The sequence below is a fragment of the Dendrobates tinctorius genome, unplaced genomic scaffold (genome assembly GCF_039654945.1).
Source record: "Dendrobates tinctorius isolate UK_male_01 unplaced genomic scaffold, ASM3965494v1 ptg000304l, whole genome shotgun sequence".
Taxonomy (NCBI): Eukaryota; Metazoa; Chordata; class Amphibia; order Anura; family Dendrobatidae; genus Dendrobates; species Dendrobates tinctorius.
In genome coordinates this window covers 8,897,085-8,962,307 of record NW_027361971.1, presented here as the reverse complement: position 1 = coordinate 8,962,307, position 65,223 = coordinate 8,897,085, and positions in this window count along the sequence as shown.

Here is a 65,223-nt window from a genome sequence, read left to right as displayed (position 1 = left end):
AAGGAAGAAGGAGGAAGTAAAAGGAAGAAGAAGAAGGAAGAAGAAGAAGGAAGAAGAAGGAAGAATAAGAAGGAAGAAGAAGGAGGAAGAAGGAGAAGGAAGAATGATAAAGAAGAAGGAAGAAGAAGAAGGAAGGAAGAAGAAGAAAAAAGAAGAAGGAAGAAGTAGGAAGAAGAAATAGGAAGTATAAGGAAGAAGGAAGAAGAAAGAAGAAGAAGAAGAAGGAAGAAAGGAAGAAGAAGAAGCAGGAAGAAGAAGGAAGAAGAAGAAGGAGGAAGTAGAAGGAAGAAGAAGGAACAAGGAAAAAGAAGGAAGAAGAAGGAAGAAGAAGAAGGAAGAAGAAGAAGAACAAGGAAGAAGAAGGAAGAAGAAGAAGAAGGAAGAAGAAGGAAGAAGAAAAAAGAAGAAGGAAGAAGTAGGAAGAACAAGAAGGAAGAAGGAAGTAGAAGGAAGAAGAAGCAAGAAGAAGGAAGAAGAAGGAAGAAGAAGAAGTAAGAAGAAGAAGGAAGAAGAGGGAAAAAGGAAGAAGAAGGAAGAAGAAGAAGGAAGAAGAAGGAAGAAGAAGGAAGAAGGAGGAAGAAGAAGGAAGAAGAAGGAAGAAGAAGGAGGAAGAAGGAGAAGGAAAAATGAGAAAGAAGAAGGAAGAAGTAAAAGGAAGAAGAAGAAGGAAGAAGAAGAAGGAAGAAGAAGGAAGAAGAAGAAGGAAGAAGAAGGAAGAAGAAGGAGGAAGAAGGAGAAGGAAGAATGATAAAGAAGAAGGAAGAAGAAGAAGGAAGAAGAAAAAAGAAGAAGGAAGAAGTAGGAAGAAGAAATAGGAAGTATAAGGAAGAATGAAGAAGGAAGAAGGAAGAAGAAGCAGGAAGAAGAAGGAAGAAGGAAGAAAAACAAGGAAGAAGAAGGAAGAAGAAGGAAGAAGAAGGAAGAAGAAAAAGTATGTAAAAGGAAGAAAGAAGAAAAAAGAAGGAAGAAGGAAGAAGAAAGAAGAAGAAGAAGGAAGAAGAAGAAGGAAGAAAGGAAGAAGAAGAAGCAGGAAGAAGAAGAAGGAGGAAGTGTAAGGAAGAATGAAGAAGGAAGAAGAAGAAGGAAGAAGAAGGAAGAAGGAAGAAGAACAAGGAAGAAGAAGGAAGAAGAAGGAAGAAGAAATAAGAAGGAGAAGGAAGAAGAAAAAGGAAGTAAAAGGAAGAAAGAAGAAAAAAGAAGGAAGAAGGAAGAAGAAAGAAGAAGAAGAAGGAAGAAAGGAAGAAGAATAAGCAGGAAGAAGAAGGAAGAAGAAGAAGGAGGAAGTAGAAGGAAGAAGAAGGAAGAAGGAATAAGAAGGAAGAAGAAGGAAGAAGAAGAAGGAAGAAGAAGAAGAACAAGGAAGAAGAAGGAAGAAGAAGGAAGAAGAAGAAAAAAGAAGGAAGAAGTAGGAAGAACAAGAAGGAAGAAGAAGCAAGTAGAAGGAAGAAGAAGCAAGACGAAGAAGGAAGAAGAAGTAAGAAGAAGAAGGAAGAAGAAGGAAGAAGAAGGAAGAAGAAGGAAGAAGAAGGAGGAAGAAGGAGAAGGAAGAATAAGAAAGAAGAAGGAAGAAGAAGAAGAAGGAAGAAGAAGGAAGAAAAAGAAGGAAGAAGAAGGAAGAAGAAGAAAAAAGAAGGAAGAAGTAGGAAGAAGAAGTAGGAAGTATAAGGAAGAATGAAGAAGGAAGAAGGAAGAAGAAGGAATAAGAAGGAAGAAGAACAAGGAAGAAGAAGGAAGAAGAAGAAGGAAGAAGGAAGAAGAAATAAGAAGTAGAAGGAAAAAGAAGAAGGAAGAAGAAGAAGGAAGAAGAAGGAATAAGAAGGAGAAGGAAGAAGAAGATGGAAGAAGAAGGAAGAAGAAGAAATAGGAAGAACAAGGAAGAAGAAGAAAGAAGAAGAAGAAGGAGGAAGAAGGAAGAAGAAAGAAGGAAGAAGAAGGAAGAAGAAGGGAGAAAAGGGAAGAAGAAGGAAGAAGAAAGGAAGAAGAAGCAGGAAGAAGAAGGAAGAAGAAGAAGGAAGTATAAGGAAGAATGAAGAAGGAAGAAGGAAGAAGAAGAAGGAAAAAGAAGGAAGAAGGAAGAAGAACAAGGAAGAAGAAGGAAGAAGAAGGAAGAAGAAATAAGAAGTAGAAGGAAGAAGAAAAAGGAAGTAAATGGAAGAAAGAAGAAAAAAGAAGGAAGAAGAAAGAAGAAGAAGGAAGAAAGGAAGAAGAATAAGCAGGAAGAAGAAGGAAGAAGAAGAAGTAGGAAGTAGAAGGAAGAAGAAGGAAGAAGGAAGAAGGAAGAAGAAGGAAGAAGAAGAAGGAAGAAGAAGAAGAACAAGGAAGAAGAAGGAAGAAGAAGAAGAAGGAAGAAGAAGGAAGAAGAAGGAAGAAGAAGAAAAAAGAAGAAGGAAGAAGTAGGAAGAACAAGAAGGAAGAAGAAGCAAGTAGAAGGAAGAAGAAGCAAGACGAAGAAGGAAGAAGAAGTAAGAAGAAGAAGGAAGAAGAAGGAAGAAGAAGGAGGAAGAAGGAGAAGGAAGAATAAGAAAGAAGAAGGAAGAAGAAGAAGAAGGAAGAAGAAGAAGGAAGAAGAAGGAAGAAGAAGAAAAAAGAAGGAAGAAGTAGGAAGAAAGTAGGAAGTATAAGGAAGAATGAAGAAGGAAGAAGGAAGAAGAAGGAAGAAGAACAAGGAAGAAGAAGGAAGAAGAAGAAGAAGGAAGAAGAAATAAGAAGGAGAAGGAAAAAGAAGAAGGAAGAAGAACAAGGAAGAAGAAGGAAGAAGAAGAAGGAAGAAGAAGAAGGAAGAAGAAATAAGAAGGAGAAGGAAAAAGAAGAAGGAAGAAGAAGAAGGAAGAAGAAGGAATAAGAAGGAGAAGGAAGAAGAAGAAGATGGAAGAAGAAGGAAGAAGAAGAAATAGGAAGAAGAAGGAAGAAGAAGAAAGAAGAAGAAGGAGGAAGAAGAAGAAGGAAGAAGAAAGAAGGAAGAAAAATTTAGACGAAGGAAGAAGAAGAAGGAAGAAGAAGGAAGAAGAGGGAAGAAGAAGAAGGAAGAAGAAAGGAAGAAGAAGCAGGAAGAAGAAGGAAGAAGAAGAAGTAGGAAGTATAAGGAAGGAAGAAGAAGGAAGAAGAAATAAGAAGAAGGAAGAAGAAAAAGGAAGTAAAAGGAAGAAAGAAGAAAAAAGAAGGAAGAAGGAAGAAGAAAGAAGAAGAAGAAGGAAGAAAGGAAGAAGAAGAAGCAGGAAGAAGAAGGAAGAAGAAGAAGGAGGATGTAGAAGGAAGAAGAAGGAAGAAGGAAGAAGGAAGAAGAAGGAAGAAGAAGAAGGAAGAAGAAGAAGAAGAACAAGGAAGAAGAAGGAAGAAGAAGGAAGAAGGAAGAAGAAGAAAAAAGAAGAAGGAAGAAGTAGGAAGAACAAGAAGGAAGAAGAAGCAAGTAGAAGGAAGAAGAAGCAAGACGAAGAAGGAAGAAGAAGGAAGAAGAAGTAAGAAGAAGAAGGAAGAAGAAGAAGGAAGAAGAAGGAAGAAGAATAAGGAAGAAGAAGAAGGAAGAAGAAGGAAGAAGAATAAGGAAGAAGAAGGAAGAAGAAGGAGGAAGAAGGAGAAGGAAGAATAAGAAAGAAGAAGGAAGAAGAAGAAGGAAGAAGAAGAAGGAAGAAGAAGAAGGAAGAAGGAAGAAGAAGGAAGAAGAAGGAAGTAGAAGGAGGAAGAAGGAGAAGGAAGAATAAGAAAGAAGAAGGAAGAAGAAGAAGAAGGAAGAAGAAGAAGGAAGAAGAAGGAAGAAGAAGAAAAAAGAAGGAAGAAGTAGGAAGAAGAAGTAGGAAGTATTAGGAAGAATGAAGAAGGAAGAAGGAAGAAGAAGGAAGAAGAAGGAAGAAGAAGGAAGAAGAAGGAAGAAGGAAGAAGAAGAAGGAAGAAGAAGGAAGAAGAAGAAGGAAGAAGAAGGAAGAAGAAATAAGAAGGAGAAGGAAAAAGAAGGAATAAGAAGAAGGAAGAAGAAGGAAGAAGAAGGAGAAGGAAGAAGAAGAAGATGGAAGAAGAAGGAAGAAGAAGAAGAAGGAAGAAGAAGGAAGAAGAGGAAAGAAGAAGAAGAAGGAGGAAGAAGAAGAAGGAAGAAGAAAGAAGGAAGAAGAAGGAAGACGAAGGAAGAAGAAGAAGGAAGAAGAGGGAAGAAGAAGAAGGAAGAAGAAAGGAAGAAGAAGAAGGAATAAGAAGAAGGAAGAAGAAGAAGTAGGAAGTATAAGAAAGAATGAAGAAGGAAGAAGGAAGAAGAAGGAAGAAGAAGGAAGAAGGAAGAAGAACAAGGAAGAAGAAGGAAGAAGAAGAAGGAAGAAGATGGAAGAAGAAATAAGAAGGAGAAGGAAGAAGAAAAAGGAAGTAAAAGGAAGAAAGAAGAAAAAAGAAGGAAGAAGAAAGAAGAAGAAGGAAGAAAGGAAGAAGAATAAGCAGGAAGAAGAAGGAAGAAGAAGAAGGAGGAAGTAGAAGGAAGAAGAAGGAAGAAGGAAGAAGGAAGAAGAAGGAAGAAGAAGAAGGAAGAAGAAGAAGAACAAGGAAGAAGAAGGAAGAAGAAGAAGAAGGAAGAAGAAGGAAGAAGAAGAAAAAAGAAGAAGGAAGAAGTAGGAAGAACAAGAAGGAAGAAGAAGCAAGTAGAAGGAAGAAGAAGCAAGACGAAGAAGGAAGAAGAAGTAAGAAGAAGAAGGAAGAAGAAGGAAGAAGAAGGAAGAAGAAGGAGGAAGAAGGAGAAGGAAGAATAAGAAAGAAGAAGGAAGAAGAAGAAGGAAGAAGAAGAAGGAAGAAGAAGGAAGAAGAAGAAAAAAGAAGGAAGAAGTAGGAAGAAGAAGTAGGAAGTATAAGGAAGAATGAAGAAGGAAGAAGAAGGAAGAAGAAGGAAGAAGAAGGAAGAAGGAAGAAGAACAAGGAAGAAGAAGGAAGAAGAAGGAAGAAGAAATAAGAAGGAGAAGGAAAAAGAAGAAGGAAGAAGAACAAGGAAGAAGAAGGAAGAAGAAGAAGGAAGAAGAAATAAGAAGGAGAAGGAACAAGAAGAAGGAAGAAGAAGAAGGAAGAAGAAGGAATAAGAAGGAGAAGGAAGAAGAAGAAGATGGAAGAAGAAGGAAGAAGAAGAAATAGGAAGAAGAAGGAAGAAGAAGAAAGAAGAAGAAGAAGGAGGAAGAAGAAGAAGGAAGAAGAAAGAAGGAAGAAGAATTTAGACGAAGGAAGAAGAAGGAAGAAGAGGGAAGAAGAAGAAGGAAGAAGAAAGGAAGAAGAAGCAGGAAGAAGAAGAAGGAAGAAGAAGAAGTAGGAAGTATAAGGAAGAATGAAGAAGGAAGAAGGAAGAAGAAGAAGGAAGAAGAAGGAAGAAGGAAGAAGAACAAGGAAGAAGAAGAAGGAAGAAGAAGGAAGAAGAAATAAGAAGGAGAAGGAAGAAGAAAAAGGAAGTAAAAGGAAGAAAGAAGAAAAAAGAAGGAAGAAGGAAGAAGAAAGAAGAAGAAGAAGAAGGAAGAAAGGAAGAAGAAGAAGCAGGAAGAAGAAGGAAGAAGAAGAAGGAGGAAGTAGAAGGAAGAAGAAGGAACAAGGAAGAAGAAGGAAGAAGAAGAAGGAAGAAAAAGGAAGAAGACGGAAGAAGAAGAAGAAGAAGGAAGAAGAAGGAAGAAGAAAAAAGAAGAAGGAAGAAGTAGGAAGAACAAGAAGGAAGAAGGAAGTAGAAGGAAGAAGAAGCAAGAAGAAGGAAGAAGAAGGAAGAAGAAGTAAGAAGAAGAAGAAGGAAGAAGAAGGAAAAAGGAAGAAGAAGGAAGAAGAAGGAAGAAGAAGAAGGAAGAAGAAGGAAGAAGAAGGAGGAAGAAGAAGGAAGAAGAAGGAAGAAGAAGGAGGAAGAAGAAGGAAGAAGAAGGAGGAAGAAGAAGGAAGAAGAAGGAAGAAGAAGGAGGAAGAAGGAGAAGGAAGAAGAAGGAAGAAGAAGAAGGAAGAAGAAGGAAGAAGAAGGAGGAAGAAGGATAAGGAAGAATGATAAAGAAGAAGGAAGAAGAAGAAGGAAGGAAGAAGAAGAAAAAAGAAGAAGGAAGAAGTAGGAAGAAGAAATAGGAAGTATAAGGAAGAATGAAGAAGGAAGAAGGAAGAAGAAGAAGGAAGAAGAAGGAAGAAGGAAGAAAAACAAGGAAGAAGAAGGAAGAAGAAGGAAGAAGAAGGAAGAAGAAAAAGTATGTAAAAGGAAGAAAGAAGAAAAAAGAAGGAAGAAGGAAGAAGAAAGAAGAAGAAGAAGGAAGAAGAAGAAGGAAGAAAGGAAGAAGAAGAAGCAGGAAGAAGAAGGAAGAAGAAGGAGGAAGAAGAAGGAAGAAGAAGGAAGAAGGAAGAAGAAGGAAGAAGAAGGAAGAAGAAGAAGAAGAAGAACAAGGAAGAAGAAGGAAGAAGAAGAAAAAAGAAGGAAGAAGTAGGAAGAACAAGAAGGAAGAAGAAGCAAGTAGAAGGAAGAAGAAGCAAGACGAAGAAGGAAGAAGAAGTAAGAAGAAGTAAGAAGAAGGAAGAAGAAGGAAGAAGAAGGAGGAAGAAGGAGAAGGAAGAATAAGAAAGAAGAAGGAAGAAGAAGAAGGAAGAAAAAGAAGGAAGAAGAAGGAAGAAGAAGAAAAAAGAAGGAAGAAGTAGGAAGAAGAAGTAGGAAGTATAAGGAAGAATGAAGAAGGAAGAAGGAAGAAGAAGGAAGAAGAAGGAAGAAGGAAGAAGAACAAGGAAGAAGAAGGAAGAAGAAGAAGAAGAAGGAAGAAGAAATAAGAAGAAGAAGGAAAAAGAAGAAGGAAGAAGAAGAAGGAAGAAGAAGGAATAAGAAGGAGAAGGAAGATGAAGATGGAAGAAGAAGGAAGAAGAAGAAATAGGAAGAACAAGGAAGAAGAAGAAAGAAGAAGAAGAAGAAGGAGGAAGAAGAAGGAAGAAGAAAGAAGGAAGAAGAATTTAGAAGAAGGAAGAAGAGGGAAGAAGAAGGAAGAAGAAAGGAAGAAGAAGCAGGAAGAAGAAGAAGAAGTAGGAAGTATAAGGAAGAATGAAGAAGGAAGAAGGAAGAAGAAGAAGGAAGAAGAAGGAAGAAGGAAGAAGAACAAGGAAGAAGAAGGAAGAAGAAGAAGGAAGAAGAAGGAAGAAGAAATAAGAAGGAGAAGGAAGAAGAAAAAGGAAGTAAAAGGAAGAAAGAAGAAAAAAGAAGGAAGAAGAAAGAAGAAGAAGAAGGAAGAAAGGAAGAAGAATAAGCAGGAAGAAGAAGGAAGAAGAAGAAGTAGGAAGTAGAAGGAAGAAGAAGGAAGAAGGAAGAAGGAAGAAGAAGGAAGAAGAAGAAGGAAGAAGAAGGAAGAAGAAGAAGAACAAGGAAGAAGAAGGAAGAAGAAGAAGAAGGAAGAAGAAGGAAGAAGAAGAAAAAAGAAGAAGGAAGAAGTAGGAAGAACAAGAAGGAAGAAGAAGCAAGTAGAAGGAAGAAGAAGCAAGACGAAGAAGGAAGAAGAAGTAAGAAGAAGAAGGAAGAAGAAGGAAGAAGAAGGAGGAAGAAGGAGAAGGAAGAATAAGAAAGAAGAAGGAAGAAGAAGATGGAAGAAGAAGAAGGAAGAAGGAAGAAGAAGAAAAAAGAAGGAAGAAGTAGGAAGAAGAAGTAGGAAGTATAAGGAAGAATGAAGAAGGAAGAAGGAAGAAGAAGGAAGAAGAAGGAAGAAGAACAAGGAAGAAGAAGGAAGAAGAAGAAGGAAGAAGAAATAAGAAGGAGAAGGAAAAAGAAGAAGGAAGAAGAACAAGGAAGAAGAAGGAAGAAGAAGAAGGAAGAAGAAATAAGAAGGAGAAGGAAAAAGAAGAAGGAAGAAGAAGAAGGAAGAAGAAGGAATAAGAAGGAGAAGGAAGAAGAAGATGGAAGAAGAAGGAAGAAGAAGGAAGAAGGAAGAAGAACAAGGAAGAAGAAGGAAGAAGAGGAAGGAAGAAGAAGGAAGAAGAAATAAGAAGGAAGAAGAAAAAGGAAGTAAAAGGAAGAAAGAAGAAAAAAGAAGGAAGAAGGAAGAAGAAAGAAGAAGAAGAAGGAAGAAAGGAAGAAGAAGAAGCAGGAAGAAGAAGGAAGAAGAAGAAGGAGGATGTAGAAGGAAGAAGGAAGAAGGAAGAAGAAGGAAGAAGAAGAACAAGGAAGAAGAAGGAAGAAGAAGGAAGAAGAAGGAAGAAGAAGAAAAAAGAAGAAGGAAGAAGTAGGAAGAACAAGAAGGAAGAAGAAGCAAGTAGAAGGAAGAAGAAGCAAGACGAAGAAGGAAGAAGAAGGAAGAAGAAGTAAGAAGAAGAAGGAAGAAGAAGAAGGAAGAAGAAGGAAGAAGAAGAAGGAAGAAGAAGGAAGAAGAAGGAAGAAGAAGAAGGAAGAAGAAGGAAGAAGAAGGAAGAAGAAGGAGGAAGAAGGAGAAGGAAGAATAAGAAAGAAGAAGGAAGAAGAAGAAGGAAGAAGAAGAAGGAAGAAGGAAGAAGAAGAAAAAAGAAGGAAGAAGTAGGAAGAAGAAGTAGGAAGTATAAGGAAGAATGAAGAAGGAAGAAGGAAGAAGGAAGAAGAAGGAAGAAGAAGGAAGAAGGAAGAAGAACAACGAAGAAGAAGGAAGAAGAAGGAAGAAGAAATAAGAAGGAGAAGGAAAAAGAAGAAGGAAGAAGATGGAAGAAGAAGGAAGAAGAAGGAATAAGAAGGAGAAGGAAGAAGAAGAAGATGGAAGAAGAAGGAAGAAGAAGAAATAGGAAGAAGAAGGAAGAAGAAGAAAGAAGAAGAAGGAGGAAGAAGAAGAAGGAAGAAGAAAGAAGGAAGAAGAATTTAGACGAAAGAAGAAGGAAGAAGAGGGAAGAAGAAGGAAGAAGAAAGGAAGAAGAAGCAGGAAGAAGAAGTAGCAAGTATAAGGAAGAATGAAGAAGGAAGAAGGAAGAAGAAGGAAGAAGGAAGAAAAACAAGGAAGAAGAAGAAGGAAGAAGAAGGAAGAAGAAATAAGAAGGAGAAGGAAGAAGAAAAAGGAAGTAAAAGGAAGAAAGAAGAAAAAAGAAGGAAGAAGGAAGAAGAAAGAAGAAGAAGAAGAAGGAAGAAAGGAAGAAGAAGAAGAAGCAGGAAGAAGAAGGAATAAGAAGGAGGAAGTAGAAGGAAGAAGAAGGAACAAGGAAGAAGGAAGAAGAAGGAAAAAGAAGGAAGAAGAAGGAAGAAGAAGAAGAACAAGGAAGAAGAAGGAAGAAGAAGGAAGAAGAAGGAAGAAGAAGAAAAAAGAAGAAGGAAGAAGTAGGAAGAACAAGAAGGAAGAAGAAGCAAGTAGAAGGAAGAAGAAGGAAGATGAAGGAAGAAGAAGGAACAAGGAAGAAGGAAGAAGAAGGAAGAAGAAGAAGGAAGAAGAAGGAAGAAGAAGGAAGAAGAAGGAAGAAGAAGGAGGAAGAAGGAGAAGGAAGAAGAAGAAGGAAGAAGAAGAAGGAAGAAGAAGGAAGAAGAAGAAAAAAGAAGGAAGAAGTAGGAAGAAGAAGTAGGAAGTATAAGGAAGAATGAAGAAGTGAAGAAGGAAGAAGGAAGAAGAAGGAAGAAGAAGGAGAAGGAAGAAGAAGAAGGAAAAAGAAGAAGGAAGAAGAAGAAGGAAGAAAAGAAGGAAGAAGGAAGAAGAAGAAGGAAGAAGAAGGAAGAAGAAGGAAGAAGAAGGAGGAAGAAGGAGAAGGAAGAATAAGAAGGAAGAAGAAGAAGGAAGAAGAAGGAAGAAGAAGAAAAAAGAAGGAAGAAGTGGGAAGAAGAAGTAGGAAGTATAAGGAAGAATGAAGAAGTGAAGAAGAAAGAAGAAGGAGAAGGAAGAAGAAGGAGAAGGAAGAAGAAGAAGGAAAAAGAAGAAGGAAGAAGAAGAAGGAAGAAAAGAAGGAAGAAGGAAGAAGAAGGAAGAAGAAAAAGGAAGAAGAAGAGCAAGCAAGAAGGAAGAAGAAGAAGATGGAAGAAGAAGAAGGAAGAAGAAGGATGAAGAAGGAAGAAGAAGAAGGAAGAAGGTAGAAGAAAAAGGAAGAAGAAGATGGAAGAAGGAAGAAGAAGCAAGAAGAAGGAAGAAGAAGAAGGAAGAAGAAGGAAGAAGGAGGAAGTAGAAGGAAGATGGAGGAAGAAGGAAGAAGAAGGAAGAAGAAGGAAGAAGAAGGAAGAAGAAGAAGGGAGAAGAACAAGGAAGAAGAAGGAAGAAGAAGATGAAGAAGAAGAAGAAGAAGAAGAAGAAGAAGAAGGAAGAAGAAGGAAGAAGAAAAAAGAAGAAGGAAGAAGTAGGAAGAGCAAGAAGGAAGAAGGAAGTAGAAGGAAGAAGAAGCAAGAAGAAGAAGGAAGAAGAAGGAAGAAGTAAGAAGAAGAAGGAAGAAGAAGAAGAAGGAAAAAGGAAGAAGAAGGAAGAAGAAAGAAGAAGAAGAAGGAAGAAGAAGGAAGAAGAAGGAAGAAGAAGGAGGAAGAAGAAGGAAGAAGAAGGAAGAAGAAGGAGGAAGAAGGAGAAGGAAAAATGAGAAAGAAGAAGGAAGAAGTAAAAGGAAGAAGAAGAAGGAAGAAGAAGAAGGAAGAAGAAGGAAGAAGAAGGAAGAAGAAGAAGGAAGAAGAAGGAAGAAGAAGGAAGAAGAAGGAGGAAGAAGGAGAAGGAAGAATGATAAAGAAGAAGAAAGAAGTAGAAGGAAGAAGAAGAAGGAAGAAGAAGGAAGAAGAAGGAAGAAGAAGAAGGAAGTATAAGGAAGAATGAAGAAGGAAGAAGGAAGAAGAAGAAGGAAGAAGAAGGAAGAAGGAAGAAAAACAAGGAAGAAGAAGGAAGAAGAAGGAAGAAGAAGGAAGAAGAAAAAGGATGTAAAAGGAAGAAAGAAGAAGGAAGAAGGAAGAAGAAGAAGAAGAAGAAGAAGTAAGAAAGGAAGAAGAAGAAGCATGAAGAAGAAGAAGGAGGAAGTATAAGGAAGAATGAAAAAGGAAGAAGGAAGAAGAAGGAAGAAGGAAGAAGAACAAGGAAGAAGAAGGAAGAAGAAGGAAGAAGAAGGAAGAAGAAATAAGAAGGAGAAGGAAGAAGAAAAAGGAAGTAAAAGGAAGAAAGAAGAAAAAAGAAGGAAGAAGGAAGAAGAAAGAAGAAGAAGGAAGAAAGGAAGAAGAATAAGCAGGAAGAAGAAGGAAGAAGAAGAAGGAGGAAGTAGAAGGAAGAAGAAGGAAGAAGGAAGAAGAAGGAAGAAGAAGAAAAAAGAAGAAGGAAGAAGTAGGAAGAACAAGAAGGAAGAAGAAGCAAGTAGAAGGAAGAAGAAGCAAGACGAAGAAGGAAGAAGAAGGAAGAAGAAGGAAGAAGAAGGAAGAAGAAGGAAGAAGAAGGAGGAAGAAGGAGAAGGAAGAATAAGAAAGAAGAAGGAAGAAGAAGGAAGAAGAAGATGGAAGAAGAAGAAGGAAGAAGAAGGAAGAAGAAGAAAAAAGAAGGAAGAAGTAGGAAGTATAAGGAAAAATGAATAAGGAAGAAGGAAGAAGAAGGAAGAAGAAGGAAGAAGGAAGAAGAACAAGGAAGAAGAAGGAAGAAGAAGAAGGAAGAAGAAGGAAGAAGAAATAAGAAGGAGAAGGAAAAAGAAGGAAGAAGAAGAAGGAAGAAGAAGGAATAAGAAGGAGAAGGAAGAAGAAGATGGAAGAAGGAAGAAGAAGAATTAGGAAGAAGAAGGAAGAAGAAGAAAGAAGAAGAAGAAGGAGAAAGAAGAAGAAGGAAGAAGAAAGAAGGAAGAAGAATTTAGACGAAGGAAGAAGAAGAAGGAAGAAGAGGGAAGAAGAAGAAGGAAGAAGAAAGGAAGAAGAAGCAGGAAGAAGAAGGAAGAAGAAGAAGTAGGAAGAAGGAAGAAGAAGAAAAAAGAAGGAAGAAGTAGGAAGTATAAGGAAGAATGAAGAAGGAAGAAGGAAGAAGGAAGAAGGAAGAAGAAGGAAGAAGAAGGAAGAAGGAAGAAGAACAAGGAAGAAGAAGGAAGAAGAAGATGGAAGAAGAAGGAAGAAGAAATAAGAAGGAGAAGGAAAAAGAAGAAGGAAGAACATGGAAGAAGAAGGAAGAAGAAGGAATAAGAAGGAGAAGGCAGAAGAAGAAGTTGGAAGAAGAAGGAAGAAGAAGAAACAGGAAGAAGAAGGAAGAAGAAAGAAGAAGAAGATGGAGGAAGAAGAAGAAGAAAGAAGGAAGAAGAATTTAGACGAAGGAAGAAGAAGAAGGATGAAGAGGGAAGAAGAAGAAGGAAGAAGAAAGGAAGAAGAAGCAGGAAGAAGAAGAAGGAAGAAGAAGTAGGAAGTTTAAGGAAGAATGAAGAAGGAAGAAGGAAGAAGAAGAAGGAAGAAGAAGGAAGAAGGAAGAAGAACAAGGAAGAAGAAGAAGGAAGAAGAAATAAGAAGGAGAAGGAAGAAGAAAAAGGAAGTAAAAGGAAGAAAGAAGAAAAAAGAAGGAAGAAGGAAGAAGAAAGAAGAAGAAGAAGAAGGAAGAAAGGAAGAAGAAGAAGCAGGAAGAATAAGGAAGAAGAAGAAGGAGGAAGTAGAAGGAAGAAGAAGGACCAAGGAAGAAGGAAGAATAAGAAAGAAGAAGGAAGAAGAAGAAGGAAGAAGAAGAACAAGGAAGAAGAAGGAAGAAGAAGAAGGAAGAAGAAGGAAGAAGAAGAAAAAAGAAGAAGGAAGAAGTAGGAAGAACAAGAAGGAAGAAGAAGCAATTAGAAGGAAGAAGAAGCAAGACGAAGAATGAAGAAGAAGTAAGAAGAAGAAGGAAGAAGAAGGAAGAAGAAGGAGGAAGAAGGAGAAGGAAGAATAAGAAAGAAGAAGGAAGAAGAAGAAGGAAGAAGAAGAAGGAAGAAGAAGAAAAAAGAAGGAAGAAGTAGGAAGAAGAAGTAGGAAGTATAAGGAAGAATGAAGAAGGAAGAAGAAGGAAGAAGAAGGAAGAAGAAGAAGGAAGAAGAACAAGGAAGAAGAAGGAGGAAGAAGAAGGAAGAAGGAGAAGGAAAAAGAAGAAGGAAGAAGAACAAGGAAGAAGAAGGAAGAAGAAGAAGGAAGAAGAAATAAGAAGGAGAAGGAAAAAGAAGAAGGAAGAAGAAGGAATAAGAAGGAGAAGGAAGAAGAAGAAGATGGAAGAAGAAGGAAGAAGAAGAAATAGGAAGAAGAAGGAAGAAGAAGAAAGAAGAAGAAGAAGGAGGAAGAAGAAGAAGGAAGAAGAAAGAAGGAAGAAGAATTTAGACGAAGGAAGAAGAAGAAGGAAGAAGAGGGAAGAAGAAGGAAGAAGAAAGGAAGAAGAAGCAGGAAGAAGTAGCAAGTATAAGGAAGAATGAAGAAGGAAGAAGGAAGAAGAAGAAGGAAGAAGAAGGAAGAAGGAAGAAGAACAAGGAAGAAGAAGAAGGAAGAAGAAGGAAGAAGAAATAAGAAGGAGAAGGAAGAAGAAAAAGGAAGTAAAAGGAAGAAAGAAGAAAAAAGAAGGAAGAAGGAAGAAGAAAGAAGAAGAAGAAGGAAGAAAGGAAGAAGAAGAAGAAGCAGGAAGAAGAAGGAGGAAGTAAAAGGAAGAAGAAGGAACAAGGAAGAAGGAAGAAGAAGGAAGAAGAAGGAAGAAGAAGAAGAACAAGGAAGAAGAAGGAAGAAGAAGAAGAAGGAAGAAGAAGGAAGAAGAAGAAAAAAGAAGAAGGAAGAAGTATGAAGAACAAGAAGGAAGAAGAAGCAAGTAGAAGGAAGAAGAAGGAAGATGAAGGAAGAAGAAGGAACAAGTAAGAAGGAAGAAGAAGGAAGAAGAAGGAAGAAGAAGAAGGAAGAAGAAGGAAGAAGAAGGAAGAAGAAGGAGGAAGAAGGAGAAGGAAGAAGAAGAAGGAAGAAGAAGGAAGAAGAAGGAAGAAGAAGAAAAAAAGAAGGAAGAAGTAGGAAGAAGAAGTAGGAAGTATAAGGAAGAATGAAGAAGGAAGAAGAAGGAAGAAGAAGGAAGAAGGAAGAAGAAGGAAGAAGAAGAAGGAAGAAGAAGGAAGAAGAAATAAGAAGGAGAAGGAAAAAGAAGAAGGAAGAAGAAGGAAGAAGAAGGAAGAAGAAGGAATAAGAAGGAGAAGGAAGAAGAAGAAGATGGAAGAAGAAAGAAGAAGAAGGAAGAAGTAGGAAGAAGAAGGAAGAAGAAGTAGAAGGAAGAAGGAGAAGGAAGAAGAAGAAGGAAGAAGGAAGAAGGAAGAAGAAGGAAGAAGAACAAGGAAGAAAAAGGAAGAAGAAAGAAGAAGGAGAAGGAAGAAGAAGGAAGAAGAAGGAAGAAGAAGAAGAAGAAAGAAGAAGAAGGAAGAAGAAGAATAAAGAAGAAGTAAGAAGTAGGAAGTATAAGAAAGAATGAAGAAGGAAGAAGAAGAAGGAAGAAGAAAGAAGAAGGAAGAAAAACAAGGAAGAAGAAGGAAGAAGAAGGAAGAAGAAGGAAGAAGAAAAAGGATGTAAAAGGAAGAAAGAAGGAAGAAGGAAGAATGAAGAAGAAAGAAGAAGAAGAAGAAGGAAGAAAAGAAGGAAGAAGGAAGAAGAAGGAAGAAGAAAAAGGAAGAAGAAGAACAAGCAAGAAGGAAGAAGAAGAAGAAGAAGAAGGAAGAAGAAGGAAGAAGAAGGAAGAAGAAGAAGAAGAAGGAAGAAGAAGGAAGAAGAAGAAAAAAGAAGAAGGAAGAAGTAGGAAGTATAAGGAAGAATGAAGAAGGAAGAAGAAGAAGGAAGAAGAAAGAAGAAGGAAGAAAAAGAAGGAAGAAGAAGGAAGAAGAAGGAAGAAGAAAAAGGATGTAAAAGGAAGAAAGAAGGAAGAAGGAAGAATGAAGAAGAAAGAAGAAGAAGAAGAAGGAAGAAGAAGAAGGAAGAAAGGAAGAAAAAGAAGCAGGAAGAAGAAGAAGGAGGAAGTATAAGGAAGAATGAAGAAGGAAGAAGGAAGAAGAAGAAGGAAGAAGAAGGAAGAAGGAAGAAGAACAAGGAAGAAGAAGGAAGAAGAAGAAGGAAGAAGAAGGAAGAAGAAATAAGAAGGAGAAGGAAGAAGAAAAAGGAAGTAAAAGGAAGAAAGAAGAAAGAAGAAGAAGAAGGAAGAAGAAGAAGAAGGAAGAAAGGAAGAAGAATAAGCAGGAAGAAGAAGGAAGAAGAAGAAGGAGGAAGAAGAAGGAAGAAGGAAGAAGGAAGAAGAAGGAAGAAGAAGGAAGAAGAAGAAGGAAGAAGAAGAAGAACAAGGAAGAAGAAGGAAGAAGAAGAAGAAGGAAGAAGAAGGAAGAAGAAGGAAGAAGAAGAAAAAAGAAGAAGGAAGAAGTAGGAAGAACAAGAAGGAAGAAGAAGGAAGAAGAAGCAAGACGAAGAATGAAGAAGAAGTAAGAAGAAGAAGGAAGAAGAAGGAAGAAGAAGGAGGAAGAAGGAGAAGGAAGAATAAGAAAGAAGAAGGAAGAAGAAGAAGGAAGAAGAAGAAGCAAGAAGAAGGAAGAAGAAGAAAAAAGAAGGAAGAAGTAGGAAGAAGAAGTAGGAAGTATAAGGAAGAATGAAGAAGGAAGAAGAAGGAAGAAGAAGGAAGAAGAAGGAAGAAGAACAAGGAAGAAGAAGGAAGAAGGAGAAGGAAAAAGAAGAAGGAAGAAGAACAAGGAAGAAGAAGGAAGAAGAAGAAGGAAGAAGAAATAAGAAGGAGAAGGAAAAAGAAGAAGGAAGAAGAAGGAATAAGAAGGAGAAGGAAGAAGAAGAAGATGGAAGAAGAAGGAAGAAGAAGAAATAGGAAGAAGAAGGAAGAAGAAGAAAGAAGAAGAAGAAGGAGGAAGAAGAAGAAGGAAGAAGAAAGAAGGAAGAAGAATTTAGACGAAGGAAGAAGAAGAAGGAAGAAGAGGGAAGAAGAAGGAAGAAGAAAGGAAGAAGAAGCAGGAAGAAGTAGCAAGTATAAGGAAGAATGAAGAAGGAAGAAGGAAGAAGAAGAAGGAAGAAGAAGGAAGAAGGAAGAAGAACAAGGAAGAAGAAGAAGGAAGAAGAAGGAAGAAGAAATAAGAAGGAGAAGGAAGAAGAAAAAGGAAGTAAAAGGAAGAAAGAAGAAAAAAGAAGGAAGAAGGAAGAAGAAAGAAGAAGAAGAAGGAAGAAAGGAAGAAGAAGAAGAAGCAGGAAGAAGAAGGAGGAAGTAAAAGGAAGAAGAAGGAACAAGGAAGAAGGAAGAAGAAGGAAGAAGATGGAAGAAGAAGGAAGAAGAAGAAGAACAAGGAAGAAGAAGGAAGAAGAAGAAGAAGGAAGAAGAAGGAAGAAGAAGAAAAAAGAAGAAGGAAGAAGTAGGAAGAACAAGAAGGAAGAAGAAGCAAGTAGAAGGAAGAAGAAGGAAGATGAAGGAAGAAGAAGGAAGAAGGAAGAAGAAGGAAGAAGAAGGAAGAAGAAGAAGGAAGAAGAAGGAAGAAGAAGGAAGAAGAAGGAGGAAGAAGGAGAAGGAAGAAGAAGGAAGAAGAAGGAAGAAGAAGAAAAAAGAAGGAAGAAGTAGGAAGAAGAAGTAGGAAGTATAAGGAAGAATGAAGAAGGAAGAAGAAGGAAGAAGAAGGAAGAAGGAAGAAGAAGGAAGAAGAAGGAAGAAGAAGAAGGAAGAAGAAGGAAGAAGAAGGAAGAAGAAATAAGAAGGAGAAGGAAAAAGAAGAAGGAAGAAGAAGGAAGAAGAAGGAAGAAGAAGGAATAAGAAGGAGAAGGAAGAAGAAGAAGATGGAAGAAGAAAGAAGAAGAAGGAAGAAGTAGGAAGAAGAAGGAAGAAGAAGTAGAAGGAAGAAGGAGAAGGAAGAAGAAGAAGGAAGAAGGAAGAAGGAAGAAGAAGGAAGAAGAACAAGGAAGAAAAAGGAAGAAGAAAGAAGAAGTAGAAGGAAGAAGAAGGAAGAAGAAGGAAGAAGAAGAAGAAGAAAGAAGAAGAAGGAAGAAGAAGAAAAAAGAAGAAGGAAGAAGTAGGAAGTATAAGGAAGAATGAAGAAGGAAGAAGAAGAAGGAAGAAGAAAGAAGAAGGAAGAAAAACAAGGAAGAAGAAGGAAGAAGAAGGAAGAAGAAGGAAGAAGAAAAAGGATGTAAAAGGAAGAAAGAAGGAAGAAGGAAGAATGAAGAAGAAAGAAGAAGAAGAAGAAGGAAGAAGAAGAAGGAAGAAAGGAAGAAGAAGAAGCAGGAAGAAGAAGAAGGAGGAAGTATAAGGAAGAATGAAGAAGGAAGAAGGAAGAAGAAGGAAGGAAGATTAAGGAAGAAGGAAGAAGAACAAGGAAGAAGAAGGAAGAAGAAGAAGGAAGAAGAAGGAAGAAGAAATAAGAAGGAGAAAGAAGAAGAAAAAGGAAGTAAAAGGAAGAAAGAAGAAAAAAGAAGGAAGAAGAAAGAAGAAGAAGAAGGAAGAAAGGAAGAAGAATAAGCAGGAAGAAGAAGAAGGAGGAAGAAGAAGGAAGAAGGAAGAAGGAAGAAGAAGGAAGAAGAAGAAGGAAGAAGAAGAAGGAAGAAGAAGAAGAACAAGGAAGAAGAAGGAAGAAGAAGAAGAAGAAGGAAGAAGAAGGAAGAAGAAGGAAGAAGAAGAAAAAAGAAGAAGGAAGAAGTAGGAAGAACAAGAAGGAAGAAGAAGCAAGTAGAAGGAAGAAGAAGCAAGACGAAGAATGAAGAAGAAGTAAGAAGAAGAAGGAAGAAGAAGGAAGAAGAAGGAAGAAGAAGGAGGAAGAAGGAGAAGGAAGAATAAGAAAGAAGAAGGAAGAAGAAGAAGGAAGAAGAAGGAAGAAGAAGAAAAAAGAAGGAAGAAGTAGGAAGAAGAAGTAGGAAGTATAAGGAAGAATGAAGAAGGAAGAAGAAGGAAGAAGAAGGAAGAAGAACAAGGAAGAAGAAGGAAGAAGGAGAAGGAAAAAGAAGAAGGAAGAAGAACAAGGAAGAAGAAGGAAGAAGAAGAAGGAAGAAGAAATAAGAAGGAGAAGGAAAAAGAAGAAGGAAGAAGAAGGAATAAGAAGGAGAAGGAAGAAGAAGAAGATGGAAGAAGAAGGAAGAAGAAGAAATAGGAAGAAGAAGGAAGAAGAAGAAAGAAGAAGAAGAAGGAGGAAGAAGAAGAAGGAAGAAGAAAGAAGGAAGAAGAATTTAGACGAAGGAAGAAGAAGAAGGAAGAAGAGGGAAGAAGAAGGAAGAAGAAAGGAAGAAGAAGCAGGAAGAAGTAGCAAGTATAAGGAAGAATGAAGAAGGAAGAAGGAAGAAGAAGAAGGAAGAAGAAGGAAGAAGGAAGAAGAACAAGGAAGAAGAAGAAGGAAGAAGAAGGAAGAAGAAATAAGAAGGAGAAGGAAGAAGAAAAAGGAAGTAAAAGGAAGAAAGAAGAAAAAAGAAGGAAGAAGGAAGAAGAAAGAAGAAGAAGGAAGAAAGGAAGAAGAAGAAGAAGCAGGAAGAAGAAGGAGGAAGTAAAAGGAAGAAGAAGGAACAAGGAAGAAGGAAGAAGAAGGAAGAAGAAGGAAGAAGAAGGAAGAAGAAGAAGAACAAGGAAGAAGAAGGAAGAAGAAGAAGAAGGAAGAAGAAGGAAGAAGAAGAAAAAAGAAGAAGGAAGAAGTAGGAAGAACAAGAAGGAAGAAGAAGCAAGTAGAAGGAAGAAGAAGGAAGATGAAGGAAGAAGAAGGAACAAGGAAGAAGGAAGAAGAAGGAAGAAGAAGGAAGAAGAAGAAGGAAGAAGAAGGAAGAAGAAGGAAGAAGAAGGAGGAAGAAGGAGAAGGAAGAATAAGAAGGAAGAAGAAGGAAGAAGAAGAAAAAAGAAGGAAGAAGTAGGAAGAAGAAGTAGGAAGTATAAGGAAGAATGAAGAAGGAAGAAGAAGGAAGAAGAAGGAAGAAGGAAGAAGAAGGAAGAAGAAGGAAGAAGAAGAAGGAAGAAGAAGGAAGAAGAAATAAGAAGGAGAAGGAAAAAGAAGAAGGAAGAAGAAGGAAGAAGAAGGAATAAGAAGGAGAAGGAAGAAGAAGAAGATGGAAGAAGAAAGAAGAAGAAGGAAGAAGTAGAAAGAAGAAGGAAGAAGAAGTAGAAGGAAGAAGGAGAAGGAAGAAGAAGAAGGAAGAAGGAAGAAGGAAGAAGAAGGAAGAAGAACAAGGAAGAAAAAGGAAGAAGAAAGAAGAAGGAGAAGGAAGAAGAAGGAAGAAGAAGAAGAAGAAAGAAGAAGAAGGAAGAAGAAGAAAAAAGAAGAAGGAAGAAGTAGGAAGTATAAGGAAGAATGAAGAAGGAAGAAGAAGAAGGAAGAAGAAAGAAGAAGGAAGAAAAACAAGGAAGAAGAAGGAAGAAGAAGGAAGAAGAAGGAAGAAGAAAAAGGATGTAAAAGGAAGAAAGAAGGAAGAAGGAAGAATGAAGAAGAAAGAAGAAGAAGAAGAAGAAGAAGGAAGAAGAAGAAGGAAGAAAGGAAGAAGAAGAAGCAGGAAGAAGAAGAAGGAGGAAGTATAAGGAAGAATGAAGAAGGAAGAAGAAGAAGGAAGAAGAAGGAAGAAGGAAGAAGAACAAGGAAGAAGAAGGAAGAAGAAGAAGGAAGAAGAAGGAAGAAGAAATAAGAAGGAGAAAGAAGAAGAAAAAGGAAGTAAAAGGAAGAAAGAAGAAAAAAGAAGGAAGAAGAAAGAAGAAGAAGAAGGAAGAAAGGAAGAAGAATAAGCAGGAAGAAGAAGAAGGAGGAAGAAGAAGGAAGAAGGAAGAAGGAAGAAGAAGGAAGAAGAAGGAAGAAGAAGAAGGAAGAAGAAGAAGAACAAGGAAGAAGAAGGAAGAAGAAGAAGGAAGAAGAAGGAAGAAGAAGGAAGAAGAAGAAAAAAGAAGAAGGAAGAAGTAGGAAGAACAAGAAGGAAGAAGAAGCAAGTAGAAGGAAGAAGAAGCAAGACGAAGAATGAAGAAGAAGTAAGAAGAAGAAGGAAGAAGAAGGAAGAAGAAGGAAGAAGAAGGAGGGAGAAGGAAGAATAAGAAAGAAGAAGGAAGAAGAAGAAGGAAGAAGAAGAAGGAAGAAGAAGGAAGAAGAAGAAAAAAGAAGGAAGAAGTAGGAAGAAGAATTAGGAAGTATAAGGAAGAATGAAGAAGGAAGAAGAAGGAAGAAGAAGGAAGAAGAAGGAAGAAGAACAAGGAAGAAGAAGGAAGAAGGAGAAGGAAAAAGAAGAAGGAAGAAGAACAAGGAAGAAGAAGGAAGAAGAAGAAGGAAGAAGAAATAAGAAGGAGAAGGAAAAAGAAGAAGGAAGAAGAAGGAATAAGAAGGAGAAGGAAGAAGAAGAAGATGGAAGAAGAAGGAAGAAGAAGAAATAGGAAGAAGAAGGAAGAAGAAGAAAGAAGAAGAAGAAGGAGGAAGAAGAAGAAGGAAGAAGAAAGAAGGAAGAAGAATTTAGACGAAGGAAGAAGAAGAAGGAAGAAGAGGGAAGAAGAAGAAGGAAGAAGAAAGGAAGAAGAAGCAGGAAGAAGAAGGAAGAAGAAGAAGTAGGAAGTATAAGGAAGAATGAAGAAGGAAGAAGGAAGAAGAAGGAAGAAGGAAGAAGAACAAGGAAGAAGAAGGAAGAAGAGGAAGGAAGAAGAAGGAAGAAGAAATAAGAAGAAGGAAGAAGAAAAAGGAAGCAAAAGGAAGAAAGAAGAAAAAAGAAGGAAGAAGGAAGAAGAAGAAGAAGGAAGAAAGGAAGAAGAAGAAGCAGGAAGAAGAAGGAAGAAGAAGAAGGAGGATGTAGAAGGAAGAAGAAGGAAGAAGGAAGAAGAAGGAAGAAGAAGGAAGAAGAAGAAGAACAAGAAAGAAGAAGGAAGAAGAAGGAAGAAGAAGGAAGAAGAAAAAAGAAGAAGGAAGAAGTAGGAAGAACAAGAAGGAAGAAGAAGCAAGTAGAAGGAAGAAGAAGCAAGACGAAGAAGGAAGAAGAAGGAAGAAGAAGTAAGAAGAAGAAGGAAGAAGAAGAAGGAAGAAGAAGGAAGAAGAAGAAGGAAGAAGAAGGAAGAAGAACGAAGAAGAAGGAGGAAGAAGGAGAAGGAAGAATAAGAAAGAAGAAGGAAGAAGAATAAGGAAGAAGAAGAAGGAAGAAGAAGAAGGAAGAAGGAAGAAGAAGAAAAAAGAAGGAAGAAGTAGGAAGAAGAAGTAGGAAGTATAAGGAAGAATGAAGAAGGAAGAAGGAAGAAGGAAGAAGAAGGAAGAAGGAAGAAGAACAACGAAGAAGAAGGAAGAAGAAAGAAGAAGAAATAAGAAGGAGAAGGAAAAAGAAGAAGGAAGAAGATGGAAGAAGAAGAAGGAAGAAGAAGGAATAAGAAGGAGAAGGAAGAAGAAGAAGATGGAAGAAGAAGGAAGAAGAAGAAATAGGAAGAAGAAGGAAGAAGAAGAAAGAAGAAGAAGAAGGAGGAAGAAGAAGAAGGAAGAAGAAAGAAGGAAGAAGAATTTAGACGAAGGAAGAAGAAGGAAGAAGAGGGAAGAAGAAGGAAGAAGAAAGGAAGAAGAAGCAGGAAGAAGAAGTAGCAAGTATAAGGAAGAATGAAGAAGGAAGAAGGAAGAAGAAGAAGGAAGAAGGAAGAAGAACAAGGAAGAAGAAGGAAGAAGAAGGAAGAAGAAATAAGAAGGAGAAGGAAGAAGAAAAAGGAAGTAAAAGGAAGAAAGAAGAAAAAAGAAGGAAGAAGGAAGAAGAAAGAAGAAGGAAGAAAGGAAGAAGAAGCAGGAAGAAGAAGGAAGAAGAAGGAGGAAGTAGAAGGAAGAAGAAGGAACAAGGAAGAAGAAGGAAGAAGAAGGAAGAAGAAGAAGAACAAGGAAGAAGAAGGAAGAAGAAGAAGGAAGAAGAAGGAAGAAGAAGAAAAAAGAAGAAGGAAGAAGTAGGAAGAACAAGAAGGAAGAAGCAAGTAGAAGGAAGAAGAAGGAAGATGAAGGAAGAAGAAGGAACAAGGAAGAAGGAAGAAGAAGGAAGAAGAAGGAAGAAGAAGAAGGAAGAAGAAGGAAGAAGAAGGAAGAAGAAGGAAGAAGAAGGAGGAAGAAGGAGAAGGAAGAATAAGAAGGAAGAAGAAGAAGGAAGAAGAAGGAAGAAGAAGAAAAAAGAAGGAAGAAGTAGGAAGAAGAAGTAGGAAGTATAAGGAAGAATGAAGAAGGAAGAAGGAAGAAGAAGGAAGAAGAAGAAGGAAGAAAAAGGAAGAAGAAAGAATAAGGAGAAGGAAGAAGAAGGAGAAGGAAGAAGAAGAAGGAAAAAGAAGAAGGAAGAAGAAGAAGGAAGAAAAGAAGAAAGAAGGAAGAAGAAGGAAGAAGAAAAAGGAAGAAGAAGAACAAGCAAGAAGGAAGAAGAAGAAGATGGAAGAAGAAGAAGGAAGAAGAAGGATGAAGAAGGAAGAAGAAGAAGGAAGAAGGTAGAAGAAGAAGGAAGAAGAAGATGGAAGAAGGAAGAGAAAGCAAGAAGAAGGAATAAGAAGAAGGAAGAAGAAGGAAGAAGGAGGAAGTAGAAGGAAGATGGAGGAAGAAGGAAGAAGAAGGAAGAAGAAGGAAGAAGAAGAAGGAAGAAGAAGAAGGGAGAAGAACAAGGAAGAAGAAGGAAGAAGAAGATGAAGAAGAAGAAGAAGAAGGAAGAAGAAGGAAGAAGAAGCAAGAAGAAGAAGGAAGAAGAAGGAAGAAGAAGTAAGAAGAAGAAGGAAGAAGAAGAAGGAAAAAGGAAGAAGAAGGAAGAAGAAAAAGGATGTAAAAGGAAGAAAGAAGAAGGAAGAAGGAAGAAGAAGAAGGAAGAAGAAGAAGGAAGAAAGGAAGAAGAAGAAGCATGAAGAAGAAGAAGGAGGAAGTATAAGGAAGAATGAAAAAGGAAGAAGGAAGAAGAAGAAGGAAGAAGAAGGAAGAAGAAGAAGGAAGAAGAAGGAAGAAGAAATAAGAAGGAGAAGGAAGAAGAAAAAGGAAGTAAAAGGAAGAAAGAAGAAAAAAGAAGGAAGAAGGAAGAAGAAAGAAGAAGAAGGAAGAAAGGAAGAAGAATAAGCAGGAAGAAGAAGAAGGAGGAAGTAGAAGGAAGAAGAAGGAAGAAGAAGGAAGAAGAAGAAGGAAGAAGAAGAAGAACAAGGAAGAAGAAGGAAGAAGAAGGAAGAAGAAGAAAAAAGAAGAAGGAAGAAGTAGGAAGAACAAGAAGGAAGAAGAAGCAAGTAGAAGGAAGAAGAAGCAAGACGAAGAAGGAAGAAGAAGTAAGAAGAAGGAAGAAGAAGGAAGAAGAAGGAGGAAGAAGGAGAAGGAAGAATAAGAAAGAAGAAGGAAGAAGAAGAAGGAAGAAGAAGGAAGAAGAAGAAAAAAGAAGGAAGAAGTAGGAAGAAGAAGTAGGAAGTATAAGGAAAAATGAATAAGGAAGAAGGAAGAACAAGGAAGAAGGAAGAAGAACAAGGAAGAAGAAGGAAGAAGGAAGAAGAAGGAAGAAGAAGAAGGAAGAAGAAGGAAGAAGAAGGAGGAAGAAGGAGAAGGAAGAAGAAGAAGGAAGAAGAAGAAGGAAGAAGAAGGAAGAAGAAGAAAAAAGAAGGAAGAAGTAGGAAGAAGAAGTAGGAAGTATAAGGAAGAATGAAGAAGGAAGAAGGAAGAAGAAGGAAGAAGAAGAAGGAAGAAAAAGGAAGAAGAAAGAATAAGGAGAAGGAAGAAGAAGGAGAAGGAAGAAGAAGAAGGAAAAAGAAGAAGGAAGAAGAAGAAGGAAGAAAAGAAGAAAGAAGGAAGAAGAAGGAAGAAGAAAAAGGAAGAAGAAGAACAAGCAAGAAGGAAGAAGAAGAAGATGGAAGAAGAAGAAGGAAGAAGAAGGATGAAGAAGGAAGAAGAAGAAGGAAGAAGGTAGAAGAAGAAGGAAGAAGAAGATGGAAGAAGGAAGAGAAAGCAAGAAGAAGGAATAAGAAGAAGGAAGAAGGAGGAAGTAGAAGGAAGATGGAGGAAGAAGGAAGAAGAAGGAAGAAGAAGGAAGAAGAAGAAGGAAGAAGAAGAAGGGAGAAGAACAAGGAAGAAGAAGGAAGAAGAAGATGAAGAAGAAGAAGAAGAAGAAGGAAGAAGAAGGAAGAAGAAGCAAGAAGAAGAAGGAAGAAGAAGGAAGAAGAAGTAAGAAGAAGAAGGAAGAAGAAGAAGGAAAAAGGAAGAAGAAGGAAGAAGAAAAAGGATGTAAAAGGAAGAAAGAAGAAGGAAGAAGAAGAAGAAGGAAGAAGAAGGAAGAAAGGAAGAAGAAGAAGCATGAAGAAGAAGAAGGAGGAAGTATAAGGAAGAATGAAAAAGGAAGAAGGAAGAAGAGGAAGGAAGAAGAAGGAAGAAGAACAAGGAAGAAGAAGGAAGAAGAAGGAAGAAGAAGGAAGAAGAAATAAGAAGGAGAAGGAAGAAGAAAAAGGAAGTAAAAGGAAGAAAGAAGAAAAAAGAAGGAAGAAGGAAGAAGAAAGAAGAAGAAGGAAGAAAGGAAGAAGAATAAGCAGGAAGAAGAAGGAAGAAGAAGAAGAAGGAGGAAGTAGAAGGAAGAAGAAGGAAGAAGGAAGAAGAAGGAAGAAGAAGAAGGAAGAAGAAGAAGAACAAGGAAGAAGAAGGAAGAAGAAGGAAGAAGAAGAAAAAAGAAGAAGGAAGAAGTAGGAAGAACAAGAAGGAAGAAGAAGCAAGTAGAAGGAAGAAGAAGCAAGACGAAGAAGGAAGAAGAAGGAAGAAGAAGGAAGAAGAAGGAAGAAGAAGGAAGAAGAAGGAGGAAGAAGGAGAAGGAAGAATAAGAAAGAAGAAGGAAGAAGAAGAAGGAAGAAGAACAAGGAAGAAGAAGGAAGAAGAAGAAAAAAGAAGGAAGAAGTAGGAAGAAGAAGTAGGAAGTATAAGGAAAAATGAATAAGGAAGAAGGAAGAAGAAGGAAGAAGAACAAGGAAGAAGAAGGAAGAAGAAGGAAGAAGAAGGAAGAAGAAATAAGAAGGAGAAGGAAAAAGAAGAAGGAAGAAGAAGAAGGAAGAAGAAGGAATAAGAAGGAGAAGGAAGAAGAAGATGGAAGAAGGAAGAAGAAGAAATAGGAAGAAGAAGGAAGAAGAAGAAAGAAGAAGAAGAAGAAGGAGGAAGAAGAAGAAGGAAGAAGAAAGAAGGAAGAAGAATTTAGACGAAGGAAGAAGAAGAAGGAAGAAGAGGGAAGAAGAAGAAGGAAGAAGAAAGGAAGAAGAAGAAGGAAGAAGAAGAAGTAGGAAGAAGGAAGAAGAAGAAAAAAGAAGGAAGAAGTAGGAAGAAGAAGTAGGAAGTATAAGGAAGAATGAAGAAGGAAGAAGGAAGAAGAAGGAAGAAGAAGGAAGAAGGAAGAAGAACAAGGAAGAAGAAGGAAGAAGAAGATGGAAGAAGAAGGAAGAAGAAATAAGAAGGAGAAGGAAAAAGAAGAAGGAAGATGATGGAAGAAGAAGGAAGAAGAAGGAATAAGAAGGAGTAGGCAGAAGAAGAAGATGGAAGAAGAAGGAAGAAGAAGAAACAGGAAGAAGAAGGAAGAAGAAGAAAGAAGAAGAAGATGGAGGAAGAAGAAGAAGAAAGAAGGAAGAAGAATTTAGACGAAGGAAGAAGAAGAAGGATGAAGAGGGAAGAAGAAGAAGGAAGAAGAAAGGAAGAAGAAGCAGGAAGAAGAAGAAGGAAGAAGAAGTAGGAAGTATAAGGAAGAATGAAGAAGGAAGAAGGAAGAAGAAGAAGGAAGAAGAAGGAAGAAGGAAGAAGAACAAGGAAGAAGAAGAAGGAAGAAGAAATAAGAAGGAGAAGGAAGAAGAAAAAGGAAGTAAAAGGAAGAAAGAAGAAAAAAGAAGGAAGAAGGAAGAAGAAAGAAGAAGAAGAAGGAAGAAAGGAAGAAGAAGAAGCAGGAAGAAGAAGGAAGAAGAAGAAGGAGGAAGTAGAAGGAAGAAGAAGGACCAAGGAAGATGGAAGAATAAGAAAGAAGAAGGAAGAAGAAGAAGGAAGAAGAAGAACAAGGAAGAAGAAGGAAGAAGAAGAAGAAGAAGAAGAAGGAAGAAGAAGGAAGAAGAAGAAAAAAGAAGAAGGAAGAAGTAGGAAGAACAAGAAGGAAGAAGAAGCAATTAGAAGGAAGAAGAAGCAAGACGAAGAAGGAAGAAGAAGGAAGAAGAAGTATGAAGAAGAAGAAGGAGGAAGTATAAGGAAGAATGAAAAAGGAAGAAGGAAGAAGAGGAAGGAAGAAGAAGGAAGAAGAACAAGGAAGAAGAAGGAAGAAGAAGGAAGAAGAAGGAAGAAGAAATAAGAAGGAGAAGGAAGAAGAAAAAGGAAGTAAAAGGAAGAAAGAAGAAAAAAGAAGGAAGAAGGAAGAAGAAAGAAGAAGAAGGAAGAAAGGAAGAAGAATAAGCAGGAAGAAGAAGGAAGAAGAAGAAGAAGGAGGAAGTAGAAGGAAGAAGAAGGAAGAAGGAAGAAGAAGGAAGAAGAAGAAGGAAGAAGAAGAAGAACAAGGAAGAAGAAGGAAGAAGAAGGAAGAAGAAGAAAAAAGAAGAAGGAAGAAGTAGGAAGAACAAGAAGGAAGAAGAAGCAAGTAGAAGGAAGAAGAAGCAAGACGAAGAAGGAAGAAGAAGGAAGAAGAAGGAAGAAGAAGGAAGAAGAAGGAAGAAGAAGGAGGAAGAAGGAGAAGGAAGAATAAGAAAGAAGAAGGAAGAAGAAGAAGGAAGAAGAAGAAGGAAGAAGAAGGAAGAAGAAGAAAAAAGAAGGAAGAAGTAGGAAGAAGAAGTAGGAAGTATAAGGAAAAATGAATAAGGAAGAAGGAAGAAGAAGGAAGAAGGAAGAAGAACAAGGAAGAAGAAGGAAGAAGAAGAAGGAAGAAGAAGGAAGAAGAAATAAGAAGGAGAAGGAAAAAGAAGAAGGAAGAAGAAGAAGGAAGAAGAAGGAATAAGAAGGAGAAGGAAGAAGAAGATGGAAGAAGGAAGAAGAAGAAATAGGAAGAAGAAGGAAGAAGAAGAAAGAAGAAGAAGAAGAAGCAGGAAGAAGAAGAAGGAAGAAGAAAGAAGGAAGAAGAATTTAGACGAAGGAAGAAGAAGGAAGAAGAGGGAAGAAGAAGAAGGAAGAAGAAAGGAAGAAGAAGAAGGAAGAAGAAGAAGTAGGAAGAAGGAAGAAGAAGAAAAAAGAAGGAAGAAGTAGGAAGAAGAAGTAGGAAGTATAAGGAAGAATGAAGAAGGAAGAAGGAAGAAGAAGGAAGAAGAAGGAAGAAGGAAGAAGAACAAGGAAGAAGAAGGAAGAAGAAGATGGAAGAAGAAGGAAGAAGAAATAAGAAGGAGAAGGAAAAAGAAGAAGGAAGATGATGGAAGAAGAAGGAAGAAGAAGGAATAAGAAGGAGTAGGCAGAAGAAGAAGATGGAAGAAGAAGGAAGAAGAAGAAATAGGAAGAAGAAGGAAGAAGAAGAAAGAAGAAGAAGATGGAGGAAGAAGAAGAAGAAAGAAGGAAGAAGAATTTAGACGAAGGAAGAAGAAGAAGGATGAAGAGGGAAGAAGAAGAAGGAAGAAGAAAGGAAGAAGAAGCAGGAAGAAGAAGAAGGAAGAAGAAGTAGGAAGTATAAGGAAGAATGAAGAAGGAAGAAGGAAGAAGAAGAAGGAAGAAGAAGGAAGAAGGAAGAAGAACAAGGAAGAAGAAGAAGGAAGAAGAAATAAGAAGGAGAAGGAAGAAGAAAAAGGAAGTAAAAGGAAGAAAGAAGAAAAAAGAAGGAAGAAGGAAGAAGAAAGAAGAAGAAGAAGGAAGAAAGGAAGAAGAAGAAGCAGGAAGAAGAAGGAAGAAGAAGAAGGAGGAAGTAGAAGGAAGAAGAAGGACCAAGGAAGATGGAAGAATAAGAAAGAAGAAGGAAGAAGAAGAAGGAAGAAGAAGAACAAGGAAGAAGAAGGAAGAAGAAGAAGAAGAAGAAGAAGAAGGAAGAAGAAGGAAGAAGAAGAAAAAAGAAGAAGGAAGAAGTAGGAAGAACAAGAAGGAAGAAGAAGCAATTAGAAGGAAGAAGAAGCAAGACGAAGAAGGAAGAAGAAGGAAGAAGAAGTAAGAAGAAGAAGGAAGAAGAAATAAGAAGGAGAAGGAAAAAGAAGAAGGAAGAAGAAGGAAGAAGAAGAAGGAAGAAGAAGGAATAAGAAGGAGAAGGAAGAAGGAAGAAGAAGGAAGAAGACGAAGAAGGAAGAAGAAGGAAGAAGAATTAAGAAGGAGAAGGAAAAAGAAGAAGGAAGAAGAAGGAAGAAGAAGAAGGTAGAAGAAGGAATAAGAAGGAGAAGGAAGAAGAGGAAGATGGAAGAAGAAGGAAGAAGAAGAAGAAGGAAGAAGAAGGAAGAAGAAAGAAGAAGAAGAAGGAGGAAGAAGAAGGAAGAAGAAGGAAGAAGAAGGAAGAAGAAGGAAGAAGATGTAGAAGGAAGAAGGAGAAGGAAGAAGAAGGTAGGAGGAAGAAGTAAGAAGAAGGAAGAAGAAGAAGGAAGAAAAAGGAAGAAGAAAGAAGAAGGAGAAGGAAGAAGAAGGAGAAGGAAGAAGAAGGAAAAAGAAGAAGGAAGAAGAAGAAGGAAGAAAAGAAGGAAGTAGGAAGAAGAAGGAAGAAGAAAAAGGAAGAAGAACAAGCAAGAAGGAAGAAGAAGAAGATGGAAGAAGAAGGAAGTAGAAGGATGAAGAAGGAAGAAGAAGAAGGAAGAAGGTAGAAGAAGAAGGAAGAAGAAGATGGAAGAAGGAAGAAGAAGCAAGAAGAAGGAAGAAGAAGGAAGAAGAAGAAGAAGGAAGAAGAAGGAAGAAGGAGGAAGTAGAAGGAAGATGGAGGAAGAAGGAAGAAGAAGAAGGAAGAAGATGGAAGAAGAAGAAGGAAGAAGAAGAAGGAAGAAGAACAAGGAAGATGAAGAAGAAGAAGGAAGAAGAATGAAGAAGAAGAAAAAAGAAGAAGGAAGAAGTAGGAAGAGCAAGAAGGAAGAAGGAAGTAGAAGGAAGAAGAAGCAAGAAGAAGAAGGAAGAAGAAGGAAGAATAAGTAAGAAGAAGAAGGAAGAAGAAGAAGGAAGAAGGAAGAAGAAGGAAGAAGAAGGAAGAAGAAGAAGGAAGAAGAAGGAAGAAGAAGGAAGAAGAATGAGGAAGAAGAAGGAAGAAGAAGGAAGAAGAAGGAGGAAGAAGGAGAAGGAAAAATGAGAAAGAAGAAGGAAGAAGTAAAAGGAAGAAGAAGAAGGAAGAAGAAGGAAGAAGGAAGAAGAAAGAAGGAAGAAGAATTTAGACGAAGGAAGAAGAAGAAGGAAGAAGAGGGAAGAAGAAGAAGGAAGAAGAAAGGAAGAAGAAGCAGGAAGAAGAAGAAGGAAGAAGAAGAAGTAGGAAGTATAAGGAAGAATGAAGAAGGAAGAAGGAAGAAGAAGAAGGAAGAAGAAGGAAGAAGGAAGAAGAACAAGGAAGAAGAAGAAGGAAGAAGAAGGAAGAAGAAATAAGAAGGAGAAGGAAGAAGAAAAAGGAAGTAAAAGGAAGAAAGAAGAAAAAAGAAGGAAGAAGGAAGAAGAAAGAAGAAGAAGGAAGAAAGGAAGAAGAATAAGCAGGAAGAAGAAGGAAGAAGAAGAAGGAGGAAGTAGAAGGAAGAAGAAGGAAGAAGGAAGAAGAAGGAAGAAGAAGAAGGAAGAAGAAGAAGAACAAGGAAGAAGATGGAAGAAGAAGAAGAAGAAGGAAGAAGAAGGAAGAAGAAAAAAGAAGAAGGAAGAAGTAGGAAGAACAAGAAGGAAGAAGGAAGTAGAAGGAAGAAGAAGCAAGAAGAAGGAAGAAGAAGGAAGAAGAAGTAAGAAGAAGAAGGAAGAAGAAGGAAAAAGGAAGAAGAAGGAAGAAGTAGGAAGAAGAAGGAAGAAGAAGGAAGAAGAAGGAGGAAGAAGAAGGAAGAAGAAGGAAGAAGAAGGAGGAAGAAGAAGGAAGAAGAAGGAAGAAGGAGGAAGTAAAAGGAAGAAGAAGAAGGAAGAAGAAGAAGGAAGAAGAAGGAAGAATAAGAAGGAAGAAGAAGGAGGAAGAAGGAGAAGGAAGAATGATAAAGAAGAAGGAAGAAGAAGAAGGAAGGAAGAAGAAGAAAAAAGAAGAAGGAAGAAGTAGGAAGAAGAAATAGGAAGTATAAGGAAGAAGGAAGAAGAAAGAAGAAGAAGAAGAAGGAAGAAAGGAAGAAGAAGAAGCAGGAAGAAGAAGGAAGAAGAAGAAGGAGGAAGTAGAAGGAAGAAGAAGGAACAAGGAAAAAGAAGGAAGAAGAAGGAAGAAGAAGAAGGAAGAAGAAGAAGAACAAGGAAGAAGAAGGAAGAAGAAGAAGAAGGAAGAAGAAGGAAGAAGAAAAAAGAAGAAGGAAGAAGTAGGAAGAACAAGAAGGAAGAAGGAAGTAGAAGGAAGAAGAAGCAAGAAGAAGGAAGAAGAAGGAAGAAGAAGAAGTAAGAAGAAGAAGGAAGAAGAGGGAAAAAGGAAGAAGAAGGAAGAAGAAGAAGGAAGAAGAAGGAAGAAGAAGGAAGAAGGAGGAAGAAGAAGGAAGAAGAAGGAAGAAGAAGGAGGAAGAAGGAGAAGGAAAAATGAGAAAGAAGAAGGAAGAAGTAAAAGGAAGAAGAAGAAGGAAGAAGAAGAAGGAAGAAGAAGGAAGAAGAAGAAGGAAGAAGAAGGAAGAAGAAGGAGGAAGAAGGAGAAGGAAGAATGATAAAGAAGAAGGAAGAAGAAGAAGGAAGAAGAAAAAAGAAGAAGGAAGAAGTAGGAAGAAGAAATAGGAAGTATAAGGAAGAATGAAGAAGGAAGAAGGAAGAAGAAGCAGGAAGAAGAAGGAAGAAGGAAGAAAAACAAGGAAGAAGAAGGAAGAAGAAGGAAGAAGAAGGAAGAAGAAAAAGTATGTAAAAGGAAGAAAGAAGAAAAAAGAAGGAAGAAGGAAGAAGAAAGAAGAAGAAGAAGGAAGAAGAAGAAGGAAGAAAGGAAGAAGAAGAAGCAGGAAGAAGAAGAAGGAGGAAGTGTAAGGAAGAATGAAGAAGGAAGAAGAAGAAGGAAGAAGAAGGAAGAAGGAAGAAGAACAAGGAAGAAGAAGGAAGAAGAAGGAAGAAGAAATAAGAAGGAGAAGGAAGAAGAAAAAGGAAGTAAAAGGAAGAAAGAAGAAAAAAGAAGGAAGAAGGAAGAAGAAAGAAGAAGAAGAAGGAAGAAAGGAAGAAGAATAAGCAGGAAGAAGAAGGAAGAAGAAGAAGGAGGAAGTAGAAGGAAGAAGAAGGAAGAAGGAATAAGAAGGAAGAAGAAGGAAGAAGAAGAAGGAAGAAGAAGAAGAACAAGGAAGAAGAAGGAAGAAGAAGGAAGAAGAAGAAAAAAGAAGGAAGAAGTAGGAAGAACAAGAAGGAAGAAGAAGCAAGTAGAAGGAAGCAGAAGCAAGACGAAGAAGGAAGAAGAAGTAAGAAGAAGAAGGAAGAAGAAGGAAGAAGAAGGAAGAAGAAGGAGGAAGAAGGAGAAGGAAGAATAAGAAAGAAGAAGGAAGAAGAAGAAGAAGGAAGAAGAAGGAAGAAAAAGAAGGAAGAAGAAGGAAGAAGAAGAAAAAAGAAGGAAGAAGTAGGAAGAAGAAGTAGGAAGTATAAGGAAGAATGAAGAAGGAAGAAGGAAGAAGAAGGAATAAGAAGGAAGAAGAACAAGGAAGAAGAAGGAAGAAGAAGAAGGAAGAAGGAAGAAGAAATAAGAAGTAGAAGGAAAAAGAAGAAGGAAGAAGAAGAAGGAAGAAGAAGGAATAAGAAGGAGAAGGAAGAAGAAGATGGAAGAAGAAGGAAGAAGAAGAAATAGGAAGAACAAGGAAGAAGAAGAAAGAAGAAGAAGAAGGAGGAAGAAGGAAGAAGAAAGAAGGAAGAAGAAGGAAGAAGAAGGGAGAAAAGGGAAGAAGAAGGAAGAAGAAAGGAAGAAGAAGCAGGAAGAAGAAGGAAGAAGAAGAAGGAAGTATAAGGAAGAATGAAGAAGGAAGAAGGAAGAAGAAGAAGGAAAAAGAAGGAAGAAGGAAGAAGAACAAGGAAGAAGAAGGAAGAAGAAGGAAGAAGAAATAAGAAGTAGAAGGAAGAAGAAAAAGGAAGTAAATGGAAGAAAGAAGAAAAAAGAAGGAAGAAGAAAGAAGAAGAAGGAAGAAAGGAAGAAGAATAAGCAGGAAGAAGAAGGAAGAAGAAGAAGTAGGAAGTAGAAGGAAGAAGAAGGAAGAAGGAAGAAGGAAGAAGAAGGAAGAAGAAGAAGGAAGAAGAAGAAGAACAAGGAAGAAGAAGGAAGAAGAAGAAGAAGGAAGAAGAAGGAAGAAGAAGGAAGAAGAAGAAAAAAGAAGAAGGAAGAAGTAGGAAGAACAAGAAGGAAGAAGAAGCAAGTAGAAGGAAGAAGAAGCAAGACGAAGAAGGAAGAAGAAGTAAGAAGAAGAAGGAAGAAGAAGGAAGAAGAAGGAGGAAGAAGGAGAAGGAAGAATAAGAAAGAAGAAGGAAGAAGAAGAAGAAGGAAGAAGAAGAAGGAAGAAGAAGGAAGAAGAAGAAAAAAGAAGGAAGAAGTAGGAAGAAAGTAGGAAGTATAAGGAAGAATGAAGAAGGAAGAAGGAAGAAGAAGGAAGAAGAACAAGGAAGAAGAAGGAAGAAGAAGAAGAAGGAAGAAGAAATAAGAAGGAGAAGGAAAAAGAAGAAGGAAGAAGAACAAGGAAGAAGAAGGAAGAAGAAGAAGGAAGAAGAAGAAGGAAGAAGAAATAAGAAGGAGAAGGAAAAAGAAGAAGGAAGAAGAAGAAGGAAGAAGAAGGAATAAGAAGGAGAAGGAAGAAGAAGAAGATGGAAGAAGAAGGAAGAAGAAGAAATAGGAAGAAGAAGGAAGAAGAAGAAAGAAGAAGAAGGAGGAAGAAGAAGAAGGAAGAAGAAAGAAGGAAGAAAAATTTAGACGAAGGAAGAAGAAGAAGGAAGAAGAAGGAAGAAGAGGGAAGAAGAAGAAGGAAGAAGAAAGGAAGAAGAAGCAGGAAGAAGAAGGAAGAAGAAGAAGTAGGAAGTATAAGGAAGGAAGAAGAAGGAAGAAGAAATAAGAAGAAGGAAGAAGAAAAAGGAAGTAAAAGGAAGAAAGAAGAAAAAAGAAGGAAGAAGGAAGAAGAAAGAAGAAGAAGAAGGAAGAAAGGAAGAAGAAGAAGCAGGAAGAAGAAGGAAGAAGAAGAAGGAGGATGTAGAAGGAAGAAGAAGGAAGAAGGAAGAAGGAAGAAGAAGGAAGAAGAAGAAGGAAGAAGAAGAAGAAGAACAAGGAAGAAGAAGGAAGAAGAAGGAAGAAGGAAGAAGAAGAAAAAAGAAGAAGGAAGAAGTAGGAAGAACAAGAAGGAAGAAGAAGCAAGTAGAAGGAAGAAGAAGCAAGACGAAGAAGGAAGAAGAAGGAAGAAGAAGTAAGAAGAAGAAGGAAGAAGAAGAAGGAAGAAGAAGGAAGAAGAATAAGGAAGAAGAAGGAAGAAGAAGGAGGAAGAAGGAGAAGGAAGAATAAGAAAGAAGAAGGAAGAAGAAGAAGGAAGAAGAAGAAGGAAGAAGAAGAAGGAAGAAGGAAGAAGAAGGAAGAAGAAGGAAGTAGAAGGAGGAAGAAGGAGAAGGAAGAATAAGAAAGAAGAAGGAAGAAGAAGAAGAAGGAAGAAGAAGAAGGAAGAAGAAGGAAGAAGAAGAAAAAAGAAGGAAGAAGTAGGAAGAAGAAGTAGGAAGTATTAGGAAGAATGAAGAAGGAAGAAGGAAGAAGAAGGAAGAAGAAGGAAGAAGAAGGAAGAAGAAGGAAGAAGGAAGAAGAAGAAGGAAGAAGAAGGAAGAAGAAGAAGGAAGAAGAAGGAAGAAGAAATAAGAAGGAGAAGGAAAAAGAAGGAATAAGAAGAAGGAAGAAGAAGGAAGAAGAAGGAGAAGGAAGAAGAAGAAGATGGAAGAAGAAGGAAGAAGAAGAAGAAGGAAGAAGAAGGAAGAAGAGGAAAGAAGAAGAAGAAGGAGGAAGAAGAAGAAGGAAGAAGAAAGAAGGAAGAAGAAGGAAGACGAAGGAAGAAGAAGAAGGAAGAAGAGGGAAGAAGAAGAAGGAAGAAGAAAGGAAGAAGAAGAAGGAATAAGAAGAAGGAAGAAGAAGAAGTAGGAAGTATAAGAAAGAATGAAGAAGGAAGAAGGAAGAAGAAGGAAGAAGAAGGAAGAAGGAAGAAGAACAAGGAAGAAGAAGGAAGAAGAAGAAGGAAGAAGATGGAAGAAGAAATAAGAAGGAGAAGGAAGAAGAAAAAGGAAGTAAAAGGAAGAAAGAAGAAAAAAGAAGGAAGAAGAAAGAAGAAGAAGGAAGAAAGGAAGAAGAATAAGCAGGAAGAAGAAGGAAGAAGAAGAAGGAGGAAGTAGAAGGAAGAAGAAGGAAGAAGGAAGAAGGAAGAAGAAGGAAGAAGAAGAAGGAAGAAGAAGAAGAACAAGGAAGAAGAAGGAAGAAGAAGAAGAAGGAAGAAGAAGGAAGAAGAAGAAAAAAGAAGAAGGAAGAAGTAGGAAGAACAAGAAGGAAGAAGAAGCAAGTAGAAGGAAGAAGAAGCAAGACGAAGAAGGAAGAAGAAGTAAGAAGAAGAAGGAAGAAGAAGGAAGAAGAAGGAAGAAGAAGGAGGAAGAAGGAGAAGGAAGAATAAGAAAGAAGAAGGAAGAAGAAGAAGGAAGAAGAAGAAGGAAGAAGAAGGAAGAAGAAGAAAAAAGAAGGAAGAAGTAGGAAGAAGAAGTAGGAAGTATAAGGAAGAATGAAGAAGGAAGAAGAAGGAAGAAGAAGGAAGAAGAAGGAAGAAGGAAGAAGAACAAGGAAGAAGAAGGAAGAAGAAGGAAGAAGAAATAAGAAGGAGAAGGAAAAAGAAGAAGGAAGAAGAACAAGGAAGAAGAAGGAAGAAGAAGAAGGAAGAAGAAATAAGAAGGAGAAGGAACAAGAAGAAGGAAGAAGAAGAAGGAAGAAGAAGGAATAAGAAGGAGAAGGAAGAAGAAGAAGATGGAAGAAGAAGGAAGAAGAAGAAATAGGAAGAAGAAGGAAGAAGAAGAAAGAAGAAGAAGAAGGAGGAAGAAGAAGAAGGAAGAAGAAAGAAGGAAGAAGAATTTAGACGAAGGAAGAAGAAGGAAGAAGAGGGAAGAAGAAGAAGGAAGAAGAAAGGAAGAAGAAGCAGGAAGAAGAAGAAGGAAGAAGAAGAAGTAGGAAGTATAAGGAAGAATGAAGAAGGAAGAAGGAAGAAGAAGAAGGAAGAAGAAGGAAGAAGGAAGAAGAACAAGGAAGAAGAAGAAGGAAGAAGAAGGAAGAAGAAATAAGAAGGAGAAGGAAGAAGAAAAAGGAAGTAAAAGGAAGAAAGAAGAAAAAAGAAGGAAGAAGGAAGAAGAAAGAAGAAGAAGAAGAAGGAAGAAAGGAAGAAGAAGAAGCAGGAAGAAGAAGGAAGAAGAAGAAGGAGGAAGTAGAAGGAAGAAGAAGGAACAAGGAAGAAGAAGGAAGAAGAAGAAGGAAGAAAAAGGAAGAAGACGGAAGAAGAAGAAGAAGAAGGAAGAAGAAGGAAGAAGAAAAAAGAAGAAGGAAGAAGTAGGAAGAACAAGAAGGAAGAAGGAAGTAGAAGGAAGAAGAAGCAAGAAGAAGGAAGAAGAAGGAAGAAGAAGTAAGAAGAAGAAGAAGGAAGAAGAAGGAAAAAGGAAGAAGAAGGAAGAAGAAGGAAGAAGAAGAAGGAAGAAGAAGGAAGAAGAAGGAGGAAGAAGAAGGAAGAAGAAGGAAGAAGAAGGAGGAAGAAGAAGGAAGAAGAAGGAGGAAGAAGAAGGAAGAAGAAGGAAGAAGAAGGAGGAAGAAGGAGAAGGAAGAAGAAGGAAGAAGAAGAAGGAAGAAGAAGGAAGAAGAAGGAGGAAGAAGGAGAAGGAAGAATGATAAAGAAGAAGGAAGAAGAAGAAGGAAGGAAGAAGAAGAAAAAAGAAGAAGGAAGAAGTAGGAAGAAGAAATAGGAAGTATAAGGAAGAATGAAGAAGGAAGAAGGAAGAAGAAGAAGGAAGAAGAAGGAAGAAGGAAGAAAAACAAGGAAGAAGAAGGAAGAAGAAGGAAGAAGAAGGAAGAAGAAAAAGTATGTAAAAGGAAGAAAGAAGAAAAAAGAAGGAAGAAGGAAGAAGAAAGAAGAAGAAGAAGGAAGAAGAAGAAGGAAGAAAGGAAGAAGAAGAAGCAGGAAGAAGAAGGAAGAAGAAGGAGGAAGAAGAAGGAAGAAGAAGGAAGAAGGAAGAAGAAGGAAGAAGAAGGAAGAAGAAGAAGAAGAAGAACAAGGAAGAAGAAGGAAGAAGAAGAAAAAAGAAGGAAGAAGTAGGAAGAACAAGAAGGAAGAAGAAGCAAGTAGAAGGAAGAAGAAGCAAGACGAAGAAGGAAGAAGAAGTAAGAAGAAGTAAGAAGAAGGAAGAAGAAGGAAGAAGAAGGAAGAAGAAGGAGGAAGAAGGAGAAGGAAGAATAAGAAAGAAGAAGGAAGAAGAAGAAGGAAGAAAAAGAAGGAAGAAGAAGGAAGAAGAAGAAAAAAGAAGGAAGAAGTAGGAAGAAGAAGTAGGAAGTATAAGGAAGAATGAAGAAGGAAGAAGGAAGAAGAAGGAAGAAGAAGGAAGAAGGAAGAAGAACAAGGAAGAAGAAGGAAGAAGAAGAAGAAGAAGGAAGAAGAAATAAGAAGAAGAAGGAAAAAGAAGAAGGAAGAAGAAGAAGGAAGAAGAAGGAATAAGAAGGAGAAGGAAGATGAAGATGGAAGAAGAAGGAAGAAGAAGAAATAGGAAGAACAAGGAAGAAGAAGAAAGAAGAAGAAGAAGAAGGAGGAAGAAGAAGGAAGAAGAAAGAAGGAAGAAGAATTTAGAAGAAGGAAGAAGAGGGAAGAAGAAGGAAGAAGAAAGGAAGAAGAAGCAGGAAGAAGAAGAAGAAGTAGGAAGTATAAGGAAGAATGAAGAAGGAAGAAGGAAGAAGAAGAAGGAAGAAGAAGGAAGAAGGAAGAAGAACAAGGAAGAAGAAGGAAGAAGAAGAAGGAAGAAGAAGGAAGAAGAAATAAGAAGGAGAAGGAAGAAGAAAAAGGAAGTAAAAGGAAGAAAGAAGAAAAAAGAAGGAAGAAGAAAGAAGAAGAAGAAGGAAGAAAGGAAGAAGAATAAGCAGGAAGAAGAAGGAAGAAGAAGAAGTAGGAAGTAGAAGGAAGAAGAAGGAAGAAGGAAGAAGGAAGAAGAAGGAAGAAGAAGAAGGAAGAAGAAGGAAGAAGAAGAAGAACAAGGAAGAAGAAGGAAGAAGAAGAAGAAGGAAGAAGAAGGAAGAAGAAGAAAAAAGAAGAAGGAAGAAGTAGGAAGAACAAGAAGGAAGAAGAAGCAAGTAGAAGGAAGAAGAAGCAAGACGAAGAAGGAAGAAGAAGTAAGAAGAAGAAGGAAGAAGAAGGAAGAAGAAGGAGGAAGAAGGAGAAGGAAGAATAAGAAAGAAGAAGGAAGAAGAAGATGGAAGAAGAAGAAGGAAGAAGGAAGAAGAAGAAAAAAGAAGGAAGAAGTAGGAAGAAGAAGTAGGAAGTATAAGGAAGAATGAAGAAGGAAGAAGGAAGAAGAAGGAAGAAGAAGGAAGAAGAACAAGGAAGAAGAAGGAAGAAGAAGAAGGAAGAAGAAATAAGAAGGAGAAGGAAAAAGAAGAAGGAAGAAGAACAAGGAAGAAGAAGGAAGAAGAAGAAGGAAGAAGAAATAAGAAGGAGAAGGAAAAAGAAGAAGGAAGAAGAAGAAGGAAGAAGAAGGAATAAGAAGGAGAAGGAAGAAGAAGATGGAAGAAGAAGGAAGAAGAAGGAAGAAGGAAGAAGAACAAGGAAGAAGAAGGAAGAAGAGGAAGGAAGAAGAAGGAAGAAGAAATAAGAAGGAAGAAGAAAAAGGAAGTAAAAGGAAGAAAGAAGAAAAAAGAAGGAAGAAGGAAGAAGAAAGAAGAAGAAGAAGGAAGAAAGGAAGAAGAAGAAGCAGGAAGAAGAAGGAAGAAGAAGAAGGAGGATGTAGAAGGAAGAAGGAAGAAGGAAGAAGAAGGAAGAAGAAGAACAAGGAAGAAGAAGGAAGAAGAAGGAAGAAGAAGGAAGAAGAAGAAAAAAGAAGAAGGAAGAAGTAGGAAGAACAAGAAGGAAGAAGAAGCAAGTAGAAGGAAGAAGAAGCAAGACGAAGAAGGAAGAAGAAGGAAGAAGAAGTAAGAAGAAGAAGGAAGAAGAAGAAGGAAGAAGAAGGAAGAAGAAGAAGGAAGAAGAAGGAAGAAGAAGGAAGAAGAAGAAGGAAGAAGAAGGAAGAAGAAGGAAGAAGAAGGAGGAAGAAGGAGAAGGAAGAATAAGAAAGAAGAAGGAAGAAGAAGAAGGAAGAAGAAGAAGGAAGAAGGAAGAAGAAGAAAAAAGAAGGAAGAAGTAGGAAGAAGAAGTAGGAAGTATAAGGAAGAATGAAGAAGGAAGAAGGAAGAAGGAAGAAGAAGGAAGAAGAAGGAAGAAGGAAGAAGAACAACGAAGAAGAAGGAAGAAGAAGGAAGAAGAAATAAGAAGGAGAAGGAAAAAGAAGAAGGAAGAAGATGGAAGAAGAAGGAAGAAGAAGGAATAAGAAGGAGAAGGAAGAAGAAGAAGATGGAAGAAGAAGGAAGAAGAAGAAATAGGAAGAAGAAGGAAGAAGAAGAAAGAAGAAGAAGGAGGAAGAAGAAGAAGGAAGAAGAAAGAAGGAAGAAGAATTTAGACGAAAGAAGAAGGAAGAAGAGGGAAGAAGAAGGAAGAAGAAAGGAAGAAGAAGCAGGAAGAAGAAGTAGCAAGTATAAGGAAGAATGAAGAAGGAAGAAGGAAGAAGAAGGAAGAAGGAAGAAAAACAAGGAAGAAGAAGAAGGAAGAAGAAGGAAGAAGAAATAAGAAGGAGAAGGAAGAAGAAAAAGGAAGTAAAAGGAAGAAAGAAGAAAAAAGAAGGAAGAAGGAAGAAGAAAGAAGAAGAAGAAGAAGGAAGAAAGGAAGAAGAAGAAGAAGCAGGAAGAAGAAGGAATAAGAAGGAGGAAGTAGAAGGAAGAAGAAGGAACAAGGAAGAAGGAAGAAGAAGGAAAAAGAAGGAAGAAGAAGGAAGAAGAAGAAGAACAAGGAAGAAGAAGGAAGAAGAAGGAAGAAGAAGGAAGAAGAAGAAAAAAGAAGAAGGAAGAAGTAGGAAGAACAAGAAGGAAGAAGAAGCAAGTAGAAGGAAGAAGAAGGAAGATGAAGGAAGAAGAAGGAACAAGGAAGAAGGAAGAAGAAGGAAGAAGAAGAAGGAAGAAGAAGGAAGAAGAAGGAAGAAGAAGGAAGAAGAAGGAGGAAGAAGGAGAAGGAAGAAGAAGAAGGAAGAAGAAGAAGGAAGAAGAAGGAAGAAGAAGAAAAAAGAAGGAAGAAGTAGGAAGAAGAAGTAGGAAGTATAAGGAAGAATGAAGAAGTGAAGAAGGAAGAAGGAAGAAGAAGGAAGAAGAAGGAGAAGGAAGAAGAAGAAGGAAAAAGAAGAAGGAAGAAGAAGAAGGAAGAAAAGAAGGAAGAAGGAAGAAGAAGAAGGAAGAAGAAGGAAGAAGAAGGAAGAAGAAGGAGGAAGAAGGAGAAGGAAGAATAAGAAGGAAGAAGAAGAAGGAAGAAGAAGGAAGAAGAAGAAAAAAGAAGGAAGAAGTGGGAAGAAGAAGTAGGAAGTATAAGGAAGAATGAAGAAGTGAAGAAGAAAGAAGAAGGAGAAGGAAGAAGAAGGAGAAGGAAGAAGAAGAAGGAAAAAGAAGAAGGAAGAAGAAGAAGGAAGAAAAGAAGGAAGAAGGAAGAAGAAGGAAGAAGAAAAAGGAAGAAGAAGAGCAAGCAAGAAGGAAGAAGAAGAAGATGGAAGAAGAAGAAGGAAGAAGAAGGATGAAGAAGGAAGAAGAAGAAGGAAGAAGGTAGAAGAAAAAGGAAGAAGAAGATGGAAGAAGGAAGAAGAAGCAAGAAGAAGGAAGAAGAAGAAGGAAGAAGAAGGAAGAAGGAGGAAGTAGAAGGAAGATGGAGGAAGAAGGAAGAAGAAGGAAGAAGAAGGAAGAAGAAGGAAGAAGAAGAAGGGAGAAGAACAAGGAAGAAGAAGGAAGAAGAAGATGAAGAAGAAGAAGAAGAAGAAGAAGAAGAAGGAAGAAGAAGGAAGAAGAAAAAAGAAGAAGGAAGAAGTAGGAAGAGCAAGAAGGAAGAAGGAAGTAGAAGGAAGAAGAAGCAAGAAGAAGAAGGAAGAAGAAGGAAGAAGTAAGAAGAAGAAGGAAGAAGAAGAAGAAGGAAAAAGGAAGAAGAAGGAAGAAGAAAGAAGAAGAAGAAGGAAGAAGAAGGAAGAAGAAGGAAGAAGAAGGAGGAAGAAGAAGGAAGAAGAAGGAAGAAGAAGGAGGAAGAAGGAGAAGGAAAAATGAGAAAGAAGAAGGAAGAAGTAAAAGGAAGAAGAAGAAGGAAGAAGAAGAAGGAAGAAGAAGGAAGAAGAAGGAAGAAGAAGAAGGAAGAAGAAGGAAGAAGAAGGAAGAAGAAGGAGGAAGAAGGAGAAGGAAGAATGATAAAGAAGAAGAAAGAAGTAGAAGGAAGAAGAAGAAGGAAGAAGAAGGAAGAAGAAGGAAGAAGAAGAAGGAAGTATAAGGAAGAATGAAGAAGGAAGAAGGAAGAAGAAGAAGGAAGAAGAAGGAAGAAGGAAGAAAAACAAGGAAGAAGAAGGAAGAAGAAGGAAGAAGAAGGAAGAAGAAAAAGGATGTAAAAGGAAGAAAGAAGAAGGAAGAAGGAAGAAGAAGAAGAAGAAGAAGAAGTAAGAAAGGAAGAAGAAGAAGCATGAAGAAGAAGAAGGAGGAAGTATAAGGAAGAATGAAAAAGGAAGAAGGAAGAAGAAGGAAGAAGGAAGAAGAACAAGGAAGAAGAAGGAAGAAGAAGGAAGAAGAAGGAAGAAGAAATAAGAAGGAGAAGGAAGAAGAAAAAGGAAGTAAAAGGAAGAAAGAAGAAAAAAGAAGGAAGAAGGAAGAAGAAAGAAGAAGAAGGAAGAAAGGAAGAAGAATAAGCAGGAAGAAGAAGGAAGAAGAAGAAGGAGGAAGTAGAAGGAAGAAGAAGGAAGAAGGAAGAAGAAGGAAGAAGAAGAAAAAAGAAGAAGGAAGAAGTAGGAAGAACAAGAAGGAAGAAGAAGCAAGTAGAAGGAAGAAGAAGCAAGACGAAGAAGGAAGAAGAAGGAAGAAGAAGGAAGAAGAAGGAAGAAGAAGGAAGAAGAAGGAGGAAGAAGGAGAAGGAAGAATAAGAAAGAAGAAGGAAGAAGAAGGAAGAAGAAGATGGAAGAAGAAGAAGGAAGAAGAAGGAAGAAGAAGAAAAAAGAAGGAAGAAGTAGGAAGTATAAGGAAAAATGAATAAGGAAGAAGGAAGAAGAAGGAAGAAGAAGGAAGAAGGAAGAAGAACAAGGAAGAAGAAGGAAGAAGAAGAAGGAAGAAGAAGGAAGAAGAAATAAGAAGGAGAAGGAAAAAGAAGGAAGAAGAAGAAGGAAGAAGAAGGAATAAGAAGGAGAAGGAAGAAGAAGATGGAAGAAGGAAGAAGAAGAATTAGGAAGAAGAAGGAAGAAGAAGAAAGAAGAAGAAGAAGGAGAAAGAAGAAGAAGGAAGAAGAAAGAAGGAAGAAGAATTTAGACGAAGGAAGAAGAAGAAGGAAGAAGAGGGAAGAAGAAGAAGGAAGAAGAAAGGAAGAAGAAGCAGGAAGAAGAAGGAAGAAGAAGAAGTAGGAAGAAGGAAGAAGAAGAAAAAAGAAGGAAGAAGTAGGAAGTATAAGGAAGAATGAAGAAGGAAGAAGGAAGAAGGAAGAAGGAAGAAGAAGGAAGAAGAAGGAAGAAGGAAGAAGAACAAGGAAGAAGAAGGAAGAAGAAGATGGAAGAAGAAGGAAGAAGAAATAAGAAGGAGAAGGAAAAAGAAGAAGGAAGAACATGGAAGAAGAAGGAAGAAGAAGGAATAAGAAGGAGAAGGCAGAAGAAGAAGTTGGAAGAAGAAGGAAGAAGAAGAAACAGGAAGAAGAAGGAAGAAGAAAGAAGAAGAAGATGGAGGAAGAAGAAGAAGAAAGAAGGAAGAAGAATTTAGACGAAGGAAGAAGAAGAAGGATGAAGAGGGAAGAAGAAGAAGGAAGAAGAAAGGAAGAAGAAGCAGGAAGAAGAAGAAGGAAGAAGAAGTAGGAAGTTTAAGGAAGAATGAAGAAGGAAGAAGGAAGAAGAAGAAGGAAGAAGAAGGAAGAAGGAAGAAGAACAAGGAAGAAGAAGAAGGAAGAAGAAATAAGAAGGAGAAGGAAGAAGAAAAAGGAAGTAAAAGGAAGAAAGAAGAAAAAAGAAGGAAGAAGGAAGAAGAAAGAAGAAGAAGAAGAAGGAAGAAAGGAAGAAGAAGAAGCAGGAAGAATAAGGAAGAAGAAGAAGGAGGAAGTAGAAGGAAGAAGAAGGACCAAGGAAGAAGGAAGAATAAGAAAGAAGAAGGAAGAAGAAGAAGGAAGAAGAAGAACAAGGAAGAAGAAGGAAGAAGAAGAAGGAAGAAGAAGGAAGAAGAAGAAAAAAGAAGAAGGAAGAAGTAGGAAGAACAAGAAGGAAGAAGAAGCAATTAGAAGGAAGAAGAAGCAAGACGAAGAATGAAGAAGAAGTAAGAAGAAGAAGGAAGAAGAAGGAAGAAGAAGGAGGAAGAAGGAGAAGGAAGAATAAGAAAGAAGAAGGAAGAAGAAGAAGGAAGAAGAAGAAGGAAGAAGAAGAAAAAAGAAGGAAGAAGTAGGAAGAAGAAGTAGGAAGTATAAGGAAGAATGAAGAAGGAAGAAGAAGGAAGAAGAAGGAAGAAGAAGAAGGAAGAAGAACAAGGAAGAAGAAGGAAGAAGGAGAAGGAAAAAGAAGAAGGAAGAAGAACAAGGAAGAAGAAGGAAGAAGAAGAAGGAAGAAGAAATAAGAAGGAGAAGGAAAAAGAAGAAGGAAGAAGAAGGAATAAGAAGGAGAAGGAAGAAGAAGAAGATGGAAGAAGAAGGAAGAAGAAGAAATAGGAAGAAGAAGGAAGAAGAAGAAAGAAGAAGAAGAAGGAGGAAGAAGAAGAAGGAAGAAGAAAGAAGGAAGAAGAATTTAGACGAAGGAAGAAGAAGAAGGAAGAAGAGGGAAGAAGAAGGAAGAAGAAAGGAAGAAGAAGCAGGAAGAAGTAGCAAGTATAAGGAAGAATGAAGAAGGAAGAAGGAAGAAGAAGAAGGAAGAAGAAGGAAGAAGGAAGAAGAACAAGGAAGAAGAAGAAGGAAGAAGAAGGAAGAAGAAATAAGAAGGAGAAGGAAGAAGAAAAAGGAAGTAAAAGGAAGAAAGAAGAAAAAAGAAGGAAGAAGGAAGAAGAAAGAAGAAGAAGAAGGAAGAAAGGAAGAAGAAGAAGAAGCAGGAAGAAGAAGGAGGAAGTAAAAGGAAGAAGAAGGAACAAGGAAGAAGGAAGAAGAAGGAAGAAGAAGGAAGAAGAAGGAAGAAGAAGAAGAACAAGGAAGAAGAAGGAAGAAGAAGAAGAAGGAAGAAGAAGGAAGAAGAAGAAAAAAGAAGAAGGAAGAAGTATGAAGAACAAGAAGGAAGAAGAAGCAAGTAGAAGGAAGAAGAAGGAAGATGAAGGAAGAAGAAGGAACAAGTAAGAAGGAAGAAGAAGGAAGAAGAAGGAAGAAGAAGAAGGAAGAAGAAGGAAGAAGAAGGAAGAAGAAGGAGGAAGAAGGAGAAGGAAGAAGAAGAAGGAAGAAGAAGGAAGAAGAAGGAAGAAGAAGAAAAAAAGAAGGAAGAAGTAGGAAGAAGAAGTAGGAAGTATAAGGAAGAATGAAGAAGGAAGAAGAAGGAAGAAGAAGGAAGAAGGAAGAAGAAGGAAGAAGAAGAAGGAAGAAGAAGGAAGAAGAAATAAGAAGGAGAAGGAAAAAGAAGAAGGAAGAAGAAGAAGGAAGAAGAAGGAAGAAGAAGGAATAAGAAGGAGAAGGAAGAAGAAGAAGATGGAAGAAGAAAGAAGAAGAAGGAAGAAGTAGGAAGAAGAAGGAAGAAGAAGTAGAAGGAAGAAGGAGAAGGAAGAAGAAGAAGGAAGAAGGAAGAAGGAAGAAGAAGGAAGAAGAACAAGGAAGAAAAAGGAAGAAGAAAGAAGAAGGAGAAGGAAGAAGAAGGAAGAAGAAGGAAGAAGAAGAAGAAGAAAGAAGAAGAAGGAAGAAGAAGAATAAAGAAGAAGTAAGAAGTAGGAAGTATAAGAAAGAATGAAGAAGGAAGAAGAAGAAGGAAGAAGAAAGAAGAAGGAAGAAAAACAAGGAAGAAGAAGGAAGAAGAAGGAAGAAGAAGGAAGAAGAAAAAGGATGTAAAAGGAAGAAAGAAGGAAGAAGGAAGAATGAAGAAGAAAGAAGAAGAAGAAGAAGGAAGAAGAAGAAGGAAGAAAGGAAGAAGAAGAAGCAGGAAGAAGAAGAAGGAGGAAGTATAAGGAAGAATGAAGAAGGAAGAAGGAAGAAGAAGAAGGAAGAAGAAGGAAGAAGGAAGAAGAACAAGGAAGAAGAAGGAAGAAGAAGAAGGAAGAAGAAGGAAGAAGAAATAAGAAGGAGAAAGAAGAAGAAAAAGGAAGTAAAAGGAAGAAAGAAGAAAAAAGAAGGAAGAAGAAAGAAGAAGAAGAAGGAAGAAAGGAAGAAGAATAAGCAGGAAGAAGAAGGAAGAAGAAGAAGGAGGAAGAAGAAGGAAGAAGGAAGAAGGAAGAAGAAGGAAGAAGAAGGAAGAAGAAGAAGGAAGAAGAAGAAGAACAAGGAAGAAGAAGGAAGAAGAAGAAGAAGGAAGAAGAAGGAAGAAGAAGGAAGAAGAAGAAAAAAGAAGAAGGAAGAAGTAGGAAGAACAAGAAGGAAGAAGAAGCAAGTAGAAGGAAGAAGAAGCAAGACGAAGAATGAAGAAGAAGTAAGAAGAAGAAGGAAGAAGAAGGAAGAAGAAGGAAGAAGAAGGAGGAAGAAGGAGAAGGAAGAATAAGAAAGAAGAAGGAAGAAGAAGAAGGAAGAAGAAGAAGGAAGAAGAAGGAAGAAGAAGAAAAAAGAAGGAAGAAGTAGGAAGAAGAAGTAGGAAGTATAAGGAAGAATGAAGAAGGAAGAAGAAGGAAGAAGAAGGAAGAAGAAGGAAGAAGAACAAGGAAGAAGAAGGAAGGAGTAGGAAAAAGAAGAAGGAAGAAGAACAAGGAAGAAGAAGGAAGAAGAAGAAGGAAGAAGAAATAAGAAGGAGAAGGAAGAAGAAGGAATAAGAAGGAGAAGGAAGAAGAAGAAGATGGAAGAAGAAGGAAGAAGAAGAAATAGGAAGAAGAAGGAAGAAGAAGAAAGAAGAAGAAGAAGGAGGAAGAAGAAGAAGGAAGAAGAAAGAAGGAAGAATAATTTAGACGAAGGAAGAAGAAGAAGGAAGAAGAGGGAAGAAGAAGAAGGAAGAAGAAAGGAAGAAGAAGCAGGAAGAAGAAGGAAGAAGAAGAAGTAGGAAGTATAAGGAAGAATGAAGAAGGAAGAAGGAAGAAGAAGGAAGAAGAACAAGGAAGAAGAAGGAAGAAGAGGAATGAAGAAGAAGGAAGAAGAAATAAGAAGAAGGAAGAAGAAAAAGGAAGCAAAAGGAAGAAAGAAGAAAAAAGAAGGAAGAAGGAAGAAGAAGAAGAAGGAAGAAAGGAAGAAGAAGAAGCAGGAAGAAGAAGGAAGAAGAAGAAGGAGGATGTAGAAGGAAGAAGAAGGAAGAAGGAAGAAGAAGGAAGAAGAAGGAAGAAGAAGAACAAGAAAGAAGAAGGAAGAAGAAGGAAGAAGAAGGAAGAAGAAGAAAAAAGAAGAAGGAAGAAGTAGGAAGAACAAGAAGGAAGAAGAAGCAAGTAGAAGGAAGAAGAAGCAAGACGAAGAAGGAAGAAGAAGTAAGAAGAAGAAGGAAGAAGAAGAAGGAAGAAGAAGGAAGAAGAAGAAGGAAGAAGAAGGAAGAAGAACGAAGAAGAAGGAGGAAGAAGGAGAAGGAAGAATAAGAAAGAAGAAGGAAGAAGAATAAGGAAGAAGAAGAAGGAAGAAGAAGAAGGAAGAAGGAAGAAGAAGAAAAAAGAAGGAAGAAGTAGGAAGAAGAAGTAGGAAGTATAAGGAAGAATGAAGAAGGAAGAAGGAAGAAGGAAGAAGAAGGAAGAAGGAAGAAGAACAACGAAGAAGAAGGAAGAAGAAAGAAGAAGAAATAAGAAGGAGAAGGAAAAAGAAGAAGGAAGAAGATGGAAGAAGAAGAAGGAAGAAGAAGGAATAAGAAGGAGAAGGAAGAAGAAGAAGATGGAAGAAGAAGGAAGAAGAAGAAATAGGAAGAAGAAGGAAGAAGAAGAAAGAAGAAGAAGAAGGAGGAAGAAGAAGAAGGAAGAAGAAAGAAGGAAGAAGAATTTAGACGAAGGAAGAAGAAGGAAGAAGAGGGAAGAAGAAGGAAGAAGAAAGGAAGAAGAAGCAGGAAGAAGAAGTAGCAAGTATAAGGAAGAATGAAGAAGGAAGAAGGAAGAAGAAGAAGGAAGAAGGAAGAAGAACAAGGAAGAAGAAGAAGGAAGAAGAAGGAAGAAGAAATAAGAAGGAGAAGGAAGAAGAAAAAGGAAGTAAAAGGAAGAAAGAAGAAAAAAGAAGGAAGAAGGAAGAAGAAAGAAGAAGAAGAAGAAGGAAGAAAGGAAGAAGAAGCAGGAAGAAGAAGGAAGAAGAAGGAGGAAGTAGAAGGAAGAAGAAGGAACAAGGAAGAAGGAAGAAGAAGGAAGAAGAAGGAAGAAGAAGAAGAACAAGGAAGAAGAAGGAAGAAGAAGAAGAAGGAAGAAGAAGGAAGAAGAAGAAAAAAGAAGAAGGAAGAAGTAGAAAGAACAAGAAGGAAGAAGAAGCAAGTAGAAGGAAGAAGAAGGAAGATGAAGGAAGAAGAAGGAACAAGGAAGAAGGAAGAAGAAGGAAGAAGAAGGAAGAAGAAGAAGGAAGAAGAAGGAAGAAGAAGGAAGAAGAAGGAGGAAGAAGGAGAAGGAAGAATAAAAAGGAAGAAGAAGAAGGAAGAAGAAGGAAGAAGAAGAAAAAAGAAGGAAGAAGTAGGAAGAAGAAGTAGGAAGTATAAGGAAGAATGAAGAAGGAAGAAGGAAGAAGAAGGAAGAAGAAGAAGGAAGAAAAAGGAAGAAGAAAGAATAAGGAGAAGGAAGAAGAAGGAGAAGGAAGAAGAAGAAGGAAAAAGAAGAAGGAAGAAGAAGAAGGAAGAAAAGAAGAAAGAAGGAAGAAGAAGGAAGAAGAAAAAGGAAGAAGAAGAACAAGCAAGAAGGAAGAAGAAGAAGATGGAAGAAGAAGAAGGAAGAAGAAGGATGAAGAAGGAAGAAGAAGAAGGAAGAAGGTAGAAGAAGAAGGAAGAAGAAGATGGAAGAAGGAAGAGAAAGCAAGAAGAAGGAATAAGAAGAAGGAAGAAGAAGGAAGAAGGAGGAAGTAGAAGGAAGATGGAGGAAGAAGGAAGAAGAAGGAAGAAGAAGGAAGAAGAAGAAGGAAGAAGAAGGGAGAAGAACAAGGAAGAAGAAGGAAGAAGAAGATGAAGAAGAAGAAGAAGAAGGAAGAAGAAGAAGGAAGAAGAAGCAAGAAGAAGAAGGAAGAAGAAGGAAGAAGAAGTAAGAAGAAGAAGGAAGAAGAAGAAGGAAAAAGGAAGAAGAAGGAAGAAGAAAAAGGATGTAAAAGGAAGAAAGAAGAAGGAAGAAGGAAGAAGAAGAAGAAGGAAGAAGAAGAAGGAAGAAAGGAAGAAGAAGAAGCATGAAGAATAAGAAGGAGGAAGTATAAGGAAGAATGAAAAAGGAAGAAGGAAGAAGAAGAAGGAAGAAGAACAAGGAAGAAGAAGGAAGAAGAAGGAAGAAGAAGGAAGAAGAAGGAAGAAGAAATAAGAAGGAGAAGGAAGAAGAAAAAGGAAGTAAAAGGAAGAAAGAAGAAAAAAGAAGGAAGAAGGAAGAAGAAAGAAGAAGAAGGAAGAAAGGAAGAAGAATAAGCAGGAAGAAGAAGGAAGAAGAAGAAGAAGGAGGAAGTAGAAGGAAGAAGAAGGAAGAAGGAAGAAGAAGGAAGAAGAAGGAAGAAGAAGAAGGAAGAAGAAGAACAAGGAAGAAGAAGGAAGAAGAAGGAAGAAGAAGAAAAAAGAAGAAGGAAGAAGTAGGAAGAACAAGAAGGAAGAAGAAGCAAGTAGAAGGAAGAAGAAGCAAGACGATGAAGGAAGAAGAAGTAAGAAGAAGGAAGAAGAAGGAAGAAGAAGGAAGAAGAAGGAGGAAGAAGGAGAAGGAAGAATAAGAAAGAAGAAGGAAGAAGAAGAAGGAAGAAGAAGAAGGAAGAAGAAGGAAGAAGAAGAAAAAAGAAGGAAGAAGTAGGAAGAAGAAGTAGGAAGTATAAGGAAAAATGAATAAGGAAGAAGGAAGAAGAAGGAAGAAGGAAGAAGAACAAGGAAGAAGAAGGAAGAAGAAGAAGGAAGAAGAAGGAAGAAGAAATAAGAAGGAGAAGGAAAAAGAAGAAGGAAGAAGAAGAAGGAAGAAGAAGGAATAAGAAGGAGAAGGAAGAAGAAGATGGAAGAAGGAAGAAGAAGAAATAGGAAGAAGAAGGAAGAAGAAGAAAGAAGAAGAAGAAGAAGGAGGAAGAAGAAGAAGGAAGAAGAAAGAAGGAAGAAGAATTTAGACGAAGGAAGAAGAAGAAGGAAGAAGAGGGAAGAAGAAGAAGGAAGAAGAAAGGAAGAAGAAGCAGGAAGAAGAAGGAAGAAGAAGAAGGAAGAAGGAAGAAGAAGAAAAAAGAAGGAAGAAGTAGGAAGAAGAAGTAGGAAGTATAAGGAAGAATGAAGAAGGAAGAAGGAAGAAGAAGGAAGAAGAAGGAAGAAGGAAGAAGAACAAGGAAGAAGAAGGAAGAAGAAGATGGAAGAAGAAGGAAGAAGAAATAAGAAGGAGAAGGAAAAAGAAGAAGGAAGAAGATGGAAGAAGAAGGAAGAAGAAGGAATAAGAAGGAGTAGGCAGAAGAAGAAGATGGAAGAAGAAGGAAGAAGAAGAAACAGGAAGAAGAAGGAAGAAGAAGAAAGAAGAAGAAGATGGAGGAAGAAGAAGAAGAAAGAAGGAAGAAGAATTTAGACGAAGGAAGAAGAAGAAGGATGAAGAGGGAAGAAGAAGAAGGAAGAAGAAAGGAAGAAGAAGCAGGAAGAAGAAGAAGGAAGAAGAAGTAGGAAGTATAAGGAAGAATGAAGAAGGAAGAAGGAAGAAGAAGAAGGAAGAAGAAGGAAGAAGGAAGAAGAAGAAGGAATAAGAAGGAGAAGGAAGAAGAAGAAGATGGAAGAAGAAAGAAGAAGAAGGAAGAAGTAGGAAGAAGAAGGAAGAAGAAGTAGAAGGAAGAAGGAGAAGGAAGAAGAAGAAGGAAGAAGGAAGAAGGAAGAAGAAGGAAGAAGAACAAGGAAGAAAAAGGAAGAAGAAAGAAGAAGGAGAAGGAAGAAGAAGGAAGAAGAAGGAAGAAGAAGAAAGAAGAAGAAGGAAGAAGAAGAATAAAGAAGAAGTAAGAAGTAGGAAGTATAAGAAAGAATGAAGAAGGAAGAAGAAGAAGGAAGAAGAAAGAAGAAGGAAGAAAAACAAGGAAGAAGAAGGAAGAAGAAGGAAGAAGAAGGAAGAAGAAAAAGGATGTAAAAGGAAGAAAGAAGGAAGAAGGAAGAATGAAGAAGAAAGAAGAAGAAGAAGAAGGAAGAAGAAGAAGGAAGAAAGGAAGAAGAAGAAGCAGGAAGAAGAAGAAGGAGGAAGTATAAGGAAGAATGAAGAAGGAAGAAGGAAGAAGAAGAAGGAAGAAGAAGGAAGAAGGAAGAAGAACAAGGAAGAAGAAGGAAGAAGAAGAAGGAAGAAGAAGGAAGAAGAAATAAGAAGGAGAAAGAAGAAGAAAAAGGAAGTAAAAGGAAGAAAGAAGAAAAAAGAAGGAAGAAGAAAGAAGAAGAAGAAGGAAGAAAGGAAGAAGAATAAGCAGGAAGAAGAAGGAAGAAGAAGAAGGAGGAAGAAGAAGGAAGAAGGAAGAAGGAAGAAGAAGGAAGAAGAAGGAAGAAGAAGAAGGAAGAAGAAGAAGAACAAGGAAGAAGAAGGAAGAAGAAGAAGAAGGAAGAAGAAGGAAGAAGAAGGAAGAAGAAGAAAAAAGAAGAAGGAAGAAGTAGGAAGAACAAGAAGGAAGAAGAAGCAAGTAGAAGGAAGAAGAAGCAAGACGAAGAATGAAGAAGAAGTAAGAAGAAGAAGGAAGAAGAAGGAAGAAGAAGGAAGAAGAAGGAGGAAGAAGGAGAAGGAAGAATAAGAAAGAAGAAGGAAGAAGAAGAAGGAAGAAGAAGGAAGAAGAAGAAAAAAGAAGGAAGAAGTAGGAAGAAGAAGTAGGAAGTATAAGGAAGAATGAAGAAGGAAGAAGAAGGAAGAAGAAGGAAGAAGAAGGAAGAAGAACAAGGAAGAAGAAGGAAGGAGTAGGAAAAAGAAGAAGGAAGAAGAACAAGGAAGAAGAAGGAAGAAGAAGAAGGAAGAAGAAATAAGAAGGAGAAGGAAGAAGAAGGAATAAGAAGGAGAAGGAAGAAGAAGAAGATGGAAGAAGAAGGAAGAAGAAGAAATAGGAAGAAGAAGGAAGAAGAAGAAAGAAGAAGAAGAAGGAGGAAGAAGAAGAAGGAAGAAGAAAGAAGGAAGAATAATTTAGACGAAGGAAGAAGAAGAAGGAAGAAGAGGGAAGAAGAAGAAGGAAGAAGAAAGGAAGAAGAAGCAGGAAGAAGAAGGAAGAAGAAGAAGTAGGAAGTATAAGGAAGAATGAAGAAGGAAGAAGGAAGAAGAAGGAAGAAGAACAAGGAAGAAGAAGGAAGAAGAGGAATGAAGAAGAAGGAAGAAGAAATAAGAAGAAGGAAGAAGAAAAAGGAAGCAAAAGGAAGAAAGAAGAAAAAAGAAGGAAGAAGGAAGAAGAAGAAGAAGGAAGAAAGGAAGAAGAAGAAGCAGGAAGAAGAAGGAAGAAGAAGAAGGAGGATGTAGAAGGAAGAAGAAGGAAGAAGGAAGAAGAAGGAAGAAGAAGGAAGAAGAAGAACAAGAAAGAAGAAGGAAGAAGAAGGAAGAAGAAGGAAGAAGAAGAAAAAAGAAGAAGGAAGAAGTAGGAAGAACAAGAAGGAAGAAGAAGCAAGTAGAAGGAAGAAGAAGCAAGACGAAGAAGGAAGAAGAAGTAAGAAGAAGAAGGAAGAAGAAGAAGAAGGAAGAAGAAGGAAGAAGAAGAAGGAAGAAGAAGGAAGAAGAACGAAGAAGAAGGAGGAAGAAGGAGAAGGAAGAATAAGAAAGAAGAAGGAAGAAGAATAAGGAAGAAGAAGAAGGAAGAAGAAGAAGGAAGAAGGAAGAAGAAGAAAAAAGAAGGAAGAAGTAGGAAGAAGAAGTAGGAAGTATAAGGAAGAATGAAGAAGGAAGAAGGAAGAAGGAAGAAGAAGGAAGAAGGAAGAAGAACAACGAAGAAGAAGGAAGAAGAAAGAAGAAGAAATAAGAAGGAGAAGGAAAAAGAAGAAGGAAGAAGATGGAAGAAGAAGAAGGAAGAAGAAGGAATAAGAAGGAGAAGGAAGAAGAAGAAGATGGAAGAAGAAGGAAGAAGAAGAAATAGGAAGAAGAAGGAAGAAGAAGAAAGAAGAAGAAGAAGGAGGAAGAAGAAGAAGGAAGAAGAAAGAAGGAAGAAGAATTTAGACGAAGGAAGAAGAAGGAAGAAGAGGGAAGAAGAAGGAAGAAGAAAGGAAGAAGAAGCAGGAAGAAGAAGTAGCAAGTATAAGGAAGAATGAAGAAGGAAGAAGGAAGAAGAAGAAGGAAGAAGGAAGAAGAACAAGGAAGAAGAAGAAGGAAGAAGAAGGAAGAAGAAATAAGAAGGAGAAGGAAGAAGAAAAAGGAAGTAAAAGGAAGAAAGAAGAAAAAAGAAGGAAGAAGGAAGAAGAAAGAAGAAGAAGAAGAAGGAAGAAAGGAAGAAGAAGCAGGAAGAAGAAGGAAGAAGAAGGAGGAAGTAGAAGGAAGAAGAAGGAACAAGGAAGAAGGAAGAAGAAGGAAGAAGAAGGAAGAAGAAGAAGAACAAGGAAGAAGAAGGAAGAAGAAGAAGAAGGAAGAAGAAGGAAGAAGAAGAAAAAAGAAGAAGGAAGAAGTAGAAAGAACAAGAAGGAAGAAGAAGCAAGTAGAAGGAAGAAGAAGGAAGATGAAGGAAGAAGAAGGAACAAGGAAGAAGGAAGAAGAAGGAAGAAGAAGGAAGAAGAAGAAGGAAGAAGAAGGAAGAAGAAGGAAGAAGAAGGAGGAAGAAGGAGAAGGAAGAATAAGAAGGAAGAAGAAGAAGGAAGAAGAAGGAAGAAGAAGAAAAAAGAAGGAAGAAGTAGGAAGAAGAAGTAGGAAGTATAAGGAAGAATGAAGAAGGAAGAAGGAAGAAGAAGGAAGAAGAAGAAGGAAGAAAAAGGAAGAAGAAAGAATAAGGAGAAGGAAGAAGAAGGAGAAGGAAGAAGAAGAAGGAAAAAGAAGAAGGAAGAAGAAGAAGGAAGAAAAGAAGAAAGAAGGAAGAAGAAGGAAGAAGAAAAAGGAAGAAGAAGAACAAGCAAGAAGGAAGAAGAAGAAGATGGAAGAAGAAGAAGGAAGAAGAAGGATGAAGAAGGAAGAAGAAGAAGGAAGAAGGTAGAAGAAGAAGGAAGAAGAAGATGGAAGAAGGAAGAGAAAGCAAGAAGAAGGAATAAGAAGAAGGAAGAAGAAGGAAGAAGGAGGAAGTAGAAGGAAGATGGAGGAAGAAGGAAGAAGAAGGAAGAAGAAGGAAGAAGAAGAAGGAAGAAGAAGGGAGAAGAACAAGGAAGAAGAAGGAAGAAGAAGATGAAGAAGAAGAAGAAGAAGGAAGAAGAAGAAGGAAGAAGAAGCAAGAAGAAGAAGGAAGAAGAAGGAAGAAGAAGTAAGAAGAAGAAGGAAGAAGAAGAAGGAAAAAGGAAGAAGAAGGAAGAAGAAAAAGGATGTAAAAGGAAGAAAGAAGAAGGAAGAAGGAAGAAGAAGAAGAAGGAAGAAGAAGAAGGAAGAAAGGAAGAAGAAGAAGCATGAAGAATAAGAAGGAGGAAGTATAAGGAAGAATGAAAAAGGAAGAAGGAAGAAGAAGAAGGAAGAAGAACAAGGAAGAAGAAGGAAGAAGAAGGAAGAAGAAGGAAGAAGAAGGAAGAAGAAATAAGAAGGAGAAGGAAGAAGAAAAAGGAAGTAAAAGGAAGAAAGAAGAAAAAAGAAGGAAGAAGGAAGAAGAAAGAAGAAGAAGGAAGAAAGGAAGAAGAATAAGCAGGAAGAAGAAGGAAGAAGAAGAAGAAGGAGGAAGTAGAAGGAAGAAGAAGGAAGAAGGAAGAAGAAGGAAGAAGAAGGAAGAAGAAGAAGGAAGAAGAAGAACAAGGAAGAAGAAGGAAGAAGAAGGAAGAAGAAGAAAAAAGAAGAAGGAAGAAGTAGGAAGAACAAGAAGGAAGAAGAAGCAAGTAGAAGGAAGAAGAAGCAAGACGATGAAGGAAGAAGAAGTAAGAAGAAGGAAGAAGAAGGAAGAAGAAGGAAGAAGAAGGAGGAAGAAGGAGAAGGAAGAATAAGAAAGAAGAAGGAAGAAGAAGAAGGAAGAAGAAGAAGGAAGAAGAAGGAAGAAGAAGAAAAAAGAAGGAAGAAGTAGGAAGAAGAAGTAGGAAGTATAAGGAAAAATGAATAAGGAAGAAGGAAGAAGAAGGAAGAAGGAAGAAGAACAAGGAAGAAGAAGGAAGAAGAAGAAGGAAGAAGAAGGAAGAAGAAATAAGAAGGAGAAGGAAAAAGAAGAAGGAAGAAGAAGAAGGAAGAAGAAGGAATAAGAAGGAGAAGGAAGAAGAAGATGGAAGAAGGAAGAAGAAGAAATAGGAAGAAGAAGGAAGAAGAAGAAAGAAGAAGAAGAAGAAGGAGGAAGAAGAAGAAGGAAGAAGAAAGAAGGAAGAAGAATTTAGACGAAGGAAGAAGAAGAAGGAAGAAGAGGGAAGAAGAAGAAGGAAGAAGAAAGGAAGAAGAAGCAGGAAGAAGAAGGAAGAAGAAGAAGGAAGAAGGAAGAAGAAGAAAAAAGAAGGAAGAAGTAGGAAGAAGAAGTAGGAAGTATAAGGAAGAATGAAGAAGGAAGAAGGAAGAAGAAGGAAGAAGAAGGAAGAAGGAAGAAGAACAAGGAAGAAGAAGGAAGAAGAAGATGGAAGAAGAAGGAAGAAGAAATAAGAAGGAGAAGGAAAAAGAAGAAGGAAGAAGATGGAAGAAGAAGGAAGAAGAAGGAATAAGAAGGAGTAGGCAGAAGAAGAAGATGGAAGAAGAAGGAAGAAGAAGAAACAGGAAGAAGAAGGAAGAAGAAGAAAGAAGAAGAAGATGGAGGAAGAAGAAGAAGAAAGAAGGAAGAAGAATTTAGACGAAGGAAGAAGAAGAAGGATGAAGAGGGAAGAAGAAGAAGGAAGAAGAAAGGAAGAAGAAGCAGGAAGAAGAAGAAGGAAGAAGAAGTAGGAAGTATAAGGAAGAATGAAGAAGGAAGAAGGAAGAAGAAGAAGGAAGAAGAAGGAAGAAGGAAGAAGAACAAGGAAGAAGAAGAAGGAAGAAGAAATAAGAAGGAGAAGGAAGAAGAAAAAGGAAGTAAAAGGAAGAAAGAAGAAAAAAGAAGGAAGAAGGAAGAAGAAAGAAGAAGAAGAAGGAAGAAAGGAAGAAGAAGAAGCAGGAAGAAGAAGGAAGAAGAAGAAGGAGGAAGTAGAAGGAAGAAGAAGGACCAAGGAAGATGGAAGAATAAGAAAGAAGAAGAAGGAAGAAGAAGAACAAGGAAGAAGAAGGAAGAAGAAGAAGAAGAAGAAGAAGAAGAAGAAGAAGAAGAAGAAGAAGGAAGAAGGAAGAAGAAGAAAAAAGAAGAAGGAAGAAGTAGGAAGAACAAGAATGAAGAAGAAGCAATTAGAAGGAAGAAGAAGCAAGACGAAGAAGGAAGAAGAAGGAAGAAGAAGTAAGAAGAAGAAGGAAGAAGAAATAAGAAGGAGAAGGAAAAAGAAGAAGGAAGAAGAAGGAAGAAGAAGAAGGAAGAAGAAGGAATAAGAAGGAGAAGGAAGAAGGAAGAAGAAGGAAGAAGACGAAGAAGGAAGAAGAAGGAAGAAGAAATAAGAAGGAGAAGGAAAAAGAAGAAGGAAGAAGAAGGAAGAAGAAGAAGGTAGAAGAAGGAAGAAGAAGGAGAAGGAAGAAGAGGAAGATGGAAGAAGAAGGAATAAGAAGAAGAAGGAAGAAGAAGGAAGAAGAAAGAAGAAGAAGAAGGAGGAAGAAGAAGAAGGAAGAAGAAGGAAGAAGAAGGAAGAAGATGTAGAAGGAAGAAGGAGAAGGAAGAAGAAGGTAGGAGGAAGAAGTAAGAAGAATGAAGAAGAAGAAGGAAGAAAAAGGAAGAAGAAAGAAGAAGGAGAAGGAAGAAGAAGTAGAAGGAAGAAGAAGAAGAAGGAAAAAGAAGAAGGAAGAAGAAGAAGGAAGAAAAGAAGGAAGTAGGAAGAAGAAGGAAGAAGGAAGAAGAAAAAGGAAGAAGAACAAGCAAGAAGGAAGAAGAAGAAGATGGAAGAAGAAGGAAGTAGAAGGATGAAGAAGGAAGAAGAAGAAGGAAGAAGGTAGAAGAAGAAGGAAGAAGAAGATGGAAGAAGGAAGAAGAAGCAAGAAGAAGGAAGAAGAAGGAAGAAGAAGAAGAAGGAAGAAGAAGGAAGAAGGAGGAAGTAGAAGGAAGATGGAGTAAGAAGGAAGAAGAAGAAGGAAGAAGATGGAAGAAGAAGAAGGAAGAAGAAGAAGGAAGAAGAACAAGGAAGATGAAGAAGAAGAAGGAAGAAGAATGAAGAAGAAGAAAAAAGAAGAAGGAAGAAGTAGGAAGAGCAAGAAGGAAGAAGGAAGTAGAAGGAAGAAGAAGCAAGAAGAAGAAGGAAGAAGAAGGAAGAATAAGTAAGAAGAAGAAGGAAGAAGAAGAAGGAAGAAGGAAGAAGAAGGAAGAAGAAGGAAGAAGAAGAAGGAAGAAGAAGGAAGAAGAAGGAAGAAGAATGAGGAAGAAGAAGGAAGAAGAAGGAAGAAGAAGGAGGAAGAAGGAGAAGGAAAAATGAGAAAGAAGAAGGAAGAAGTAAAAGGAAGAAGAAGGAAGAAGGAAGAATAAAGAAGGAAGAAGAATTTAGACGAAGGAAGAAGAAGAAGGAAGAAGAGGGAAGAAGAAGAAGGAAGAAGAAAGGAAGAAGAAGCAGGAAGAAGAAGAAGGAAGAAGAAGAAGTAGGAAGTATAAGGAAGAATGAAGAAGGAAGAAGGAAGAAGAAGAAGGAAGAAGAAGGAAGAAGGAAGAAGAACAAGGAAGAAGAAGAAGGAAGAAGAAGGAAGAAGAAATAAGAAGGAGAAGGAAGAAGAAAAAGGAAGTAAAAGGAAGAAAGAAGGAAGAAGGAAGAAGAAAGAAGAAGAAGAAGAAGGAAGAAAGGAAGAAGAAGAAGCAGGAAGAAGAAGGAAGAAGAAGAAGTAAGAAGAAGAAGGAAGAAGAAGGAAAAAGGAAGAAGAAGGAAGAAGTAGGAAGAAGAAGGAAGAAGAAGGAAGAAGGAGGAGGAAGAAGAAGGAAGAAGAAGGAAGAAGAAGGAGGAAGAAGAAGGAAGAAGAAGGAAGAAGAAGGAGGAAGTAAAAGGAAGAAGAAGAAGGAAGAAGAAGAAGGAAGAAGAAGGAAGAATAAGAAGGAAGAAGAAGGAAGAAGAAGGAGGAAGAAGGAGAAGGAAGAATGATAAAGAAGAAGGAAGAAGAAGAAGGAAGGAAGAAGAAGAAAAAAGAAGAAGGAAGAAGTAGGAAGAAGAAATAGGAAGTATAAGGAAGAATGAAGAAGGAAGAAGGAAGAAGAAAGAAGAAGAAGAAGAAGAAGAAGGAAGAAAGGAAGAAGAAGAAGCAGGAAGAAGAAGGAAGAAGAAGAAGGAGGAAGTAGAAGGAAGAAGGAACAAGGAAAAAGAAGGAAGAAGAAGGAAGAAGAAGAAGGAAGAAGAAGAAGAACAAGGAAGAAGAAGGAAGAAGAAGAAGAAGAAGGAAGAAGAAGAAAGAAGAAAAAAGAAGAAGGAAGAAGTAGGAAGAACAAGAAGGAAGAAGGAAGTAGAAGGAAGAAGAAGCAAGAAGAAGGAAGAAGAAGGAAGAAGAAGTAAGAAGAAGAAGGAAGAAGAAGGAAAAAGGAAGAAGAAGGAAGAAGAAGAAGGAAGAAGAAGGAAGAAGAAGGAAGAAGAAGGAGGAAGAAGAAGGAAGAAGAGGGAAAAAGGAAGAAGAAGGAAGAAGAAGAAGGAAGAAGAAGGAAGAAGAAGGAAGAAGAAGGAGGAAGAAGAAGGAAGAAGAAGGAAGAAGAAGGAGGAAGAAGGAGAAGGAAAAATGAGAAAGAAGAAGGAAGAAGTAAAAGGAAGAAGAAGAAGGAAGAAGAAGAAGGAAGAAGAAGGAAGAAGAAGAAGGAAGAAGAAGGAAGAAGAAGGAGGGAGAAGGAGAAGGAAGAATGATAAAGAAGAAGGAAGAAGAAGAAGGAAGGAAGAAGAAGAAAAAAGAAGAAGGAAGAAGTAGGAAGAAGAAATAGGAAGTATAAGGAAGAATGAAGAAGGAAGAAGGAAGAAGAAGAAGGAAGAAGAAGGAAGAAGGAAGAAAAACAAGGAAGAAGAAGGAAGAAGAAGGAAGAAGAAGGAAGAAGAAAAAGTATGTAAAAGGAAGAAAGAAGAAAAAAGAAGGAAGAAGAAAGAAGAAGAAGAAGAAGGAAGAAGAAGAAGGAAGAAAGGAAGAAGAAGAAGCAGGAAGAAGAAGAAGGAGGAAGTGTAAGGAAGAATGAAGAAGGAAGAAGGAAGAAGAAGAAGGAAGAAGAAGGAAGAAGGAAGAAGAACAAGGAAGAAGAAGGAAGAAGAAGGAAGAAGAAATAAGAAGGAGAAGGAAGAAGAAAAAGGAAGTAAAAGGAAGAAAGAAGAAAAAAGAAGGAAGAAGGAAGAAGAAAGAAGAAGAAGAAGGAAGAAAGGAAGAAGAATAAGCAGGAAGAAGAAGAAGGAGGAAGTAGAAGGAAGAAGAAGGAAGAAGAAGGAAGAAGGAAGAAGAAGGAAGAAGAAGGAAGAAGAAGAAGGAAGAAGAAGAAGAACAAGGAAGAAGAAGGAAGAAGAAGAAGGAAGAAGAAGAAAAAAGAAGGAAGAAGTAGGAAGAACAAGAAGGAAGAAGAAGCAAGTAGAAGGAAGAAGAAGCAAGACGAAGAAGGAAGAAGAAGGAAGAAGAAGAAGGAAGAAGAAGGAAGAAGAAGGAAGAAGAAGGAGGAAGAAGGAGAAGGAAGAATAAGAAAGAAGAAGGAAGAAGAAGAAGGAAGAAGAAGAAGGAAGAAAAAGAAGGAAGAAGAAGGAAGAAGAAGAAAAAAGAAGGAAGAAGTAGGAAGAATAAGTAGGAAGTATAAGGAAGAATGAAGAAGGAAGAAGGAAGAAGAAGGAAGAAGAAGGAAGAAGAACAAGGAAGAAGAAGGAAGAAGAAGAAGGAAGAAGAAGGAAGAAGAAATAAGAAGTAGAAGGAAAAAGAAGAAGGAAGAAGAAGAAGGAAGAAGAAGGAATAAGAAGGAGAAGGAAGAAGAAGATGGAAGAAGAAGGAAGAAGAAGAAATAGGATGAACAAGGAAGAAGAAGAAAGAAGAAGAAGAAGGAGGAAGAAGAAGGAAGAAGAAAGAAGGAAGAAGAATTTAGAAGAAGGAAGAAAAGGGAAGAAGAAGGAAGAAGAAAGGAAGAAGAAGCAGGAAGAAGAAGGAAGAAGAAGAAATAGGAAGAACAAGGAAGAAGAAGAAAGAAGAAGAAGAAGGAGGAAGAAGAAGGAAGAAGAAAGAAGGAAGAAGAATTTAGAAGAAGGGAGAAAAGGGAAGAAGAAGGAAGAAGAAAGGAAGAAGAAGCAGGAAGAAGAAGGAAGAAGAAGAAGAAGTAGGAAGTATAAGGAAGAATGAAGAAGGAAGAAGGAAGAAGAAGAAGGAAAAAGAAGGAAGAAGGAAGAAGAACAAGGAAGAAGAAGGAAGAAGAAGGAAGAAGAAATAAGAAGGAGAAGGAAGAAGAAAAAGGAAGTAAAAGGAAGAAAGAAGAAAAAAGAAGGAAGAAGAAAGAAGAAGAAGAAGGAAGAAAGGAAGAAGAATAAGCAGGAAGAAGAAGGAAGAAGAAGAAGTAGGAAGTAGAAGGAAGAAGGAAGAAGAAGGAAGAAGAAGAAGGAAGAAGAAGAAGAACAAGGAAGAAGAAGGAAGAAGAAGAAGAAGGAAGAAGAAGGAAGAAGAAGGAAGAAGAAGAAAAAAGAAGAAGGAAGAAGTAGGAAGAACAAGAAGGAAGAAGAAGCAAGTAGAAGGAAGAAGAAGCAAGACGAAGAAGGAAGAAGAAGTAAGAAGAAGAAGGAAGAAGGAAGAAGAAGGAGGAAGAAGGAGAAGGAAGAATAAGAAAGAAGAAGGAAGAAGAAGAAGGAAGAAGAAGAAGGAAGAAGAAGGAAGAAGAAGAAAAAAGAAGGAAGAAGTAGGAAGAAGAAGTAGGAAGTATAAGGAAGAATGAAGAAGGAAGAAGGAAGAAGAAGGAAGAAGAACAAGGAAGAAGAAGGAAGAAGAAGAAGAAGGAAGAAGAATTAAGAAGGAGAAGGAAAAAGAAGAAGGAAGAAGAACAAGGAAGAAGAAGGAAGAAGAAGAACGAAGAAGAAGAAGGAAGAAGAAATAAGAAGGAGAAGGAAAAAGAAGAAGGAAGAAGAAGAAGGAAGAAGAAGGAATAAGAAGGAGAAAGAAGAAGAAGATGGAAGAAGAAAGAAGAAGAAGAAATAGGAAGAAGAAGGAAGAAGAAGAAAGAAGAAGAAGAAGGAGGAAGAAGAAGAAGGAAGAAGAAAGAAGGAAGAAGAATTTAGACGAAGGAAGAAGAAGAAGGAAGAAGAGGGAAGAAGAAGAAGGAAGAAGAAAGGAAGAAGAAGCAGGAAGAAGAAGGAAGAAGAAGAAGTAGGAAGTATAAGGAAGAATGAAGAAGGAAGAAGAAGAAGGAAGAAGAAGGAAGAAGGAAGAAGAACAAGGAAGAAGAAGGAAGAAGAGGAAGGAAGAAGAAGGAAGAAGAAATAAGAAGAAGGAAGAAGAAAAAGGAAGTAAAAGGAAGAAAGAAGAAAAAAGAAGGAAGAAGGAAGAAGAAAGAAGAAGAAGAAGGAAGAAAGGAAGAAGAAGAAGCAGGAAGAAGAAGGAAGAAGAAGAAGGAGGATGTAGAAGGAAGAAGAAGGAAGAAGGAAGAAGGAAGAAGAAGGAAGAAGAAGAAGAAGGAAGAAGAAGAAGAAGAAGGAAGAAGAAGGAAGAAGAAGGAAGAAGGAAGAAGAAGAAAAAAGAAGAAGGAAGAAGTAGGAAGAACAAGAAGGAAGAAGAAGCAAGTAGAAGGAAGAAGAAGCAAGACGAAGAAGGAAGAAGAAGGAAGAAGAAGTAAGAAGAAGAAGGAAGAAGAAGAAGGAAGAAGAAGGAAGAAGAAGAAGGAAGAAGAAGGAAGAAGAAGGAAGAAGAAGGAGGAAGAAGGAGAAGGAAGAATAAGAAAGAAGAAGGAAGAAGAAGAAGGAAGAAGAAGAAGGAAGAAGAAGAAGGAAGAAGGAAGAAGAAGAAAAAAGAAGGAAGAAGTAGGAAGAAGAAGTAGGAAGTATAAGGAAGAATGAAGAAGGAAGAAGGAAGAAGGAAGAAGAAGGAAGAAGAAGGAAGAAGGAAGAAGAACAACGAAGAAGAAGGAAGAAGAAGGAAGAAGAAATAAGAAGGAGAAGGAAAAAGAAGAAGGAAGAAAATGGAAGAAGAAGAAGGAAGAAGAAGGAATAAGAAGGAGAAGGAAGAAGAAGAAGATGGAAGAAGAAGGAAGAAGAAGAAATAGGAAGAAGAAGGAAGAAGAAGAAAGAAGAAGAAGAAGGAGGAAGAAGAAGAAGGAAGAAGAAAGAAGGAAGAAGAATTTAGACGAAGGAAGAAGAAGAAGGAAGAAGAGGGAAGAAGAAGGAAGAAGAAAGGAAGAAGAAGGAGGAAGAAGAAGTAGCAAGTATAAGGAAGAATGAAGAAGGAAGAAGGAAGAAGAAGAAGGAAGAAGAAGGAAGAAGGAAGAAGAACAAGGAAGAAGAAGGAAGAAGAAGAAGGAAGAAGAAGGAAGAAGAAATAAGAAGGAGAAGGAAGAAGAAAAAGGAAGTAAAAGGAAGAAAGAAGAAAAAAGAAGGAAGAAGGAAGAAGAAAGAAGAAGAAGAAGGAAGAAAGGAAGAAGAATAAGCAGGAAGAAGAAGGAAGAAGAAGAAGGAGGAAGTAGAAGGAAGAAGAAGGAAGAAGAAGAAGAACAAGGAAGAAGAAGGAAGAAGAAGAAGGAAGAAGAAGGAAGAAGAAGAAAAAAGAAGGAAGAAGTAGGAAGAACAAGAAGGAAAAAGAAGCAAGTAGAAGGAAGAAGAAGCAAGACGAAGAAGGAAGAAGTAAGAAGAAGAAGGAAGAAGAAGGAAGAAGAAGGAAGAAGAAGGAGGAAGAAGGAGAAGGAAGAATAAGAAAGAAGAAAGAAGAAGGAAGAAGAAGAAGGAAGAAAAAGAAGGAAGAAGAAGGAAGAAGAAGAAAAAAGAAGGAAGAAGTAGGAAGAAGAAGTAGGAAGTATAAGGAAGAATGAAGAAGGAAGAAGGAAGAAAAGGAAGAAGGAAGAAGGAAGAAGAACAAGGAAGAAGAAGGAAGAAGAAGAAGGAAGAAGAAGGAAGATAAAATAAGAAGTTGAAGGAAAAAGAAGAAGGAAGAAGAAGGAAGAAGAAGGAAAAAGAAGGAGAAGGAAGAAGAAGATGGAAGAAGAAGGAAGAAGAAAAAATAGGAAGAACAAGGAAGAAGAAGAAAGAAGAAGAAGAAGGAGGAAGAAGAAGGAAGAAGAAAGAAGAAGAAATAAGAAGGAGAAGGAAGAAGAAAAAGGAAGTAAAAGGAAGAAAGAAGAAAAAATAAGGAAGAAGGAAGAAGAAAGAAGAAGAAGAAGGAAGAAAGGAAGAAGAAGAAGCAGGAAGAAGAAGGAAGAAGAAGAACGAGGAAGTAGAAGGAAGAAGAAGGAAGAAGGAAGAAGAAGGAAGAAGAAGAAGGAAGAAGAAGAAGAACAAGGAAGAAGAAGGAAGAAGAAGGAAGAAGAAGGAAGAAGAAGGAAGAAGAAGAAAAAAGAAGAAGGAAGAAGTAGGAAGAACAAGAAGGTAGAAGAAGCAAGTAGAAGGAAGAAGAAGCAAGACGAAGAAGGAAGAAGAAGGAAGAAGAAGTAAGAAGAAGAAGGAAGAAGAAGAAGGAAGAAGAAGGAGGAAGAAGGAGAAGGAAGAATAAGAAAGAAGAAGGAAGAAGAAGAAGGAAGAAGAAGGAAGAAGAAGAAGAAGGAAGAAGGAAGAAGAAAAAAGAAGGAAGAAGTAGGAAGAAGAAGTAGGAAGTATAAGGAAGAATGAAGAAGGAAGAAGGAAGAAGGAAGAAGAAGGAAGAAGAAGGAAGAAGGAAGAAGAACAAGGAAGAAGAAGGAAGAAGAAGATGGAAGAAGAAGGAAGAAGAAATAAGAAGGAGAAGGAAAAAGAAGAAGGAAGAAGATGGAAGAAGAAGGAAGAAGAAGGAATAAGAAGGAGAAGGAAGAAGAAGAAGATGGAAGAAGAAGGAAGAAGAAGAAATAGGAAGAAGAAGGAAGAAGAAGAAGAAGGAGGAAGAAGAAGAAGAAAGAAGGAAGAAGAATTTAGACGAAGGAAGAAGAAGAAGGAAGAAGAGGGAAGAAGAAGAAGGAAGAAGAAAGGAAGAAGAAGCAGGAAGAAGAAGAAGGAAGAAGAAGTAGGAAGTATAAGGAAGAATGAAGAAGGAAGAAGGAAGAAGAAGAAGGAAGAAGAAGGAAGAAGGAAGAAGAACAAGGAAGAAGAAGAAGGAAGAAGAAGGAAGAAGAAATAAGAAGGAGAAGGAAGAAGAAAAATGAAGTAAAAGGAAGAAAGAAGAAAAAAGAAGGAAGAAGGAAGAAGAAAGAAGAAGAAGAAGGAAGAAAGGAAGAAGAAGAAGACGGAAGAAGAAGAAGGAGGAAGTAGAAGGAAGAAGAAGGAACAAGGAAGAAGGAAGAAGAATGTAGAAGAAGGAAGAAGAAGAAGGAAGAAGAAGAAGAACAAGGAAGAAGAAGGAAGAAGAAGAAGAAGGAAGAAGAAGGAAGAAGAAGAAAAAAGAAGAAGGAAGAAGTAGGAAGAACAAGAAGGAAGAAGAAGCAAGTAGAAGGAAGAAGAAGCAAGACGAAGAAGGAAAAAGAAGGAAGAAGAAGTAAGAAGAAGAAGGAAGAAGAAGGAAGAAGAAGGAAGAAGGAAGAAGAAGAAGGAAGAAGAAGGAAGAAGAAGAAGAAGAAGGAAGAAGAAGGAAGAAGAAATAAGAAGGAGAAGGAAAAAGAAGAAGGAAGAAGAAGGAAGAAGAAGGAATAAGAAGGAGAAGGAAGAAGAAGAAGATGGAAGAAGAAAGAAGAAGAAGAAGGAGGAAGAAGAAGAAGGAAGAAGTAGGAAGAAGAAGGAAGGAGAAGTAGAAGGAAGAAGGAGAAGGAAGAAGAAGAAGGAAGAAGGAAGAAGGAAGAAGAAGGAAGAAGGAAGAAGGAAGAAGAAGGAAGAAGAAGAAGGAAGAAAAAGGAAGAAGAAAGAAGAAGGAGAAGGAAGAAGAAGAAGGAAAAAAAAGAAGGAAGAAGAAGAAGGAAGAAAAGAAGGAAGAAGGAAGAAGAAGGAAGAAGAAAAAGGAAGAAGAAGAACAAGCAAGAAGGAAGAAGGTAGAAGAAGAAGGAAGAAGAAGATGGAAGAAGGAAGAAGAAGCAAGAAGAAGGAAGAAGAAAAAGAAGAAGGAAGAAGAAGGAAGAAGGAGGAAGTAGAAGGAAGATGGAGGAAGAAGGAAGAAGAAGAAGGAAGAAGAAGGAAGAAGAAGAAGGAAGAAGAACAAGGAAGAAGAACAAGGAAGAAGAAGGAAGAAGAAGATGAAGAAGAAGAAGAAGAAGGAAGAAGAAGAAAAAAGAAGAAGGAAGAAGTAGGAAGAGCAAGAAGGAAGAAGGAAGTAGAAGGAAGAAGAAGCAAGAAGAAGAAGGAAGAAGAAGTAAGAAGAAGAAGGAAGAAGAAGAAGGAAGAGGGAAGAAGAAGGAAGAAGAAGGAAGAAGAAGAAGGAAGAAGAAGGAAGAAGAAGGAAGAAGAAGGAGGAAGAAGAAGGAAGAAGAAGGAAGAAGAAGGAGAAGGAAAAATGAGAAAGAAGAAGGAGGAAGAAGGAGAAGGAAGAATGATAAAGAAGAAGACGAAAAAGAAGGAAGAAGAAGGAAGAAGAAGAAAAAAGAAGAAGGAAGAAGAAGCAAGTAGAAGTAAGAAGAAGCAAGACGAAGAAGGAAGAAGAAGGAAGAAGAAGGAAGAAGAAGGAAGAAGAAGGAGGAAGAAGGACAAGGAAGAATAAGAAGGAAGAAGAAGAAGGAATAAGAAGGAGAAGGAAGAAGAAGAAGATGGAAGAAGAAGGAAGAAGAAGAAGAAGTAAGAAGAAGGAAGAAGAAGAAAGAAGAAGAAGGAGGAAGAAGAAGAAGGAAGAAGAAGGAAGAAGAAGTAGAAGGAAGAAGGAGAAGGAAGAAGAAGAAGGAAGAAGGAAGAAGGAAGAAGAAGGAAGAAAAAGGAAGAAAAAAGAAGAAGGAATAGGAAGAAGAAGGAGAAGGAAGAAGAAGAAGGAAAAAGAAGAAGGAAGAAGAAGAAGGAAGAAAAGAAGGAAGAAGGAAGAAGAAGGAAGAAGAAAAAGGAAGAAGAAGAACAAGCAAGAAGGAAGAAGAAGAAGATGGAAGAAGAAGAAGGAAGAAGAAGGATGAAGAAGGAAGAAGAAGAAGGAAGAAGGTAGAAGAAGAAGGAAGAAGAAGATGGAAGAAGCAAGAAGAAGGAAGAAGAAGAAGGAAGAAAAAGGAAGAAGAAGGAGGAAGTAGAAGGAAGATGGAGGAAGAAGGAAGAAGAAGAAGGAAGAAGAACAAGGAAGAAGAACAAGGAAGAAGAAAGAAGGAAGAAGAATTTAGACGAAGGAAGAAGAAGAAGGAAGAAGAGGGAAGAAGACGAAGGAAGAAGAAAGGAAGAAGAAGCAGGAAGAAGAAGAAGTAGGAAGTATAAGGAAGAATGAAGAAGGAAGAAGGAAGAAGAAGAAGGAAGAAGAAGGAAGAAGGAAGAAGAACAAGGAAGAAGAAGGAAGAAGAAATAAGAAGGAGAAGGAAGAAGAAAAGGAAGTAAAAGGAAGAAAGAAGAAAAAAGAAGGAAGAAGGAAGAAGAAAGAAGAAGAAGAAGGAAGAAAGGAAGAAGAAGAAGCAGGAAGAAGAAGAAGAAGGAGGAAGTAGAAGGAAGAAGAAGGAAGAAGGAAGAAGAAGGAAAAAGAAGGAAGAAGAAGAAGAACAAAGAAGAAGAAGGAAGAAGAAGGAAGAAGAAGAAAAAAGAAGAAGGAAGAAGTAGGAAGAACAAGAAGGAAGAAGAAGCAAGTAGAAGGAAGAAGAAGCAAGACGAAGAAGGAAGAAGAAGGAAGAAGAAGTAAGAAGAAGAAGGAAGAAGAAGGAGGAAGAAGGAGAAGGAAGAATAAGAAGGAAGAAGAAGAAGGAAGAAGAAGGAAGAAGAAGGAAGAAGAAGAAAAAAGAAGGAAGAAGTAGGAAGAAGAAGTAGGAAGTATAAGGAAGAATGAAGAAGGAAGAAGGAAGAAAAAGG